Raw genomic sequence first — 55722 nt, forward strand, 5'->3', positions numbered from 1 at the left:
TATAAAATTGATCCAATATTAAACAATTATGAAATATTTTATTATCTTAGGCTCTAAATTAACCCCACATTCTCCTGTGTTTATGATGAAGTGTCTTCATCCTTTTTAAGTTTGCCTAGTATGGAATGGAACCAATTTGGGAATTGAAATCACGAAATGTTGCGAATTAAAATCATAAAATGCGTGTAAATTTTACTTTTATCTCATAAAGTCTTGTTTTTTTTATCGTACTTTCTTCCTAACTCCTTACAATGACATTGACTCATAACAAGTTTGATTATATAACTTGAAATAAATCAATAACACATGTTATTAGAACAAGTTAAATTACACGGTTAATTAATTAGCATAAGGGAAATATTTGCGAACGAAAAAAAGGTAAAGACAAGTAATAAGCCTCTATCGATCCCATCTGAATAACTAATTTCTTCAACACCTGAAAATGACCCGCCATGTACCGCCAGTAAACCACCGCCGGACGACACCCGAGCCCGAATCCCCGACGTTTGCCTAGCCGTATACTGCTCCCTTTCCGCCTCCTTATGTAACGGCGCCGCCTACACCACCGCCGTACCACGGTGGTGTTGGACCATAAGGACATTTCTACACCACCTTTCTTAATAAGCATATTTATATGAGTTATAATTTGTTACTATTGAGGATCATAGTTGTTTTATTGTAGATATATATACACTTAGTGTGGTCCTAACTATATACAATAATTAATGGTTAGTATCGAAGTAATAATTACAATCAATGTTGATACACAAATAGAACGAGTAGCAGATTCAGAATTTAAATTTTTTGGAACTTATTCTTAAGAATTCAAATTAATAATAAAATCTTATCATATAGATTTAGAACGATTATTTATAATTTAGTGACTTTACATATATAAATTTAAATTTTTTGCTAAAAATATTGAGTTAAGATGAATTTGATATCGACCGCTACATTATTGAAAAAGGAAGAATTTGGTCTTTTGAAAGATGTTTAGAGCCAGAGATATGTACTGTTAAGTGAGTGTCATCATTAGGGGAAGATGGCTTTCTTAATTAAAAAAAATTAAAGTGTTAATGAGATTTCATGGATATATAGAGTTGCGGATTTCAGGGAATATTAATTATATAATTAGAAGTTCTCTTTCTGCTTCATTACTTATTAAGCAAAGTAAATGTAATATTATTTTTTAATTTTGGCCGGTGGGGTTACGGGAATATTTGCTTTGAAAAACAGTATGTAAAAGTAATTAAATTCAAGAGTTGCGATAGAATGATTGAATTTTTTTTTCAAATTTGAAAAATAATTTTATTATTAGAATTAAGCATTGTCTTAAATAAAGGTTGCGTATATAATATGCAAAGCGAGTCTAGTACTAATTATTATTATTATTAGAAAAAATGAGGGTTTTTTTTTAATCTCATGAGCTATATGCTATTATTGGATTTATATATATGTTTTCTTGTGTCCATCCTTGAGTGTTATGTCCTTTAGATAATATTAAAAAAAAATTGGTAGATATAATATCTTATGCAACATTACAATTTATGATTACGTATTTTAATTAATTTTATGGGTACTTTTTATCTTCTAAACAATAATGATATTGATAATCCTGTCAATTAAAATTTAGATAAATTTAAAAAGTCGCCTAATATTTTATTTATTATTGGGATAGTTTGATTCATAAATGACGGTATGTTTTTGTTAACCAAAAAACGTAATAGTAACGTTAGAGAAGAATACAAGCAATGTGAGACAGAATTATTGGCCGACCTTGTTGACAATAATTGACATGATTTTGATATTTTCCTAATTTTTACAAGATTGTTAAATTGTCCTTAAGTTATATAGATAAATAATTTAAATTATCTTCAAAAATAATTTATCTTATATAACTAAAATTCATAATTAATGATATTATAGTTTTGAAAACTTTATTGAACATATCAGCCGCATGTCTTCGACCAATATAGAGAATACATTAAGGTGTGCACTATTTGAATTAAATTGAAAAACTAAATCAAATAAAATAAAATTCTAATTTAGAATGTTTTTTTTATTTGGTTTCGAATTTAGAAAACTAAAAACTGGAAAACCAAAAAACAAACATATTGTCTTTCATTATGATATAGTTTATATTTTAGGTTAGAATGTTTATAATTGATAGACTTTTAAGTATTGTGTTTTACGTTTTTACTTGTGATTTATATTAGATAGTATATTTAAGAGATTCAAATATTATTACTTCTCCTTTTATACATATCACATTGCGATTATAATTTTGATTATGTGTCTAATTATTGAATAATTGAATAATCAAACAGATCAATTTTATTTTAATTTTGTTTGAGTTACACTTCTTCAAAATCGAAAATTAAAAAAATTCAAACCAAATAGTATAGAATCGAATAAAAAAACGAATACATGACTTACTCTATTTAAAGGAGCAATTAATTTGCCATACATCTTAATCTATTACTTGCAATGATTTTTCAAGTCATTAAAAAATATATATATAGTACTTGTAGAACAATTTTTTTTTTTTTTAAAAAAAATTGTACTAGTAGGACGCATTATACATTATTTTATTTATTTGATTTGGTCATCTTTTCTTTGGCTGGCTTCTTATATTCGTGTTAAACAGTTTTAATGATGTCGTTTATGTTGGAATTTTGCTAGATATCCATTTAAAAAAAACATCATCACTAAATTAAATAACTAGGTGAACTTAATTAGGATTGGATTCCACAAATAATAATAATTTATAATTATATCACCTTAATCAATATATGGACCTTCCTATTTAGAATGATATCTAGCAAATCCACTTAGTTCCTTTCAAAAGATATTTGAATCCTAGTATATATTTAAAAAGATTACAATCATTAAAAGATTTTTCTTACATTATCACTATAATTTAATCTATTGTATTTTTTATTTGATAGTTTTATCAATCAGAGTCGTGATAAAATAATAATTATTTTTTTATTCTTGTCATGGAGTCGTCATACTAGCTAGTTAGTAAGCATTCTTGGTATGGAGTTGTCGTACTAGGTAGTAATGAAGAAGTTTACCTCAAAATACAGATTTTATCGTTCGAATTTAAAATTACTCGAATGAAAAAAAGAGGGGGGGGGAGGGGGTATATTGATGACATGTGAAGGGAAATCCCATAGAATCCGGAGAAGAAATTACTAAAATTCAACCGAAAAAACTTGTGATTTAATAGTAGGAAAAACTTTAATGAGAATTGAGAAAGCACATTGAATGGATTGGCAAGAGAAAGATATGAGTTTCAACTGCCAAAACGATCCAAATTAAATGCAAAAGATCTTTAATTGTACACAAATGTCCAATTGTTGTTTTTAGGTAGTACAACCATATGGCAAAATGACTGTTATTCAGGAGTCCGGAGTCTAAAGGAAATGAAATATTAAAAAAAATTTTAAACGTATAAAATTTAAAATCAATAAAAATGGTAAAATTGTCGGAATAGCAGCGATTTTGCAAAATGTGATTATTTTTTTTTAAAAAAAAGAGTTCATGAAAATCGCTGCCTAAGCAGCTATTTTCATTTTTTTAAAAAAATTATGAAAATCGACGTCACACATCTTCATTTGAGATTTTTTTTTTTTAAAAAAAAATGAAAATCAATTTTTTTTAAAAAAAAATCACATTTTGCAAAATCGCTGCTACTGCAGTGATTTTGCTTTTTTCGGCGAAGGAAATCGCTATTGTTTCAGCGATTTTGCCATTTTGGTTAATATAAAATTTTATATACCGTTTTAAAATTTTTGTTAATATTTTATACTCTTTAGACTCCGAACTCCTTTATTTAGCACTTGTTAAAGTCCTCCCCTGTATAACATAAAAAGTTAATTCCCCCTTCCCTTTCTCTTTTATAGAGAGATTTCGGGTTTAATTTTTAAAGAATAAATTATACTCTATTGGAAAGTTTAAACTTTTGAATGCCAAATGAGAACTAATAACAACCTTGGTCTTTCATTTATAGGTATATTCAAATTTTGATCTTTGTGATATATGTTGCAATTATCTTAATCCCAGCCCTCCGAAGAAGGAAACTGTAACTAATTAGATCGTTAGAGACCAAATAGCTATCAGAATTCAGAAACATAATATTTATTTAACACGAAATAGAAGCAAAATTTGTATATATACCCTTCCTTTTTAGATTCAACTTGTAGGTTTAAACAGATTACTATCATGTTATTTGTTGATGATATAATACAAATTAATATATCAATTAATCAAAATGTATTTTTGTTCCTTCCACACATGAAAAGAAAAGAGACGTTATATTTAAACTAGTTAAAAAAAATATATATTACCTTTAAATATTAAATAACAATATAAGTTCAACATAACTCATAGATAATTTCAAACAATACAAAAGTCACTTGAATATTCATAACCGAAAGTCAAATGTACTTAATCAGACACCATCATAAACTAAAATCAAAATCTACCAATAACAAAGAGACTATTATCATCATTCCACTGGACCTCAATATGCACGCACCTCGACTATCGACTAATTTATTCGTCATTAGATTTCTTGATAGGGTACTTGATAGCATTGAGTTGAACTTTACGAAGAGCAGCTTGGCCAAGATCAATGCCACAAATATCAGAAAGCCTAACAAGATACAACAAAACATCAGAAAGTTCTTCACCAAGATGTAATTTCTCATTTTCTTTCCAATCTGGTAAACCCTTTGGAACTTCTCCTTTCCACTGAAATATTTCTGATAATTCTCCAACTTCACCAACCTGTAAAATAATATTAAATTAGATAAATGTTTTAATTAATTCAACCAAAAAAATAATGATGAAGAAAAAATTGATTTTTATGGACTACTAGGAAAAACACAAAGAAAAAAAGCCCTGTTTTTCCAAGTAATGACGAGAAAAAATTGTCATTTGACTGTAAAAAAAAGAAAGTAAAAAGTTAAGTTTTCGATATATAAAAAAGATGTTTGACTTTTAATACAATCGAAAAAGAAGAAAAAGTGACATGTAAAATAAAATCGAGTAAATAAAAGTTGAATGAAGTACATGGGTAATATCTTTTTGGATTAAAAAAAAAGAATTTTTTTTAACGTGAATGAATTTAATCGTATCTCGATAAAAATATGAAACGGAAAAAATATCTACTATTTTTTGACAAGTGCTCCTCAAATTCTGGTTTTGGTGAAATGTTTTTCTTGTGTTTTAAGAAACCAAATCAGACATCCACTTGTAACTCAAAAACAAAAAACACTAAACAACAACTTCTATACAAACAAACCAAACGTTTTATTTACTTTATTCAAGATTATTAAATAACAAAAATTGAATAGATATGAAAAAAAATCTCGAATCTGAATTAGTTGAATCAACAAATTCAGATGCATAACAATTATAAACAACAAACATTGGATATCAGATAAACGATAAAAGAGAAAGACTATCATAATTCATAACAACAAGTTGTATAGCACATATAAATCAAGAAATAATAAACACCAACATCAAAAGAAGGTGCATTAAACCACGAACACTAGATATCGAATAAACAGATACATAAAAAATTATCATAATGTGTAACAACAAAAAGAATAACACGCACAAATCGACGTACCAGAGCCAAAAGAAGGTTTCTTGGGCTATGAAACTTCTCCCAATCTCTTTCTTTAGCAAAATCATCCATTTTTTTCTTAAGAAGATCAAGTGTTACACTAGTCATCTCTTCTTTCCCTGTCATTTTGGACAAATTGAAAATCTCACACAAATAGAAAAACAGAGACAAATATATTTTTTTTTTCTGTTATTTTTTCTCTTTTGGCTTCACTATTTATAACATCAACCAGACCAAAAAACACATACAAGACTTTTCTTGTTTAGTGCACCGGATACCGGCTATTACCTGTTTCCACACACTAGTTTTTATAAAGGTGTCTGTGGTTTTACTTCCTTATGTTTTCGGTAAGTCCTCGCAATCAGTTTGAAGTTTGATTAATTCAGATTTATATGTAATTAAGATTTTTGACTGGGTATAATAGTTGGTATGTTTTGATATTATGCTTGTCATATATGAGTAATTTAGTGTTTTATCTGTTTAAATTGATTAAATTTTTATTATTTTGACTTAAAAATAAGTGTTTATAAGTTTTTTTTATTGTTTATTTTAAATATTCTGAAAAAAAAATCGTTTAAGAAGCTATTTTGTCTACGTCTAAAATGAAATCTTATTCTTTCAAGTCTTTTAATTGGTAACTTTTAGTTTCATTTTTGTGATATATGAGTAATTTGAGTTTTTAAATTGGTATTTTTTGATGTGATATATGAGTAATTTTAAGATTTGTAATTGGTCCTTTATTCCTTTTAATTGATAATTCCTTACCTTATTCTTGTGGTATATGAGTATTTTAGGATTTATAATTAAACCTCTTAATAGGTAAAATTTTGACCTTATTCTTGTGATATATGAGTATTTTATAATTTATAATTAAACCATATGAGTAGTTTTAAGATTTATAGTTAGTCCTTTTTTTTTTAAGTTAGTAGGTCCTTTTAATTGATAAATTTTGGCCTAATCCTTGTGGTGTATGAGTATTTTAGGATTAATAATTAAACCTCTTAATTGGTAAATTGACCTTACTCTTGTGATATCTGAGTAATTTAGGATTTATAATTAAGTCTTTTATTTGGTAAACTTTGATCTTATCCATGGATAGTTGGTAAGTGTGAAATAATACAATTTAGTCTTTAATATCTATATTTAGACAATTTTTTAAAATTACATTATAGACAAATATGGAAAAACAATACAATAAAATTCCTGATTATTTAGTTAGTAGTGAGACAATTTAATAAATATATTAATTTTTTTTGTAAGTTATTCAATATAACTAAAGATTAAAGGTGCAATTTCAATTAATTAAAAGTAAGCACCTTTAATTAAAGAAATTTTATCAATTGTTACTTGGGATATTAAAACTCAAAAACATTACTATTATTAGCTCGCTAATAACTAGTCTGATATCACAAACACATATATCAAAATACATCAAAAATTAAAAATCAAAATTTTGAAAAAATTTTAATTTGTCAATAACTATTTACATATTATAAAACTAAATAAACAAACCATTAGAGTAATACAATTTTTTTACTTCTTCATTAATTTAAGTTCAAATCACATAATCATCATACTAAATAAAGGAATAGAATTATAGTGGGCTGACTAGGTAAATCTAAAATGGTAATCACGTGTATATTTATATAATATAAAAGTGTAAATATTTTATATATTTTTTTCAATTTAAATTGTCAAACTAGTCCAAATCCAGGATTCTCACCAAGATACTTGGGAATACTCGTGTGTATTGGGCTCCATGATGTTTTATTATTGTTATTATTACTATTTATTTAGTGGACTATTTCATATTATTTGATTTTTACATTAAAAATAAATATTTTAATTTTTATTTTAATAATAACAAAAGTATTTTGAATTTCTAAAAAGACTATTAATATAATTAACTTAGATATTAAAATGTATATTTTTATTATATTTTCGTTAAATTAATATGAACAAAATAATATGAAATAGAGCGAGTATCTGTTATAGTTATTGTCGGTTTAATTGCGTGAGCCAACAAAATACATAGTTTTCTCGAGACACACAACTATTTTTTGGCCAATAATATTCGAGTCATACTTCTACTTTTAGACTCCTTTTGATTCTTTCTAACCATTATTACACACTAAAATTCTCCAAAAGATAATATCCCTACAAATATATTGCCTAATTTATTTAGTTTTTGGGAGGGTAGAGATAATCAATTTTGAGGTTTTTTAATTATTTAAAATAATTGAATCGATAATAGATGTTTGAAATTTATTTTATATTAATATAAGGGTTTGAAAAATATTTTAATTTTGATCGAATTTGTTGTTGTGATACTAAACTTTCATGAGAATCTATTATCTTTCTAGACTATTTAATGCCGTATTTTGAACATATATATTTGCCAATGTAGACATAAAAGATAATTTAAAATTATAAAGTAATGTTTTCACGAGGGCATATATATACCTTTAAAAATACATTATTAAATAGTTAAGAAGGTAAAAAATAAACTATAAATAATTCAAAAGATAATAGATTGCAAATTCGATCAAAATTAGAGATATTTTCCAGATCCTTATTCCTTTTATATTTATCATTTTCTTTAATGGGTTTTTGTTTGTTTTAAGAGATAAATGATTTTTCAAAGAGGGCAATAATGGAAATTATTTGTTTAAGGATCCCCATATTCGTACCCAACTAATTTGTTACATATTATTGAAGATAAGGGAAGTAAGAAAGAGAATTATAAAGTAATAAATTGGATCCTCCTTAATAAAATAAAAATTCGAGTAGCAAATCAATTGATTTGTTAAAATTAAAATTATGATGACTATTTTGGGAGCGTGATAGATAGAGATCTTTTTTTCATGAGTTGATAATACTAATTTTTCTACATTTAAAGCAATAAACGGATAAATAGAACCACAATCTTTTCTTCAGCAAATTCAGTGCTCCTATTTTATTTTAATCAAAAATTTCGAATTCTAACTGACAAACTATTTTTTTAACATAGAAAACTCTTCCTCTTAGATGAAATTAATTAGTTATTAATATTTGAAATATTATATTTTTATAAACTTCTTTTAATCCTATATATAGCGTGTAATTGTTTTATTATATGATATATGAAGTGTATCTTCATTTGTAGGTAACCTATCTTAAAACTTTTGAGATGTATTTTTGATTGAACAAACGTAATTAACGTTTATTTAGCACAGTTCATATTATTTGTAAATAAAGTGTTTAGTGTGTGTTTTTAAAATAGATTTCGTTTATCACGTAAACTGTAGTGTCCAAAAAATATCTATTTTGAACGGCACTCGTAATGTTGTGTTCAATGTAAAAGAAAAAGGCATCAACGTAGAAGCTGCATTAGTCAAGCAGACATTTGAACTTTAATTTTGTATAAATTTCAACACTAAATTACTTTTCTGCATTCAATGGATGGAGATTTATTTTTGTTCGTAGAAGCATATCCACATATTTATTAATTTGATACAATAAAATTTAAAATTAAATATTATATTTAAAGTAACAATACCGAACACTACATGCAAAAATTACATTGATAACAACCATGCATGAACCATCCAAACAAACTGTAAAATGTACTAATCATATGTTAACATCATATGTTATGTGCGTATATATATATATATTTGTTATGAATAAAAAAGTATACATTTTATTTAATTAGATAAATTAACTAATCGGTCTTGTAACGAATATTAGATGAATTAAAATTCCAAAATGAAACGAAAGAATTGTTCAAAGTATTCATATATATTAGTAGTTTGTTCTTATCCAAATTCTCGAATAATTAATCCACAAACTCCAATATTAATAATTTTGATTAATTAAGTCTAAGATAAATTAGGTAATCCAATTAATAGCTACTATAATGCTAGTGTAAAGGTGCTTATGCTACTCATTAATTAGTAGTAGGTGGTCATATAAAGAATAGCAATATTTTTTTTGTAGAGGATATTAATCATGAGTATATATGTAAGATTACCATTAGCTAGGAATTGAATATTATTCTTATCGATTGGCATGGAGACAAGGATTTTATGACAATTAATTGAAAATTTATTTTTATGAGATCGTCAAGATTGTATTGAAGACGTCTTTAGAGTATATTGAATCAGTATAGCTATCTTTCTTCTAATTCTTATCATGACGTGTTTTTTATTTTGATTTTATATTTATTTTGAATGAAATTGGTAATGTGATTTTTTTCCGAAAGGGATCATACTAGCAAGAGTATCACTACACCTTATATATAATCACCATTTCATTTTAGCTATCGATGTATATAGTACTTTATTTAACGCTCATTTTTCGTATCACTTGTCAACATGCATCAACCAAGTATATATGACCATGCATCATACTAACTTCATTGTGCGGATGTGTCTTCAAACACCGAAAAAATTTAGTAAATTAGTTGATCTGTAAATGAGAAAAGCACACTGTATCAAATCTTACGTTATCACTCTACTATCTTCATATTCATTGAATTATTAATGCTTATATTAATTGTTGAGCTAAATTTATCAAAATATTTTTAACATGACATGATATTATTAACTTTTAAGTCTGCCTTAATGGCATGGCATTTTGCCTGGTCTTAAATATAGAGTAGCACATATAATTAGGATGGTGCAATTTAGATGTCTTTGGTTGACAAATTGGTTAGTATAGTTAAGGAAAGTAAAAGGGAACCAAATTATGTCCTCTTAGTGGTTAACATGATTGGAAGTGACTCTCAAAGATTTGTTTAATCAAAATTTATAGTATGATTTGATGGACTAATTAAGTCAATATGTTATGTAAAATTGGTGCTTTAATTTACCACAAACAGATCTGGTCCAGCGGATGATAGTTCTTATTCCTTAATCAACGATATCAGGTTTGAGTACTGAATATGGAAAAATCTTTAGTAAGAAGCGATTTTCCCAAATAGAGCCCTACATGGTGTGAATTCAAAATAGTTGGACTCCAATATGAATATCGAACATCAAATGAAAAAAAATAATAAACTTAGTGCTTTAATTTGTTTGTTTATTTAAAGCATAATAAAACTAATAATGTAATGTTCAATCAGAGGTAAAGCAGATTCTTTTGCACTAAGATATCACTTCATGCTTCTACACAAATTGGGGGTCCTGGCTTCTCTATATACATAAATATAATATGCTCAGAGAGAAAAGGGTTTTGCTATTTAAGTAAAAAATGAACAGATTCTCATGACTTGATAACACATACTATATGATATGGTTTGGCCCTCAATTTCCAATTTCTACATGGACCACTTCCATTTGTCCCTTTGTATTAGTTCCTCCGTTTCATATTACTTGTCCATATTACTTAAAATATTCATCTTGTTATTTATAAAATCGAAATGTGATAAATAAAAAAGGGTCAAAAATTGTAATTATACAAAAATACTTTCAGATGTCAATAATTTGTGCGATAACATATTTATTCAATTTTACATAGTTTAAAAATATTCTTTAACCTATTTTTTTTATAATAAGTGATTGATTTCCACCCCACCCCCACCCCCACCCTATCATCAATCTTCTTGAACTCCTATTCAATCCTTCTCCACCATCCCTCACTCGTAAGTAATTGAATTCAGTAATGGAATTAGAAATTTTCAAAAAGAAAAGTACAGAATATAAAAAATAAAATATGCATGAATAACTAAAGATATTTAACGTCTGATATATATAAATAAATATTAACCTTATGTATAAAATATTTTTTTTCCGTTTTTTATAAACCTAGTAATATATGATCTTCTAGCTCTGCCCCTGATTAAGTAGTCTAGTAGTCATGACTTTGAATTAAACATAAGATAAATGAAGGGAATAAATAATTATTAGTACTTCCTTTTTACGCAGTATTAGTTGACTATACACAAAATTTAAGAAAGAACGTAATGTAATACATTTGACACATTTTAAATTAAAGTACCCTTAGATGTTATTATCTTAAATAAGATATATATATGTTTCTACGGCAATAAAAATTAACATTCTATGTATTGTGGGTAATAAAAAGAAAGTACATATAATTCTTTGATTTATCAAACGAAATAAAAGAAAATTAAAGAGTAACATATAAATAATATCCTCTTTTTTTTTTAATTTGTCATATTTTTTATGTTTCGAGAGTCAAATTTAACGAATCTGAGTCTGAGTACGACCTTATAAAACTGCAACTGGTAAGATTAAACAATGTTAAAGTAGTGGTTTTGAATTAGCCATATATTCTAGACACAAATATATTTTCCTAATGAAATGAAAATCGATGTGATATATTTTTGAAGGAAAGGATATAGGAAGAAGAGGAGGGATATGAAAAAAAAAAAGTCATGGCTAAATATGAAGTATATATATGAGTTGTAAGGAGCCATTTCGTAAAACGTATAAGAATAATGAATTAATAATACAAAAATTAGTTATATTGATATTATGTTTTATTTGTGATTTATATTTTTCGCAATAAAAGAAACATACATCACATAATTTCTAAGAAAATTATTAACTCCAAAAGGACCAAAACTCTTTAGTTTTTTTTTTTTTACACTTTCATGAGCAAATATATGTTATTCTTACAATAACTTGTATTTATGAAGTTAATGAACAGAAACAAAAACAAGATGAAGCAGAAAAAATTTAAAATAGAAGAATTAATCCGAGTCCACAGAAATTATTGCGTGTCCTTAAGAAATTTAATCCCCTCACTGTACCAAAGGTTATGGATTAATTTTTCCCAAGATAAAACGGATTAAACCTGTTAAAGAAATAGCGGTACCTCAAACTTTTATAACTTCAACGAACTGAAGAACAGCAACAAGTCACACAAACTCAGTCGATCGACACTTTGATTTTATTTTGAGAGAAAAAATAAATGCAGAGAAAGAAAAATTTTCAGTGTATGAAAAAATCAAAAATTGACTTCCTTTTATAGCCATTTTCAGCAAGGAACATGTCTGTTCAGTGAAATCTGTTCAGACCCATTTTATCCAGAAAGTTGTGTCTTTTGGAAAAAATAACAACTTTTCGAAAAAATGTGTCTGTTAGGAAAAATAACTACTTTTTGAAAAGTAACGACTTTTCGGAAAAATAACAACGTTTCGGAATGTTGTTACCGTTACCCACAAAAATTGATTAAATAAATTTTGTCCAAAAAATTTATCAAATCCAAAGCGGAGCAACGACGACGACGGCGCGAGGGGACATCTTCTTCTTATCTCTTTTAAAAAGTAATGAAAGTGTTTCCCTTTATAAGGACAACAATTTCCATTTCTTTTGCCGATATGGGAGAAATGACTTTTCATTTGCATTTTGCAAATGACTTTTCATTTTCCCTCCAAATTATTTTTCTCACTTTTCATATTCTCTCTTTTCTTTTCTCATTCACACTTGCTTAAAACCCAACAATATATCCTTAACCAAGCTAACTAAAATCAACCAAAATATTAAAGAGTGGAGTTTTCCTTATTTGTCTCTATGCAATGCGTATTTGAATTAATTAAAGATCACAAAAAATAGTAAAATTGTACCTAATTTTTTTAAGATAAAAGTGATATTGCCAGTAAGTATAGTATGTATTTTACGTTACAGACAAATGTACATTAATCAGGTTACTATAATTGTTGTACTTTTACACACTTGTAAGACTATACATAACAATGAAATGATCAAGTGGGCACAAATCACTAAGATCACTTTTTATCATTGTTGTTTCATCCTAACCAACAACTCTGAAATTGCTAGTTCAATAGCTTTTTAAGCGATGAACGTCTTTTGGGATAATTCAGTTCGTTTGAAGGATTCGAAATTGATTCTTTTCAATGTCTTTTGAGTTAAGCAAGTCGCATGTGACTTGTTTAGTGTGGTTTATATCCCTGTGTGGTTTGTAAACTATTAATAATTTTTTTTTTGACAAATCTAAAATAGGAAAAAATGACGAATTGATGCACACTCAAAACTTGAAGAAGAGAGACACAATTTCTAGCATTTCACTATGGGCATACAATATGGAATGCATATACAACTGAGATTATAACACGTGATTTTATAGTCAGACAAATATTATAACACATTTTAATTTGATATAATGTATAAATGTACTCTTTAATTTAATTTCGAATTACATTTATATCCTTCAATTTTGAGTGTGCACAAGTAGACACTTAAATTTGTATAAAGTTGAACAAATAGACACACATGTCCTACATGTAATCCTACATGTCATTTTTTGTCATACGTGATGTTCTACGTGTATAATGCTATGTAGGACTCATGTGTTTATTTATTTAAAAATTAGATAGTTAAAGTGTTTGTTTGTGCATTATGAAAGTTGGAGATGAAAATTAAAATTTAAAGTAAAATTTAGAATCCAACATATATATTATGCCTTTTAATTTTATTGTCACATAAATATCAAGATATATATAAAATCACTACAAGTTTCAACTGATTGAAGAACTAACTTCAATAGCCGTCCACTCAATCAATTAAACTAAAAATAGCTGATGAATATAATATATATAATTCACGTATAACAAATGTAGTATATGAATATTAATCAATTAACGAAAAATGAACAGTAAACCTGTCCAACTATTTTGTTGGACAATTTCCTTTTGATGCAGACACAACACTAAAGAAGACGGACATAAATTGTAGAATTTCGTTATGGGCCAAAAAGATTTAGCTGAAAATTGCATAACCTTTACCAAAAGTATGGTTGATATTTTAAGATTTTTTATAACTACTTACATTTAAAGGATATTTTTCATTCATTAATAGGCAAATTTCTTTACTTTAAATGTATAAAGATAAAAATAAAAAGGAAAGTACGACATAATTTCTAACAACTTTTAATGACTATAAGTATGTTCACACTTAACCGCTGCATTATTTGAATATATTGTCGAGTGGTTCGAAGAAAGTTGTGAAGAAGGTTTTTCACCGGGTGTATTAGAGTCGAAATATTTTAGAATCACGCTGCGCAGGGCTTCATTCAATGAGAAATTTGTTCTAAATTTTTTTTTTTTCATATCAAAGTTTAAATTCAAGACATCTAATTAAGGGAGAAATTGGATGTCCAATTTCATTTGTATACACGGGCTGGGTGGTTTATTGATTTTTTAATTCAATTGAGGTTTTGTCTAAATTTATGGGTAGATTTTTTGTTTAAAAAGAAATACGAATTTTAATGATAGCTAAAAGGTTGTGTATCCAAATCAAATTACACAGGTAATATACGCTTAAAAAAAGTGTGTTATATTTGTTCTACTTAATAATACACTATGTATCTTTAAAGTAAACAATTTAACGAATTAATACATGTCCTAATATATATATACATATATATATATATAAGTTGAGACTCTTAATTAAAGTTCTACTCAAAACAAATTTGATAAAAATAAGTCATTTTAATTATGAAAATTAAATAGGCTTGATTTTAGGGGAGGAAAGATTGTGCTCCTATTCATTCGTATAAGTTGGATATATGGCTAAAGAATGCCATTTTTTTTTACTTAAATTGCCCAACAAAAAAGTTGACCTATAATAATATTGAATGCCCATTTTTTTTGGCTTAAATTACTCAACAAAGAAGGTTCGTAAAAAAATATGTCAAATATTTTGTTGTATGAATCGTTTCATGAAACTTTTAACCTTTAAGTATTAAAAAAATAAACCTTTCTACTTACTCAGTCGATTTACAAATACATTCTATAATATTTTTATGTATTAATTTCAGAATATCAAAAAAATCATGAAAGAGCCATTGTCATTCGCCCAAATTAGAGCATTGTATTCATTTAATAAAATGTGAATGTAAATAATAACTAATTTATTGAATCACTTCAAATTAGAACATTGTTAGATTGATCTTAAGTTAAAAAACAAAACTCCAAGGAACACAACAAAAACGTAAAAACTAGTATTTTTATTCGAAATTCTTGAAGATCCACCCATTTTATCATCACTCTGTCCACCGCCACCAGCGGGAGCCGGAGCTGTGGCATTTTTTTCGTCGCCACCGGAAGAGGTAGTCAAATTTAATGTGCCTTTAGATTTCAAATTGTCAGGATCAAACTTATGCGCCATTGGTGTACCGTCTTTCACCGCTAATCCAACTTGCCACACCTGATTCACCTGTTATGATCGAAATAAACAGATTTCATATGATAACTAATAAAACTAAAATAACAATAGTGAATAAATACCAAAGTTAGATACAAAAGTAAAATTGAAGAAATTCAACTATTGATCCACATTCATAGACGAGAAAAAATAATCATTTATACAAAATTAAATAATTATTTCACAAAACTCACTCTTCAAAATTATACTGCCAAAGAAAAAGAGTCCAAAATATTTAATTACTTCAAGCACATATTTAGTGTACTTCTATACGTGACATCTGAGAAGGATAGTCTCAGCCGGTCATGTGTGTACTCATTTTTATATAATGAAGAAACTGTTTTCGATAAATTTTTAGCTTATGATAAGGTATGAATATATAATATCTTTTTCAAATCGTACTTCGTGAATTTGTTGTTGTTGTATGATAATATGTTAAGTATCCTTTTTTAAAAATCTCATATGATAAACAAAAAATCAAGACAAAAAAAAAGTAAAAATTACCGTGGTCATATTTGACGGTAGTATCAAAGTGGCTAATATTTGCATGGCGCCATTAGAGTACTCTGCTTTAGAATTCAAAACTTCAAACAAAAGTTTATCAGTTTGTGTAATCGATGTATACGAAGTAAGATTGTAAGTATTAACAATCATGGATCCATTTGAAGCTTTGAATGCGATAAGACATTGAGTGCCGATCATGGATGCGGTAATTGGGTTAATTCCCCATGAAATCCAGCCATCAGAAGAAGGCAGAGGAGCAACGAAAGCAATTGCAAGTGTCGAATTTGTTGAATTGTAAGTCCAGTAAAGAGACGATTTCAGATAAGGGAGAGCGGTGCAGTTGGCGAAGTGAGTGTTACCGGAGATTGGCGCCGGAGAAGACGAGCAATTGTTAGATATTGCAGGGTAAATTAAGAGAAATGCAATGAGGAAGATGAAATGAAGATGAAGAAGAGAAGCCATATTTGCAGAGATGCTGAATTTTGGGGATTCGATATTTTATATAGAGAAGGAAATCCTTCACTTATATAACGTGATAACATTGTAAATAAAAATACTACTCCATATAGAAGTATAGTTTAACTGGTAATAATAGGTTTATTTAGTGTTCGTTTGGGCATGCGATATGATATCGTGATATGAAATTATGAAACAATATCATAATATGAAATTACGAGATGAAATTGAAGTTTTATTTGAACATACAATATGAAAGTTCTCATAAACATAATGATCATATAAGTTGTAAAACTATTAAAATAATTCAATTGTTTAATCAATCTTACCGAATAAATAAAAAATTATCAAAATCTCATAATAAATTGTTACAAAGTTATTTGTTTTCCACTTAAGTAACTGTTTTATCAAACTTTTTATTCAATGCATTACTCTCTAATATAATCCTTCCGCATTATAATGATAACTTCCTCACGTTGAACTTGCATTTCTCGATCATATGACTGAGAAGACAAACCATCATTATTGTTGTGAGTCATTTTTTTTGTTAATATCATCCGCAACTATATTTTCATGATCATCGATCTTAAATATTTTATTACTCCTTTATGCAAATAAATATGTAACATAGCACAAACTATGACAATTTTCTCTCGTGTATCAATATCAAAATGGTTCATGCCTAGTTTTAGTAATTTGAATGTACTTTTCCAAATCCTAAAAGTCCGTGGGGTTATTTTAACAAAATATAAACTTGTAAACCGATTTTAGTGTTTAAATTCAAATCATGATATGAAATTCTCAAATAATTCCATATTATGATTTTTGAAGAAAATTGAATCACATCTCATGATATGAAATTCACATATAATCAATCGTATATCTAAATGTTGATTCCATCTCACAAAATTATATCGTAATATAATATCATATGGTCAAATACCTACTAGTTTGATTGTATGAATATTTTTTGCGCAATTCATGAATTTGACTGTGATTTGTTGGAAACGAAATATTAAAGTCAATGTATTAGAAATTTAGAATCTAAAAATTCAATAATATAAATTTTTTAACGTAGTTCAAAAGGATGAATTTCATGATGTATATTATGAATAAATTACTTAAATACACACCTTTATTTTTTATAATTTTTATTATTCCCTACTATTTTAAAATATCTCTAAAATCCCTTCTTTTCCTTTCAAATCTCATTGTTCTAGATACATTAAGTTTCACATTCAAAAACACGTTTCTGTTCCTAATTTCACTCCCTTAATCCCTCCCTATTTCACTCCCTTTAACCTCTTCCTATTTTCACTCCCTCATTCTTTACTTCCTTCATTTTTTAATTTTTAGATTTGATCTCTCTCCATAAGATTTTTCAAGAACCAAGTAAGTTTTCGGTTCACAATTTTTTCCGAAGAATTATCAGATCTCCTCCTTTTCCACATTTACAAAATGTATAAGGAAAAAGTGAAAGAGATGATGTATCCTCATTGCTCCTTGCAACATCATCGTTTCCAGGGATCCTCTTTTGCTGATGAAATCATTTTCCATTGTTGACAGTGAGACAAAGATACAGAAGTTGGTATAGAGCAAAGATAAAAGTGTAGGGGGATTCCTTGGTCATTTGTTTCTTTTTGCTTTCAACAGATCAATTGTTGATTTTTTCTCTCTATTTTTGTAGTTCATCCTTTATAATACATATGATTTCATATTTAATGTATCTAGTTGATTTGTTTCTTAAACTAATGTATAATGCCTTCGTTGATTTTCATACTTATTTTAAAATTGTTGTTGAAATTAGTAAAAATTTTAAGGAATCCAATATGTATCAAAAAATTATGAAAATTATTATTATGTATCAGACAATAGGTTTAATACATAAGTACTAAGTGGATTATAATGTTTAGTCTATGATTTGATACTTGATTAGATGTGTATCATATGATTTCTATCAAGGGTTTTTGAAATTTTTTATCATGTATCAGTGATTAATTTCAATAACTGCGCCATCAAGTGTGCTTGCTGATACATTTTGAATCAGTGTGTATAGTGTTTTAGACGATGCATTGATACATGAAGTGTTTGCTGATACATTTTGAATCAGTGTGCTTGCTGATACATTTTGAATCCATCAAGTGTGTATAGTGTTTTAGATGATGCATTGATACATTTTGTATCCATTAAGTGTGCTTGCTGAACATTTTGAATCAGTGTATATAGTGTTTTAGACGATGCATTGATACATGAATTTGTTGTGTATCATAATGTTTTTATGTATCATGCGGTTTTGAAAATAAAATTACTGCAGTTCGAAGTTTAACAGATTGTTCATAAAAAATGTATTCAAAATAGATGATATAACCTTTGATTTTCAAAATTTAAAATTAATATCCAATTACTTGCTAATTTAATGCTGATTAATGATTTGTTACCGTAAATTAAGCTATTTTAGTTAACAAGTTTAAATGTACCATTTTTCCCCATTTTTTTCTTAACAGTTTAAACTTACCATGTATCACTAGAGTCTAAAGTATCACGACACAAAAACTTTAAGAAATTTTTAGTAAATATTAAATTTATCGGAATAAAGTGTAATTATTAAATTACACTATGGGATTCCTTACATTTTTACGTATATTATACCATATAAAAGGGAGCTGGGCCGTGGGCCTATAATTAGTCTGAGTTGGCATGAGTCCATATGCTGTAAATTTCCAATGAAAAGTCAAGAGGACTTTCCTTTGAATTGCCACTCTCAAGTCAAACGTTTTTCAAAAATTATTTTTATATATATTCTATTATTATGTTATCCAAAAAAAAAAAGAAAAATCAAACAAAATTTGAGAGAAAAAATGTTTAGGAATGGGCAACGACAAAAACTATAATATTTAGAACCAATTAGCGATTGTGTGATTCTGTCAAACATGAATATATTTATCTAAATAAAGTAATATTTAGATTTAATTTATGAAAATGTTAATTAGATGTTTAACTTTCACGACTATAAAGATAGTCACCAACTACTTGTTTTTAAAGATTATATCATTTTAAATAAATAATCAATCAATTCAATACTAACTTCTTATTGCCCCATTGAACGACCTTTGACTTCCACATAACTTCAATATAGTTCTCATAATAACTTTGTGTTCAACTTGAATCGAAGAATGATCTAATACACTAACTTTTCGTTATATATTGGACAAATAAATTAAAAGAAAATTATAATATAGTGAATTTAACCTCTTAATTTATTTTTTATGAATAAAAAAGGGGGTGGTTTAGTGTGGGCCCCAATAAGGTTGCACAGTTAACAATTTATCGCATTTCGACGCAGCGTCGCATACGCTTCCAATTTTCTGCTCCTTCCGCACATTTGCTCTTGAAATTTCACAGACCATCCTTCTCCCGCCCCTCCCCGCCGGCTACTTTTTCAATTTTCCGACCTTTATTCTGAAGCAAATTTCATGTGTATAAGAGGGTAGCAATTGATTATACAGATTCTAAGAACTTTGTGGTAGTTTCAAGATCGTAGAGGAAAAGAAAAAGTAGAGGAGTAATGGCACCAATCGTGGGTTCAAAGCAAGCGGAACAACTAAAGCAAGATGGGAACAATTATTTTCAGAAGAATCGGTTTGGCGCTGCCATTGATGCTTATACCGAGGTAATTTTTTTATTGTGAATGTTAGGTCAAAATGGATGGATATTTCTCTTTTTCTATTTTTAAAATTTTTTTTTTGGATATTTGATTCTACTGAATGCTTTGTTTTTTAGGCTATTACTTTGTGCCCTAATGTTCCGATATATTGGACAAATCGTGCTCTATGTCATCGGAGGCGGAAGTATGTGCTTCTTCGATCTCTTTTTGTTCGGTTTGATGATATGTTGGTTGATGTGTTTGTATTATTGTGATCGTTGATTTATAGTGACTGGAGAAGAGTGGAGGAAGATTGCAGGAGGGCGATTCAGCTCGATCATAATTCTGTAAAGGTGCGAAACATTGTGATATGTAGCTTGCATGTTCCTTTTTCCAATCTTGTGTTTTCATACAAGTGCTCTATCTAGCTGAGGGTCTATGGAAGACGTCTCTCGCATTGACAACTTAGTGGTAAGGTTGCGCATAGACCACCCTCCCTGTACAGCATTTGAGGGTTTACACTGGGTTTGTTGTTGTTGCTTTTATCAAGGTTGACTTAGATGTGTTTTAGTTTATCAATAAATTTAGTTTGTTTTTCTCATGGATGTTGAAAACCCTCATGGTCATAACTAGTTTGAAGAGGGAAAAATGGAAATATGAAATCTTAAATGTTCCATCGGAGAAATAGTTTGCCGAGAGAGCAGTTACTGTAAAGATACTCTGGAGGTTTTTATGATGTAAATTCCGGAGATTGTTGATTTGTTAACTATTATTGATAAATTTAAATAATGCAGCATGTTAGAACATCCACATAATCAAAGTTGAATACTTCTCCAGAATCTATGTTTCTTATCTGCTGAATTTATGGTCTTTCTTAGTTGGTGTTGCTAGAACTTGTTTTTTCCCTACAGATAATAACGTAAGAGTGATTTCTGGGTAAACAGGCCCACTATTATCTTGGTCTTGCATTGCTACAAAAGGAAGCATTTGGTGAAGGTGTGAGAGAATTGGAAAAGGTATACATCGTCTCTTACAGATGTTCAAATATTTGTCTTCCAAGTGTCCATACATCACATTGGTGCACCACACTTTTGTGGCTTTGTCTCTCTGCGGTGTCTAATCTGTATCCAAACAGCCTCATCTGTTTGTGAGTTTAGACTACAGACCAAAATGTTTATGAAAATGATGATGTGACAAGGTAGGTCTTTTCCCCCCTTATAATTTGGTCAGTCATTATGCATTCTTACTTTTGTTATCATTGTTTCCTCTTTTATGCTCTTTCTAAATTAATACGAATGCAATTATATAATTAGGGACGTATTGCGGTTGCTATTGTCACTGCTCATTTCTCGATATATTTTTTTGGGAACAACTGTGAACATTACCATTGATAACAAACGAGAATTACAGCTTTGATCACCTAACAACACAGCGTTTCTATCTATTCTCTTTTTCTCAAAGCTAGTTACTAGTTAAAGTTTGAATAAAAATCCTACATTTATACTGTTTTTTTGATCCCCGAAATCTACCTACCCTGTCTATGAATTCATTTTTTATCTTTGTTATAACTTGCTCCTTTTGTCCATTTACTCCTCTGTATATTTTCCAATTCCTCACTCTACAAGTGTGATATACCATAGCCCACCATTGAGCAGCAACTATTTCTTTCTTTACTTTACTCCAATGCTTTCTGTTGAAAGTTTGCAAGTTTGATTGTCGGAAAACAGGTTTCTTAACCTTTTATCATTTCGTTTGTTTATTTTTTGACTCTGTATTTTCCATAAAAGTGGCTTAGGTTCAAACCTTAACTAAAACTGATCTAATATCACCTTCATGTTTCGAGCTTAGTAATCACGTACAGTAATTCCAATGTGCTGTTTCTAGCTTGCTTCTGTCAAACATCTTGGCCTTAACCAACATTATCATCTTTCATATGTGTAATTGGATCTCTTAGTGGTGAACTACTAATCTAAGCGTGGCTCTTTGAAGTTTTAGGAAAATAGATGTTAGGCGAGGTGAAAGAGATAAATGAACACGTATTTATGCTAGAATAATTGGTTTAGCGTTCTTTTGTTTTGATAATGATGGTGCCCAAGCTAGCTTGTGTGCACTTAAACTATTTCACCAGATATCTGCTACCTCCACTAGCACATACACCAAGTAACTCTGCCTAACAAGGTTTAAGCATATCAGAAGAAATCTCGGTGATTTCTTTTTGTGTTGGCTGTATGCATGTTTTTAACGTGATAGTTCTCTGGATTACATATTTTGGAATTTACATATTATGAAAATGCATTGTCAAAGTAAATCATAGTTCATGGAGCAGAGGTGAGCTTACTGGGAAAATGTTAAGCTCATTTCACATTTCTTTTTCAAGGGTGAGATCACACACAGCTTGAAGAAATGTGGATGTTAAGGATGTAGTTATTCCTAGTTGATGGCAAGTATAACTAATGAGTTTATTCCTCTTACCTATTTTGAATGAATGAATTCCTCAAGAAGCATTATCAGAAAATTTGCTTGGTAACTGTTGTTTGTTTGTTGTGGCAAATTTATATGCTCGTTGTTGGTTGCTCTTACTAGTAGTAACTGGAAATAGTAGTTTCAATACCCAGAGATATCAAAATAAAATTTCAATCCAAAACTTTCTGTAAGTTTTTTTTTAAAAATTATTGAGTTCAATCCACCAAGTGTGAACCATAGGTTGCAATTCCTAAGGAACAATTTAAACCTGTGAAACAACTGAACTCCTGTAAGGCTAATGCTTCCAGCTTGGGGTCTGGCTTTGACTTCAATAATCAGACTTACCTACTTGAAGCTCAAACTAAACTAATGTATGTTAAAACATGTTAATTAGCATACTGTCATCATTGTGTTCAATTCAAATCTTCTTTTTAGTACTGGATAAACCTATCAACGATCATTTTTTCTTTTGATGATATGCTGAATTATTTTAGTTGAAATGATGATTTTAGGGAAGTTTGCTCTGCTTAATTATGATGAACCCTTCGGGGTGGCCCAGTGGTTTGAGCTTGGATTTTCCATGTGGGAGGTCTCAAGTTCGAAACTCCTTGCCAGGGAAAGCAAGGGGTTTGCCTTTTGGGTCGAGCTTGTCGCTCCAGGCTTGTCTAGTGCGGTTACCTCTCCTATGTGGTTTGCGAGTTATTGCATAGGAGTGGGGGTTCTACCCTGTGCGCATACAAAGGGTAGCGGCTGCGGGTTTCCCTTGTCATAAAAATAAATAAATTATGATGATACAGTTCTCTTCTATGTATCCTGTCAGGCATTAGACCTTGGAAGAGGTGCGAATCCAGGAAGATATATTGTTGGAGAGATCTGGGAAGAGCTTGCTAAAGCAAAGTACATGGAGTGGGAGCATGAATCTACAAGGCGCTCCTGGGAGCTTCAGAACTTGAAGTAATGGCTCTTCTAATGTTGCTTATAAATTTCTGTTACTTTTGTTGAATTATTATACCAATTACATAGGTCGCCTCCCCATGATTTTTCTTGTGTATGCGCCTCAGAGAATCATGTGAGTCAGCTCTCAAGGAGAGACATATGCTTGACAGTTCTCAGACAGAAGGGTTCAAAGATGAAAAATCAACGGCGCTTTTGAAGCAACTGAAAGCTCTAGGTAAGGTTTTCGTGAAAGCTGCAGCAGATGATACTCCAACTGAGGTGAGTATTCAAGCAATTATCATGTTAGTCATTTTCCCCTTTTGTAAGCAAGTATGTTTTATTAACCTTCAACACTAACAAAATTTCTAGGTTCCCGATTACTTGTGTTGTAAAATTAGTCTTGATATTTTTCGTGACCCTGTTATTACTCCGAGTGGGTTTACATATGAGCGGGCTGTGATCCTTGAGCATTTGCAAAAGGTAAATTTGTTTCGCCTCCCTCATTTCATCTTTGTTTTCCATTGGATTTGTTAATTTATGTTCCTGATCCTGAGCTTGGCAATTTAGGTGGGAAAATTTGATCCAATCACAAGAGAACCACTTTTGCCGTCCCAGTTGGTGCCAAACCTGGCCATAAAAGAATCTGTACGGGCGTTTTTGGATAGGCATGGCTGGGCATATAGGATATAGTAAACTTTTCGTTTGGCGTACAGGACGCATGTCCTTGGTGGTGCTAGTGAAACCAAGAACAGAACCATAGGGGCGGAGGACACATCTTTTGGTGGTAGTCATCTGCCTAACTGCTTCCTATATAGTTCAGTATTAACATGGTTTCCTGTGTAATTCATGTTAACCTCAGTTGTACAGTGTAGTGCTTTTGTACATTAATTATACAGCAAACCATCACGAGTATTTTGTAAGATGTTACATTGATATACTGTTGATCTAACGAAACAATAGTTTTTTGATAAAGCTAGCTTTTGTGTGAAGAATTTAAAAAACTTTTAACTAGCTTCTGACTTGATTTTGCAACATGTTCACCATCAATGGCACAAAGGGGGAAAGATAAACCTACAATCTATACCGCAAATGACCAAGAAAGAAGTGGATGGAGGATCATGAGTTCAAATCAAATTCTACTGGAGGTAAAAATATTAGGTGATTTCTTCTCATGTCTTAGGCTTGATAGGTAGAGTTGTGCTGAAAGGTAGTAAGTTCCCCTTGAAATTTTGAGGTGCATGCAGTTTGGCTTAGTAAAAAATAATTACTCCTTGATATTCTGTGTCTGTTATCAACTCAACTCCAACAGTTAATTCTTTTCGCGTTGAATGCAATTTACTCTGAAAACAAACCCTCAACTCAATGTCTGGCATATCTCATTTTACTTTGAGTATTCACTATCCATGAGTAGTCTCTTTACGCTTAGGACAATAAATTATTGAACCATGATTGAAGAAAGAAAGAAGAGGCACGAAAAAAAGCATATTGATTAGTGATTGTGAAACGTCGCTTCTTAACATGACAAAGAAAGGAATTAGTTTTGTTTCTTTTTAAAAAAGAATGAAATTTTTATCTGTCAGCATAAATTGATGCAACAATAAATAAAATTAAAGCAACAACACGTTTGTATAATTAAAAAATAAACCAGAAGAAGGAGACAAGTGGCACTTTTATTCTACTTTTGCCACATGCAAGGAAGTATCCACCAACAAATAAATAAATAAAATAAAAAAACAATATTTATATCTTTAACAGAAGCAATACAGCCATCTCTACACAAATTGTGAAAGGGTATAAACTTATTGGTGAACAGAAGCAATACAGCTATTTCTATGCAAATTGTGGAGTATAAACTTATAGGTATTGAGTTTTACATCAAATAAATAAAACTACTCATAATCAAGTAATATTTTGATGTGGAAAAATAGTACATTCAAACACAATATACCTCTATTAATTCGATCAATATAAACATTCGATCTAAGTAACTTTTTTACCAAAAAAAACGTTGCAACTTGTAAATAAATAAATAAAAAATAAAGCATCATAAAGTCCTTACATTTTGACCCTTTAGGTAACCCAACCCCTCAAAAAAGAAAGAAAGAGAGGCTATAAGAACTTTAGTAAGGGCACTTTGAGCTTCTACAAATACCCTAAAGTCAAGCCTGCAAAGAACAAACAAATCTTCTTGAAAGGGCAAAATATATTAAAATAATTGTTATTGCCCTATCGGATCTCTTGAAAAACACATTATCCATTCAACAACCTTATTTTATTATATATATATATTAATATTTTCCTCCAACTCAGTCTTATTAAATACTCTACTGATATAAGCCACTTGTCCTCAATATTAACTTTTTTCTTAGTCATTCAATGTCCAAATGTCCCAACTTATTTGATCAATTAAGATTTGTCAGATTAACGACACTAATATTATTATTGAAAAATGGCAATACGAATGAATTTGAATTTTAAAGTAATGAGTACTAAACTAGTTTAGGATATTATTTTTCATAGAGAGAAATAATTTCGTTAATTATTAATTTTATCATCAAACTATGAATAACTTTCAATTAACTTTGCTAGAAGTATAAAATTTTTGATAAAAATTTAGAAAAGTGTTGAAAATATTTCAAATTTAGCGATGTATTTCACTCATACTATAATAACAAGCGTGTATTTAAGTTAAGTTAATCAAATAAGTTTTTAGGTATAGTATGTTCCAACAAATACTGATATTATATTTTTAATCGGCCGCCCGAATTTTAAAACTGGATTTTCCACGTTGTCAACGACGCTAGGCTGCTCTGACCACTGAATTAATCTTATAAAAGAAATGCTCCTTGCCCATATCTATGGCATGTGAAATCTCAACTAGACTATGTGTGCACACAATGTGCATTTGTCGCGTTACACATTGCAAATAAACAATTACGATTCATAAATCAATAATAATAAAATTTGATTAATTATTGCTATCTAATCATCTAGTACGAGTTGTCGCGGGAAACAACAGGCAGCCGTTCACGGCGGTAGTGTGAAACCCGACGGTTCGGCATTTTGCCGCATTCGTTTCCTTTGACGGTGAGAACCATGCCGGCGAGCTCGCCGTCGGTATGATGTTAGTTGTTCTTCTGTACGAACTGAACCATTTGTTCTGCATGAACCGGTGTTTCCTCCATGGCGGAAACGTGAGGCCTCTGCTTTTCAACGATCGTCTCGCGGCGTCGCTCATTGCTCTCAAAATCTGCTTTAGCTCTTCACTTTTTCCAACGAAAATATTCGGCAACGACTGTAATAACCGTTCGTACTGAATCGTCGGCCTTGCGATCTCGAACTCTGCTTTAAAATCGAGATCCACGAAGTAACGAGTAGTGGAATCCGATTTCGTAATGTCAATAAACTCATAATTTCCGGCAGCAAGTCCACCGGATTTCTCCCATTTCGTCTTGCAAACCGCCGCATTGTAACCGAAATTCCTAAGATACGCCATTACATTCCTCTGGAGCATCGATTTATTCGATTTAAAGCACGAAAACACTTCCAGTCCCTTCGTTGCACAGGATACAATCACATTCCGAAACAAATCAAATTCGCTGCGGAAAACAGGGCTGGGCATTATCTCAATCCTGTCAATTGAATCACACATTGATACATCAAGCTCAGAATCTGAATCATTCTCCGGAGTTTCATCTCCGGCACTATTTTCCAAATCACCGAAAACGAGATCGGAGAAACTAGGAGAAGCAATATCATCATCATCAGCATGAGCACTGTGTTCACTGCCGCTACTGCCAACGATTCGAGCCTTCATTTTTTCATCTAACGGGTCAGTAACTCTCTTCATTCTGCGAAAGCCAGACATTTTTTTTTTCTAAGTAAACCACAATTAATTCGTTGTGCTTATTAAAAACAGCTATTTGACACGAGAATATTCGAATAAAAACTGAAATTCGAAACAGAAAAAAAAATAGAGGAGTGAGTAATGCTTTTATAAGTGTTTGAAAAGAAGAGAATAAGTCATTGATAAAAAAGGATATACTTGAGAAAATTCTGGTAATTAATTGAATGGCTTAGTTAGATAGACAAGTGTAGGGGGTATAGGGGGTAAATATGACTCTTCAGAAAATCGAAAAGGTGAACACTAAAAAATAATTATTAGCTGCATGGAATTGGATTAAGATGGGAAAACGTGTTTTTGGGAGCTTCTAATTTAAACTAATCGAAATATCGATAGCGATTTTAAGTTAATATATATATATAGACGAATTTGAAGAAAAAAATGTGTACCATGAACAATATGGATAAGGTCGTATAATAAAAATGTCAAATAAGCTAAGAATTCAAAGCTTCTCTTCGTCTAATAAAAACGAAGAGTCGAAATATTGACAATGTCATGAATAGTGCTATGTTATGGTATAAGGCCGGTTTAATTTATATTGAAGTTATGGATTATAGTTGCTATGACTTGGGTTACAAGAAAGTGAGCTGTAGAAAATCTTTGAGCTAATTTTGGAAATACATGTCTTTGAGTTTTGTCCTTACAACATAAAAGGGAAATGAGTTTGAAAATATTTTAACTTCGATCAAAATTATTATAATAATATTAAATTTTATTAAAAATTTTTATATTCTATACTATTTAATAATATATTTTAAAAATATATACATATACATATAGACACATATATATACTTTTGGGATATATATTAAATAATGAAGGAATAAAAAAATTAAAAATTTGATTTATGGAGGAGGCTTTTTCCCCAATATAAACTACAAACTGACTTTGTATACACATTGATTATTGCATTAAAGCTGCCATGGATTCGACAGTCGATGCCAAACTTTGGGGCCAAGCAAGATTGTATAGTAGCCGCATACGCATTAATTATTATTTTTAAAAAAAAACGATTAAAATTGAATATGAAATTATATTTATTAAAGAGTATACAACTTTGAATTTCATTGGATCTAATTAGGGAATTGGATGGGAAATTAAAGAAGGGTCAATATTTGGTTCTTTTGTATTAGGTCCAAGAATTCCCTTTTTTGAAATGATTTTAAATTGGCCATGGGACAAATAAAATACCTAATAAGTGAAAATTATACATTGTTTTCATTATCTCTCCACCTAATAGTCCAACTGTTAACACTTAATTTGTTTATATAGAGGCTTATTGAGAGCATGTTTGGATAAGCATATAGCTTTTGATTTACAAGTTAAAAATTATAAGTTTGTGATTTTAACTTATAATTTTTTGGTTTATTTGGCTTTTAAAAAGAAAAGTGTTTAAAGTTATTTTGATTTAGAATATTTAAAATAAGTTAATCTAATGTGGAGCGAATTGAAAATGGAAAAAAAATATTATGTAGGGTGAGTAGAACGATTAAAAATTTTGTGGATTAAGCTCTCTCCCGCTCCATTGCCCAACTGATTTCAATCACTCATCAATTCAAGTATGTACCACAATTCCAATTTTCAATGAGAACCTGTTTGAATTAGCTAAATTAAATACTTCATCTATTTCAATTTATATGACATTTTTCCTTCTTCGTCCGTGTAAAGAAAATGTCACCTTTTCTTAATAATAGGACAGACGACCATGATAGATTATATAGGCAACAATTTTATATTTAATATCATTACCCCAAATATTCTCTTCATATTTCTCATTTTTATTGAAAAACAATATACTAATACTTGTAATACACAAAATAATACAAAAGAATGTGAACGACTGAATACGTTTTGTTTCTAGAAATTGACTTTACAGATAGAACCCTTAAATACAACAAAATGAAAACATGGACTAAGCTGGACCAATTAACATGGGCCATTGAGCTAAAACTTCTCAATCCACAGCCCATTTCATTAAAGCCCATTAAGTGGGCTGCATTCTGATTGAGTCATTAACCTCAGCACATTGTCATTCTAAGACATGAAAAATAAAAATTGCACAGATGGCCACTTTGAGAATCCCTATTTAAGAAATAGTTAAAATTCGGAAAATCTTTTTTTTTTCCACAAGTGTAGGGTGATATGGTTCTAATTTCAAGAATCAGACTTTTAAATGTTAATTGTTAATTTGGACTTTGAGCTTTTATGTTTCTGGAAAAATTTACATAAAATGTTTAAAAGGCATATGAAAATATGTTTGATTTTGAAATTCGTAAGATGACATATAAATTAGTAGGTGATTAGCCAAGATATTTAATTTCCAATAACACACAACTACTTAAAGTTGTTAATCTAGTGATCATCATTAAAAATTAGAAGGCTTAATTGTGAGTGCTTTATGTTGTGCATGTACATGACAAGACATATATCCAACATTTTATGACACATATATAAATTATATTATAAAAATAAGTTTGTGTAAATATGTCACTGTACAGACTATCAAGGAACATTGTCTAATTTTTTACTTCTCATTTCTGTTTCTTTTGTTGGTAGACAATGGCTACACTTGATTTAATTACACATTATTTTTTATTTGCTTTTCAAACACACTCATACCTATTCGTTTTTTTTATTTTTTATGTCTCTTTCTATTTTGTTTACGTTTATAAATATGCGATTAAATAATAACCAAAAATAGGTATGAGTTGGTAATGAATTGACACAATTCATACGTTCATTAATCGTTTTTTGGTTATCAGTTCATAGGTGATAGATGGAGTTTCGTAATAATATTTTTGATAGAATCTTACAATAAAATTTAAGACATTATGTCAAAGACTAGTAAATTTTTTAATATAGAAGCTGAAAATGTTAATACTAATATAATCTAGCATAATTTATTTTGTTTAAATCGTGAACTTAAATAACTAAAGATAACTAGAATAAGCATTCATCGTTACCGGCTAGAAAACGTAATTTATTAGAACGAATTAATTAAACTACATTGATTATGTAAACAATACTCTACGATTTCAGTGTATATAAAAATTACTTAATAAAATAACTAAGAACAACTCACAAAATTAGCTAGTGCCATGCATTATATATTCTGCATCAATTTGAAACTCTCTTTTATATAGAACCATCTACAACCAAACTATTCTCTATAAATAGAGAGTAAAATAGAGAATTAGCTCTTCCACCACTCTCTAAATTTCTCTCTGTCCTTCATTTATATAAAGGTGAATAGTATTTGATCAAATTTGGAGAATAACTATTCACCTTAGTATTATTTCTATTGTATTATTCATTAAGTCATTATTTCTAATTAATTTTCTAATATGATGTAACATCTAAAAATATATTATTAACAAGTAGTTACTATTTTTATCCGAATTAATAATTTTTTATTTTATTTTATTTAAAAAAAATCATCACTTTAAATATGTAAGTTCAAATTATTTAAGTATTATTTATATTATATGAGACCATTAATAAAGTCTTTATTTTTTGAATTATTTTCTAACTAACGTAACATCTAAAAAAATATACTATTGATAAGTATACTACTTTCATTTCAAATTGACAATTTTTTCAATTTTTTTTAAATAAATATTTTTACTTTTTGTATTTAATTTTAAATTATAATTATTTTTCACCATAAAGAATGCACAAAATCTACGTGATAATTCAAACCATTTATTTTTATGTTATAGTAATAAATTATTTAATTTTAATGAGCATGAAATATTTTTTCAATAGTTCAAAATAGAATAGGCCGAAGTAAATTAGTACACGAATAATTGAATTCATTTTAAACAACTTTTAGCTACACATAAAAAAAATATAAAAAAAAATTTACTCATTTTGAACTCCGAAATGCATTTATAGAGAATATAGGAGCAATGTAACATTTTTGAAAGTCGAGTATTTATGTAAAATTTAAAATTAAATTTTACTGTAATGCATTATTATGTAATTGTGTTTCATCAATGATTTCACTTTTTTGAATTGATAGTTAGTGTGTATATTATATGCATAATATTTGTTGTACTTTATTTTATTTAGTAATTTAGAATAAAATATAATTTTATATTTAATGAAAATTTTGAAAAGAACAAAATTTATATTACACGAAGATTACAGGGTAATTATTTGCAAAAAGAAGAAATGATTTATATTATGAAATAACAAAATAAAAATATAATTATGAGGAGAAAGAAAAAAAATCTTTTTTAGAGAGTAAAATAGAGAATTGGGTTGAAATTAATTGTCTGGAAAAATAGAGAACTCTATACTTGGAGAGTAAATTAGAGGACAGGATTGGAGATGCCCTAATAAAAAAATATAATTCTGATAAATCTTGTGACTCAAGGAGAGCAACAAGCTAGGGGCGGACCCACATGTTGTCCGCCGGGTGCTCGAGCACCCATTAACTTCGTTACAAAATATATATATATATCTATGTAGAAATCGATAGATATTTGTATAAAATTAACATAGAGCACCCAATGAATAAATCGTATAGTTGGCCCAATGATTCTAGGATAGGTACTTAAAACTTTTTTAGCATTGTTATACCAAGGTTCAAATCTCATTGTTAACACATATTTTTTACAAGCACGCACCATGGTGTTCCTTATAGTGTTTCTAATTATCCCATTTTAATAAATCTCTGGTACATTGCTGTAAAATCTTAGACATGAATTGTTTGGCAATGAAATTTGTGTTGGTCAAAGACAATGACTAAGGCTATAAATGAGAATAATAATACTGCAAGAAAAAGGCTACCAAATAGTAGTTGAGACTAGAAATATCCAATGATATAAATGTATGTATGCCAAAATAGATATAGTCAAATATTTTGCTAAAACCAAATGCCTAATGAATACTGGAAAAAAAAATGCCTGATAAATACTCCCTCCCCCTCTTATTTGTCATCATATAAAATAGATGTCCTGTTTTATTCATTTGATTTCAAAAATCAAGTAATAATTTATTATTTATATATATATATATATATATAATCTTCCAAAAATCAAAGAATTGTTAGTTGGTAGTACAATTGTGGGAGTCTCTTTGTACTAAATTATTTTATACATATTTTATCTTCCAAAAAATCAAAGAATTGTTAGTTGGTTGCACAATTTTGAGAGTCTCTTTTTGAATTATTTTACTTGTCGTAATTTTTTAACAAGCGATGTGTTTCACTATCATACCTTATTTATTATCTTTATTTACTCATACAAAATATAATCTCTTTTTAATCTCCCTAGACAAAAAAAAAAAAAAGACAATCTAACCAATCACAATATTGGAGTATTACTTCCAAGAACCATAGCTAAATGGGAAGAATGTTGTTTAATTATGTCTTAATCTTTTAAAGTAACAATTGTATATTTTGAATTATCTATTTATAATAAAGACTCGAAAATAACTTCTTTATCTTCGTGAAGTAATAGTATATCGTGTTAATATTCTATTTTCTTCGGATCTCACTTGGTGAATTTCACTAAATATGTTCTATATCAAGTGATGTAATCCGGAGAAAATAATTAGTCCATTAAGAGTGATATAAGAAAAAATTTATTTTATTTTGTCAATAATAGCTTAGAGCATCAAAGAGACTAGCAACACTTTATATAGTGTTAGATCCCCTACTGCATAGCCATGGAAGTTTCAATGACCACTTAATTATCAGTATTAATAATTAAGTCGGTGTCACACCGTGTTTGAACATTGACCAGAAAAAGAAAAAACCAAAAATAGAAATTTCATTTATTCACGTTTTTAATTTTTCTGAGTATTTATTATGTTCCCAACTTCTACAGAACATTCTAATTCAATAAATATATTTTTACCTTGATAGTTTAGTTAGTTATAATATGTTATCGTTATCCACCAATGGATACTTGTGATATACTATGAAATTAGGTTTAAGTAACGATTTCAAATCAATGTGTATGGATAATAATATGTTTAAATAAAAGTTACGGATCGCGAGTTTACTAGGATATCTTACCACATTCATATATTTGCAAATCTTTTACCTTTCAATTTTTTATATTCTCCCCCACTGATTTTGCTAAATTCTAGTTAGGTATAGTATGATTGGAAATGATTAGGAGTTGTGAATCTGTGATCGGGGCGTAGCTATGTTATAGTTAGGGTAATTAATTAGACACCCTTTATCGAAAAATGATATCGTATATATTAGTAAAATGATACACAAAGTGATTAAATAACATATTTTGGTAGAACAAGGTATTGTAGCTCAGAGATTTTAGACGCCTTGAAAGAGATCCGAAAGCAAAGCGCTTTCTAACAAATGTAATTTTATATCAATAACTCAAACGTGAGACTAGAAGCAAATTCCAGAATTTGAGGCCTATAGAAATGAGATTCTTAATCTTTCATAGTTATTGAATTCTAAATATAAATATTGAATTAGAAACAAAGTTATCTATGATTGAACCCGAAATCAAAAAGACTACACTACTACTTTCCTATCTAAAAAGTATGGATAAAATTTCACGATCATTTCATCATAATTTTTATTGATTTCGAAACAATACCATCAATGCATCATTCTCATTGGAAAACGTGGTGTTATTTGTGGTTGATATAGGAAAACATATATATTGAAAAATGTATATTAGTTGCATGATTGAATATATATTGGCAACTATGGCTGGCATTGCGGCTGCAATATTTGAGACATAACAGCCTCAATTGTCAATTTCCAACCCATATTCCCACTACTGCCAAAAATAAAAAAGGGGTGTTACAAATAATTTTTTTTTTTGGACAATATACAAATATGTATGTGACAAAAATGTATTAATTCGAGGTTTCTTTAATATTATGTGACATCCTATTCAAAGATTATTTATTTTTTTACGATTTCAATATACGTCATCTCATTCTTTAAATCCAAATTTAATTACATAAAAATGAGAATGGAGATCATACGAAAATTTTATAAATATTTTTCTTCTATTCAAATTGTGATTAGTTATTCGTACATTTTGTCATATTTACTAGCTTGGGAGATTTGCTTTCATAATTGCTTATATCTTTTATTTTTGTTTATACGACATTTTCACAATATATTGTTAATGAATAATTATAAGTTGATATAGGAGATTATTTCAACTTCACAAAACGTGTATGTGTTTGTTATTTGTTTTCTTTTATTAATATTTCATAAATTCGATCGGAAGGGATGTTTTTATATTTTAAAAAAACTTAGAAAGTGAAGAATACTCATGATTCAGACATATTGTCTCAATGAACAAAATAGGAGATCTTGTCATAAGATATCATGTCGAATGATTTAGTCATAATATAATAAAAATATTGATAATTTTATAAAAAAAAAAAAGAACTATATGTTTTAAAAAAATAATTCAAACTTTTTTTTTGTTTTAACCACAACAAACTTTTAAAAAAATTAAAAAACAAACGAGAAAAAAAATTACGAAGTGCAAAATCAAGTTTTCATTAACTAGATGAAAATTCAATTAATCAAATAATTGAGCTATTAAAATTTATTTCTTCGGTCCCCGTCACGACTAACTAGTTTGAAGTTGAAATAGAATTTGATGGATTGACTCTTTCCCTTAAAATATTGCACAACGTAAGCCACACTTCAAGGAAATTAATTAAATGTTTTTTCAGTAGAGATTCTATTGGAAATTTTAGGCAAAATTAGTCTGGGAGGGTCAAAGTAACATTTAGAGACCCATTTCAACAGGATGAATTCATAAAAGTTTTAAAATTTTAAATTTACCTTGTTATTTTTGATATTTTATTTTTATTTAATTTACGAGTCGATCATTTTCATATTTCTCGAGGCCTCACAAATCGACAGAGTTATTTACGCCAGGCTAAAAAGTCATTCTCTTAATAAACTCTAAAAATTATAGTACAATCGGATAAGACCAAATCAACCCTAGGAGTCTAGCTAACGGCTCTAGTGACCTCAAACCACCCCTCAGTGTTTTGACATTTCTCGCACCGTCGCATAAAATTTATTTTTTATGAATTTATTATGTAATTATGCCAGTTAATAAAGATGTGTGAATAATACTTGATTTGTATTTCGAAGAAATAGTAATTATAAAGTACTTTCTCTATCCATCGTAATTTGACTTGCTACAATATTACTATATTTAATTTTGAAAGTGAATTATTTAATAGCAAGAGTAAAATATATAATATTGATAAGTAAATTATATTATGAATAAAATATATATAGTAATCGATTCAGAACTTTCATTTAAAACATTCGAAATTAAAATATAAACCTGTGAGTAAATCAATAAAATATAATTTTAATAAATTAGCAGTATATAGTTTATAGGGCTATAAAAACTAGTTTCATTACAGCGACCATGTAGCATGTTTGGATTTTTTATGTTTAAATCCAGAGATCACTTAATATAAAAAAAATCATTTTATACATACAATATAATTTTTTATCAAAAAAATTCAAGTAAATCCTAGAACTTATATAGTCAATCATAAAAATATATCTATTTTTAATATAGCAAAAAAAAACTTATATAATCAATCATAAAAATATATCTATTTTTAATATAGCAAAAAAGTAAAAAGATAGATAGATGGAGTAACTATGATTACTACTATTATAATATAATTATATAGTACTATATATTATAATTAATGCTAACCCAACATAATCCGATTTAACCGGAGAAGTTGGTATTAGCGCAATGATTGACCTGCCAAAAACAAGTTGTTTAGAAAATAATAAATTTATCTAAGTAACTTGTTTAGATGGATGTGTACACTATTTGGAGTAAATTAAAAAATCAAATCAAATTAAATTAAATTGAATTCTAATTTGGATTAATTTTTTCTATTCTTGGTTAGGTTTTGAATTTATAATTTACTTTGTTTGATTTTTTGGTTTGGTTTCGGATTTAGAAAAATAAAAACCAAAAAATCAAAAAACCCGAATTATTTGTGTATGTGTTTAGAATTAAGTTGGAGTTAACTATTTTTGTTCCTTTTTAGTTATTTTCGTTAGAGAAAATGTACAAGTACTTCCTCAACCTATGCCCGAAATTCCAGAGACACCCTATAGTAAGGTCCTATTACCCCCTGAACTTAGTTTATAAGTAATTTTCTACCTTTTTCGGCCTACGTGGCACTAGCTTGGAAAAAAAAAGTCAATGCGTTGGGTTCACAAGGTAGTGCCACGTAGGCCGAAAATGGATAGAAAATTATTAATAAAATAAGTTTAGGGAAGTAATAGGACCTTAGTATAATATAAATGTGTCTCTGAGATTTCGGACATAGGTTGAGGGGTACTTGTGCATTATCCTAAATGATTTAATTTATTTTCTTATGTTTGGACATCTATATATATATATATATATATAATTGCAAAAATAACTTTTTTATGTTTCTAATTATTGACATAACCTATTAACCAAACCAAAAAAATTCAAACCAAAAAGAAAAAAAAAACAAACAAAATGAAATTTCTTTTGGTTTGAATTGAGTTACACTTCTTCAAAATTAAAAATCAAAAATTCAAATCGAATAATATAAAACTGAATCGAAAAACTAAATCTACGCCCCTAATATTAAGATAATTAAATTAGAGACATGATTACATAACAATTTTTATTATTGTAAATAAATTAGATATGAAAAATTAGAAAAAATGATTATGATATAATAATACTAAATAGAAGCGTAAATCTAGATTATTTGTCAGCAACAGAAATAAGTTATAAATATGAGACAAAAACTTTTCCTTTCCCTCTATTTGTTTCCATTTCTCCATTTTCCTTCTCTCTTCTTCCTCCTTAATTGAATCTCATTCTATTGAAGCTTTTTGTGTGTTAATTTCTTCTTTCATGGATAATGACTGCTTCTCTAATGGTGGAATTCAACCACCATTCCATTTTGACCCCAAAATTCCATTAAACTCTCTACATTCACCTCATTCAGATTACTTTCTAAACACCCATTGGGATAATAATTCTACAGATAATCAATACACTCATTTTGATTCAGCTTTGAGTTCGATAGTTTCATCTCCAGTACCCTCCAACTCTGTAAATTCCAATTCATCACTCTGTGAATTGATTGGGAAATTGGGTTCAATTTGTACTTCTCCTTCAACCCCATTTACTAGTAACTGTGATTCGACGAGAACTTCGTGTTATACTACACCCATGAGCTCTCCTCCGAAATTACATATACCCATAATGAACCAAATTGGAAAAGATAAAGTACCCAATTTGGGGAATTCAGTTGTTATGAATTCTCCTCCATTTCCCTCTCTTTCAGCTGCTAAGTTCTCTTGTTTTGGTAGCCGAAGTTTTAATGGCAGAACGAGTCAGTTTGAGCTGAATAATGAAGATTCGCGGTATGGATCTGGTACTGGGGTTATGGGGATAGGAAATTTAACTAGAATATCGAGTAGCCCTTGTGTTGTGCAAAACAAAAACTCAAGCCTAATGATGTGTGAGAGATTGAATTTGGGCAAAATTTCAGGTCGTAATGAAGAGTGTTCTGTTTCTGAGCAAGACCCAAATGGTGAAATGGGGTCAAAAACAAGAAATGTATTGAATTCTAAGAAAAGAAAAGCAGTGAAATCAAAGGATTTTGTGCCAATTGTAGATGAAACTGGAAAAAAGAGAGCAAAATCAACACAAGGTAATGGGAGCAACAATGGAACTGTTAAAATGGAGGAACAAAAGGGCAATGAAGATGATGGAGCTGAGAAAGAAACAAAGGAAAATCGAAAGATTGCAGAGCCACCAAAGGATTACATTCATGTTAGAGCAAGAAGGGGTCAAGCTACTGATAGCCATAGTTTAGCTGAAAGAGTAAGTCTAACAAGTTCATCATCGTTTTTTTCCTAGTTTGTATTATGATTATACGACAATTTTTATTTACTTAATTATATTGTCAACACGTCTTTACACGCAAGTTTGATTCTTTACTAGTAGTGTCTAGACTAATATGTGGACACATCGATTAATTTCACGAGATACTTATGACCTACTGCTACGCACAAACTCTTTGAGAGGAAATCATTTTTGTGTTTTTTTTTTTTTTGTTGCTTTCGTTGGATTTTGAACCCGAGGCCTAATGTATGACGACCTCATCTAAAGATTTAAATTTTGTGAGAAAGGAATTACACTTTTACTTGCAAATTATACTTGGATGTTTCAATGATTTGAAATCGAAATTTTCATCTGTAAATTCATCTAATTATTGCCTTGTTTGCCATTTGATTAGGTCCGCAGAGAAAAGATCAGTCAAAGAATGAAGCTTTTGCAAGATCTTGTACCAGGCTGTAACAAGGTTTGTCTCCAAATACTTCAGTAATTTCTTTGTTTATCATTTTCTTTAACTTTCTTGATGATCACATTGAGGTTTTAGTTGAACTTCCAGTTTTAACATAAATAAACATCTTTTTACTAGGTGACTGGAAAAGCATTGATGCTCGACGAAATTATAAATTACGTCCGGTCACTCCAACACCAAGTTGAGGTAATTCAAGATTTTGATGTAGCATATAGTGTACACTCGACCCTCTCCAGACTTCCACTTGTGGGATTTACGCGGAAGATATTGTTGTAGCTTCTAATTGATATCTATTGCAACATATTGTAGTTCTTGTCTATGAAGTTGGCTTCAGTGAACCCAAGAACGGATATTCACATCGATAGTCTCCTTCACACAGAAGTAAGTGTTTCATATATATCAATGACTTCCTTAGCTTGTCACATTCAAATGGAAATCATGGGTTTATTTTTCCTTTGTTTCAGATAAGTCAACCAAGTGGTTCTTTGCACCAACATGTTTTCCCAGTAGATGGATATGCTGAAAATCTTGCTCAGGTAATAAAGCATTCAACATCTCGTTGGTTATATGAATCCTAACTAACTATATCGCTCCATTTTAGCTCATTTCCATCCAATGTTATGTTTATAAAAAGTACTAGAATTTCGATATTGCTACTGGCGATTTCTGATTAGAGTCCATTATCCAGCTTCCCACAATCTGTGAGGATGATCTCCAAAGCATTGTCCAGATGGGATTTAATCAGAACTCTAACCAAGATCTGATATTGCAGTCACAGACATTCCCTGGTAAGAAAAGGGGAAGCAAAGTATTTTTTTGAGGGGTGTGGGGAGTTATGATAATTGGGGGTCCGCTCTTTCTGTCGTTATAAGGAATTACGTAGTATTAATCAGTCAATTTCTCATAGTTGAGTGACCTTTTGACAAGGCAGACTGCAGTATTCCGCTATCGATCCTTATAATATGTACACTTATACAATGAATGTTAGCTGATAATGAGGAGAAAACCTTAATTTGTGATTAATATATTTGTTTTTTTTCTGATGCAGTGCCTAATTCTGAATCTCAAATGAAAATTAAGATGTAATCACCATTGATTTGTCCACAAATTAAGGTCCCCCACTGGAGAAAGAGACTGCTGTATATAAGCAGAGAGATTTTTAGTTTAATCTGCTTCAGAAATTGCTAATCAACATGATTAGGATTAGCATAAAGGGAATTATTTCCCCACTTATTGTAATCTATAATTGATTTGAGAGTTCTAATTTTTGCTCTTGTTGAGCTATTATAGTATTTACTGTATAATGTTTAACATCATCTCATGTACTGTAAGATATTTTGAGTATTTCTCTGTAAAGCAATTATAAATGGAGATTATTACAAGCTTAAATTATTCAAATAATTGGTCATTAGTGTTCTTTTGGTTAAATCATATCAATTGACAAGATATATCCCAAATCTTCCAAGAGATTTGCTTATGGTTGGTGTCAAACTAAACAGTGATTAAATCAGAAAATTTTCAAACATTTCGAATTATTAAGTTAAGTATGTTGTAACCAACTGTATTAGTGACCGGCGGTTTCATCCTAAACTTCTTCGATAGAAATATATTATTTATATATGATTAAAATTATCTTTTATGTGTATATAATAAATATTGAACCTTTTTTGATTAATCGTGTATTTAGTGGATAACTTTCAATAGATTAACTATATAGAGCAGCTTCTGCTCTGATTTACAGTGCTAAAAAGTCCAATAATTTAAAAATAAAAAAAATGATAAGCCTATTCTTACAAACTTTTTTGATAAAAATATCATTATAAGTTAAATCCCAGGCTGGCAATTGGTTAGATTCTGACTAGACCTAATGAATCAGAGGACTTCAAATTTTCCAACTAATCCAAAAATAATTAAGTGAACAATAAAAAGGTTAAATAAAGTAGTGGAAAGATACCATAGAAAAAGATAGATTAAAGATTTAATCATTTGATAGAAGAAAGTTAATACTAGTAAAAATTGGGTTTAACAAAAATATATCTGCTTTGCAGCCTTAACTTTTATAATAAGAAAGATTCTTTCAAAAAAAAAATCTTTTTTTTCTTTTGTTTTCTAATGTTAGAATAAATTATAGTAAATTAGTACATAATAATATTTTGCTAATTAAGATATTAAGACCGACAAACTTGTCCCCAGCCACACAAAAAAATGAGAAGATCTGTGTTCACACTATTAATTATATCAAATAATTCCAATAATATTATTTTTAAAGATTTAGATTACTATTTTTAAAGAAAATTTTCACTATGATTTTCTGGACAGGATTTAGATGTTTGTTCTAAATCTAATGTTTATTTTTGGTTAAGTAAAGACAAATAACATAAGTATTTTTTTTCCATTTCCGTATGGCTATTTTCGATTTGAAATTTATTAATTTAAAATATTTATTTTCTTTGTGTTAATGCGATAAATATTCTTCAAGATCAAGCTCTAGATATGAAACTATCTAATGAAAAATATTTTATCTCTCATAATATATGATGTGATCCCTTATTTAATTAGACCCCTAAAAAAAGTAAAATAAAAATAAAATACAAACTTTCATAAATTATTTCATGATAATCAAAAAGCAAAAAGAATAAAGTTACTCTAGTTACTTTAGTGCATCAGTGGTTTCTTCATTTCGACTCATTTAACTTTTTACTGAAGCAGCCAAAGAAATTCCAGTCATAATTTTTTTTTTCGTATTCTGAATAAATTATTTTTATTAATATTAAATAAATTCTCCAATGTTATTATAATTTGTGAGTTAATGTATTAGATTATGTCAAAATCCATGTACATTTGGAATACAAAATATTTGGTGCGAATAATTTTTTTTCATTTACTTGTATTTAGTATTTATAATACCGAATATAAATTACATAAACGTTTACTAAAATTATGAGTAACAAATAGTAGGTATAAATTATAATATGCTTAATATTAAAATCTGTAAATGTGAAACTCTTAAATTTAAATTGTGTATCCGCCTCAGACGTTAGGGTCCATTGAAAACTATACCATTAATTACTAAAAGATTAATTAACTTAATTGGCTACCCTATAAAGTAATTATTTACAAGAGAAAAAAGGATTAGTGAAAATAGAAAGAATAGTATTGGCAATTGACTTGTTTGTAATTAAAAATGATTTAGAAAAGAAATTTTTTACTTGCACGTTTCTAACTATGAATCAATTTGGCAATTGACTTGTTTGTAAATCCAAAATGGTTACAGCTATTCTTGAACATGTTGCCTACAAATGAGAATTTATATTTTTGTATAAATATATGACTTTTACATATTTATAGCTAAAAGATAAATGAACGAATAAAAAATTTATATACTATATGTATTGTAACAATTAAAACGAGAGCATCCCTTCCACCGGGACAAACAATCCTTTTATGACTAGAAATGGATCTAGATCATTATAGGTGCAAAAGAAATTTAAGTAGGAATCGAACCTATATCGTTTGAGCATTCAATCATACACTATATTCAACTTTTTTTAGTGTGATAACCAGCAAATTATATCAAGTTTAACAAATATCATGAGTTCAGCACATCATAATTTGAGCGATAAATCTATTCTGATTTATTATGTGTCGTGTAAAACTTAAACATATTAATTGAAACATAAAGTCTATTTCCATGTTCCCATTCTTTCAATAAATTGACCATTAAAACTCTTATAATTATATTAGAAAAAATGAATTAGTGATCTATAAAGTCAGCATAAAAATCAATGGTTGCCTAATAGTGTTATTGTAAAGTACTAAGTAATGAATTGAGACATAAAACATGTGAATAACCTAGTTAATTTATTAGTCATACTTCAAAGTGCTTTTAGTTACATTGTCAAAATCATGTGCCAAACTGTGATAATGGTATTCATACAAGGATAAAAAGGTAATTGGGCACGATTAAAGTGAAAATGACAAGCAAAAAATAAAGAAGAAAAAGAAGTGAAGTCTTTATCAAGAAAAGAATGTTTAAACAGATTGAGGTGAATAGACACTGACGCAAATTTGATGGCTTTTTGTAGGACATAAAATAGTTACTAGTCAAAAATTACAAACTAAATCACCAAATAGTTGGTCTCCCCACAACCATTTTGCATCCTATGAAATTTACTTTAATACGCTCGATTCAGTCTATAAGGACCATAACATAGAAAAGTTGTGTGCTGTATAATAACCTCCCTCGAAGGAATAGAGACGACTCTTTTTGTTATAGTAATTACGAATGAGCAGAGTAGGGATCGATAAACTGTTTGTTATTGATATTGATCTAGAAAAAGCAAACTATATTGGAATAGGTACTTGAAAAAGATTTTGGGGGGTTGATGATGAAAATTTAAGACTTAAGGATCAATTAATTTACCCAACTAGGTATAAAAAGGCAATGATAGTGTAGTTGGAAGTGAATTTGTAGTGGGATGTTCTTTTATATTTGATTGAACATTTGTTAGGATGTCTTTGTCTATGTCAACATCATGCTCTCTTTGTCACAACTAAAGTGGTTGTTAGCACTCACTCATTGTCGTGTTTCCTCGTTTGATGTTGAACAAGTTATGTTGCTTACAAGTATGGCAACAAGTTTGTACAGAAGCTTGTGGATTTGGGTATCATCAATTCCACTAATTTATAATGCCAAAAAAGAAAAGAATTCAAGGACTCAAGGCCTACTACAAACTCTACTCCGATCATCTTCAGTCAGTCGGTGCGTACAATTCAGATCCTTGATGATATGTTGTTTGCCTGTGTAATTGAGTTTAGTTGGCATAAAAATCCATTCGTCACTTAAAAGTTGAAAGAAAGTATCTGAAAGTAGGGCAATTAAAGTATCATATCCTATCTAACCACTTTTCGCAAAACTTCAACAAAAATAGCAAAAAAAACCTACACAAACGGGTGATCGAAATAAAAGCAACACTAACTCAGCCAGAACGACCAGCAACATATGTTTATATGGCAACCAAAAATTCAGAATACGCTGAAACAAGTAATGAATGCCAACAATAAACGTAGTTCAGGCGTCAATGTCAACTCATAATAAGATTAAAGAATACTGAATATAGAAAAATATCCTCACAAAACCAACTTGTTCAAGGAAAAAGGAAAAAGAAACATATAAATTAGCCTCTAAATTCAAAGAGCTCCAATTAAGCAGCTGCAGCCTTGCCCTTCTTCTTCTGTAGTTTCTTCATATAGAACTCAAGTTCTTTGCCCTCCAAGATATACCTGTCAATTGCGATAAAAGTATCATCACTTGAGTTTGAACAGATGCAAAAAAACATTATCACAAGTCTAGAGCCGGGAAGCAAGGTTGTCAATGCAAAACTTACCCATCAGCTCTGCCACACTGACCAGGGCGAGATGAGATGCAAGCATATAATCTACCAGAACTAAATTGCTCTTCAAGGTGAGAATCAAGTTTGCGCTCCGCCTGGCGCTTCTCAATTTTTCGGAGTACATGGTTGCTCTTCTTAGTTTCCTCAGTGGCAGCACCGTCTCCCTCCTGTCATATGTCAACCAAACAAAATAATCAACATATACAGAAAAGAAGAAAGAAGTCACTACTTGGTCATCATAATGAACATTTCAGATTCTCGACACATAAAAATGAAGGGATACTTTTTATTAAAGTGGAATACATTAGTTGCTGGAGTTGAACAGTTCAAAGAAAAGTTAATAAGCCGATAATTGGTCAATTAGGAAAAATAGACTTATTTAGATACAGAAGAATGTGACTGAGGATATATCAAACTATGAAAAAAACCACCTTCGCTGCATTGTTAGAGGTCAACAGTATCCCCAATAAGACCTTTTTTTCCATTCACTCATACATTTTTTATCTTTATCAATTCTTTGTCAATCTTGGGCAAGTTATTTTCAGATCATAATCGGACATCAAGTCCAAACTTCAAAAATGTCAAACAGTCGCGATGAAGAATTTGCAGCATATAATGAATTAATATTGTACAGTAAAATGAAAGAGCTGTGGAAGCCAGATAGCAAGGAATCAACAACTATTCATCAAATGATGTTGACCAAGTATGGAAGTAAAGATAACAAAATTTGGTTACCTCAGCAGTTTCCTTCTTTGCAGCAGCCCCCTTTTTCTTCCTACCAATGTCAACACCATAATGCTGGAGGTACCACTGTTTAAAGGGTGCTGCATCCACCTGCACAATTGCACTCTTGACAAGAGTCTGTGTGCGAACAAGTTCATTGTTTGAGGCATTATAGACCACGTCAAGGATACGAGTCTTACGGGTGGTAGCTTCGCTACCCCATGAATAATTTCCTGTATCCAATCTTAGTGCCCTCCATTTAACATTGCCACCACGAACACGAATGCGTCTGACTGTCTTGTTACTAGAGATCTTAGTATTAGCAGGCTGACGGCCAAGCTCGTACCTTTAACAATAAGAAAAGCATATTCACACAAAATCAGCAGCTTGCCCAATCAGACTTTCCATTAGAACACTACAACATAGTTAATTTTCAACAGATTTTTCACACGACTATGCTAACAATAATTTTTATAGCTGTCATTTTGTTGAAAGTATTTTATTGTACTCTATTTTCATTCCTGTCATAATCATCAATTCATTTTATACAAATGCAGATTGTGTTTTTCATTATCTTAATTAATCTAATGCTAATTATTAGGGATTAAGAGGGGAGGGGGCTCATCAACATGTTCCCCGAACCTCCGCCATTTAGGTGGGAGTTTGATTTCCCATATTGTATTCCCCTCTCCTTTTTCTCCTCACTTTCCGTGTATACATTATGTTTTCAAAAAATAACCTAATATTAATTCCTATCACTGACCCCAACTAATTTTGGTAGAGTTGATGGTTTGATTTTTATTAAGGAGCAGCAAAGCATATTAATATTACCCTCACAAAATTACCAATTCCACAAGGGAGAGTGGAAATTATATTGCAATTTCTACTGTAGTTAGTAGTTAGTACTACTTCATTTGAAACAACAATTAAGAATAGCAAATAATCTGACTCTATTCTAGGAAATGAGATTATTTTCATGTGCTTATTTCCATCGTATTGTTAACGGTTAAATGAAGTTTTCGCTTATACACCGAAGTTCTTTCTCTTTACTACTATCCCAACATTTACTCAATATCACTTCCAATTTGCTGGTATTAATATCAATATTCAACAAATACTCACCAACTTAACACCAGAGATAACCACTTACTTCATTGAGACACAAATCTTTCGTACAATACATTTACCAGTTAGAGAATGTGTATTCATATACAATACGATTAAATGCAGCATTTCGATAAACTTTCTGTGTATTTTTTAAAGAATAAGCACCTAATACTCAAAAACCTGACAAATAATCGAAAGATATGAGGACAATTAAGGATAACGAAAGATGAGAGATATTCAGGCAGATGAAAAAGAGGCAGTAGGCACTAACTTTCGCTTCTTCCTCCATGTTTTCTGCTTGCCACCGGTGGCGCGCCTTTTGTGCATAGAGTCTCGTGAGATACCTTCATATCCATAAATAAATCAGTAAAATCAATAAAAAGAATCGTCTGCTTTTTGATCAGATTGCACATGAAATTAGTGCAGATAAGAAGGAACTAGCAAGTTCAGATTCATACCCATGGTTACTGAGAACTAAGCCGCACTCCCTCACACACCACTCTTCCGCTTTGAACGAACAACACCAAAACCCTAACATTTTGAATGTTCTTAAAGATATGGGCTGGGCTGAATGTTACGACTTTTCTGGGCTTTTCAATCCTGGGCTAATATGTTGCATCTTGATTCAATACGAAAGTCCGTCTATATCATTTATTTTTGGATTTAGTGGATATCGGACCAAAAAGAAAAGAAAAGAGCTTCTTATATTTTGTGTGGATGGTTGTTATATTTTATATGTATTTCTTATATTTTGTTTGGATGATTGTCATATCATGTGTATTTCACAGTATATATTATTTTAATAAATATAATATTTTATTTTGTTCTTCATCATGAAATAATGTTGCAGATATTAAATTATAAAGCTATAAGAAATTGTAAGGTATTAAACTACTATGAAAATTGTTAGTAAAGGATAAAATAGAATCATATAGAGTGTCAACTGTCAAATGATTTAAATACTTTGTCAGTCTTTAAGAGTATTTTTACTGAATATATTCAATATACTTTTATTAATGGGAGTATCCAAAGAATAATATCTTAATCTCATAAGTTTCAATATACTTTTGTAAATAAAGTGTCAAACGAAAGAAAATATAAATCACAGAAGCTGAACGTTGAGAAAATTTTACTACTATTATTGTAAGGTCTTCACTACTGATTTTGGCTTACATCAATTTCGAACGACATTCAATTAATTCCACTCAACAAAATGACAGAACACAATAACCAAAATATGTCACAGCAAAGATGCCAGATGATACTCCATTACAAGAGGGATCCATTGATAGTACCCAATGCAGAATCAGAAATTACAGTAAAATTATTCAGCAAACACTCTTTCCTAAAATCCAACTATAACGACTCCATGGCATATATGAACCGTCAAGATAATGATGATGCTGATCCTTTTTATGTCATGTCTGAGTTAAAGTTATGCCTTGCTATCAATGCTCATCGGCTCTGGTTCCTTGGGAGCAGAGTTCTACATTAAACAAAGCCATGAGCGAGTCAATAAAAGAACAAGAAGTAAAGCTCGAAGTCAAGGAGTTATTATAAAGTCTCCCACTTACGGCTGAGTTTGATGAATCCTGCTTATTCAACTTTGCAAACATGTTCCCGTAGAACTTTGCGTCCTTCTTGTTAATTTCCTTGACTTTCTCCTTTAGAGCTTTGTACTCAAGCTTCACATCCCTTGGATATCACACAAGAGACCAAGCTTCAGCACCATAACTGACAAATATGAAAATTTGGGTCTAGTATAGAATGGACTTGGTTGTATACCTGTTGTCAGGATCAATCTCAAGAGCTTTCTTAATGTCAAATTCAGCCAGATCAAGATCAGCCATGTTCATATATGCTTGAGCTCTGCGGTAAAGAGCTTTGACATTTGCACTATCCAGTTCCAACACCTACAGCTCAAACAAATAATCCTTAAGAAGAAAGTAAAAAGGATGAATGAGTATTTCTTTAAGGGGGGAATTTCTAGTTTTCGAGTTCTATACCTTGGTACACAGTTTCTCAGCCTGCTTGTAATCTTTCAATTTCAACTTGCAAGCTGCATTATTTAAGTTGCAGGTGATCTTCAATGCTTTAGACTGTTTCTTTTCCTCCTCACTGAAGTTAGTATCATACTCAATGAATTTAGCAGCCTGCATTTGTTAAAATGTACGGTTAGGTAATCTTGGCACATCACAATATCATCTCAATCTTCACAGACAAAAGACCCACTAATCTAGTTGTAAAGAATACAGTAAAAGCCAAGTATCTACCTTCTCATATCTCTTAGATGCCCTTGCGTATTTACCAGCCTTGAACAGTGCATTCCCTTCTTCTTTCTTTTTGCCAGCAGCCTCAATTTTCTCCGGGGTACTCATATCCCACGATTCCTTGTCCTACAGTCCACCAAGAAGAGCATATGACTTAAAGTATAGATCCAGAGAACATGACATATAGCTAAGGTTAGAAAATAGTCAAAATACAAAGAAAGAAACCATCAGATACCTTGAGAAAAGAAACAAGCTCAACCTCATAATGCACAGTTGAATTAGGAGGAACAACAGCTGAATCTTGCTTCGACTCAGATGAACCAAAGGCATATTCAGGTGCAATTGTAAGCAGCGCCGCTTCACCCTTCTTCATTGTCATGACAGCTCTGTCCAGCCCATCAATTACTTGTTCTGTTCAGGGTAAATTAGAGCTCCATCAATACTAAAAAGACCAGGGAAAATCACAATATAAGATCTGTGTAGTTGAACAATGTATTCGGAGACAATACCCTCATCTGTCTTAAACTCAAAAAGATTATCTTCACTTTCCCCATCATGGCCCTTCTTTGTGAAGACTGTGCCATCTAGCAGCTTGCCAACCAGTTTTACTGCAGTATGCAAATTGAGGAAACCCTCAGATATCATAGTATTCATGTAACTAACAAGCACAAACTAAAGAATTTTTCCTGTGACAATCTAACATTTAACAACAGCTCCTTCATTGGGTCTCTCATATCCTTCCCCTTCTTTCAAGATCTTCTTTACTACTTTCTTGTCATCAGTAACATTTGAAACAGTTTTCCAGGAGACCAACTCCAAGTTGATCTGTAATGTGGCATTAGGAGGAACTGCTCCTCCATCACTCGAGGCTGGTTTTCCTTTCTCTCCGAAGCCATCTGCAGCATAAAAGAATCAGACTTATTAACAACAGCCCTCTTAACGACAGATGATTACACAGTTACTTGTTAACAAGCATCACTTACATTGTGGCTTCACTGTCAATTGGACCTTTTCACCTTTCTTCATAGTTTTCACAGCCTTAGCAAGAGCAGGACAAAAATGACCTGTTCCATTAAGGATGTCAGAACAAAATTAGCACATTCTTTTTTTTACCCTAATAGAACATTGTGGGGCATATGAAGTCAAAGGTTACCATCTTGAACAGTGAACTCCACTCCATCTGATTTTCCCACCACTGTGCCATTTTCGAGCTGAGCTTCATACTTGACTAGATTACAGAAGGCAAAAGAAGATTCTTAATTTATGTTCGAAACAGCTATGCACAGTCCCTTATGATTTGAAAATGATAACACATACCTAATACTTCGTCAAGATCTTTTGGATTTTCCCATTTTTCCCCCTCTGTGAGGATCTTTTTGAAAATACCACCATCCTTGCAAATGTCTTTTACACTCACCCATGATAGCAACTCCACATCAAATTGTAGAGTGGCATTTGGAGGGATAGTTGGAGGAGAACCACTCTCTCCGTAAGCCAGCTCAGGAGGAATGGTGAAAATAGCATTTTCACCTTTCTTCATTGTCTTTATACCTTGATCCCATCCTTTAATTACTTGTCCTATTAGGAAATAGAAAGCATCAGCTAATCTTGAAGCAAAATCTAATCCATCTAGTGCAAATACTAATTACATAGAAATCAGAGACTTCCTCACGATGAAATATTCTGTATCTCTTTGTTTTAATATGATTTCTCACATAACTTGATTTCAAGCAAATCAATTCTCTGTTTGTAATCTTTGACAAGCATCGTCATCTGAACCCTTAATCTCTAGTACTGAGGATAAGATCTAATTTGGAATGCCCAAGACCATTAAAATAATCTTCCAAGGAAACAAGGAGGAGAAAATCTCAGAGGAAGCTGTAAAAATGCTTGTGAGAACAGCTTCACCACATCTTCAGATTCTCGTAATCATAAGTTTACAGTTGTCGAGATCATACCTTCTCGACAAGCTAAATCCTACTTTAAACTAGAGAACAAACTTTACGTGTTACTATATAATATATTTACTAAGCCCTTAGAGGAAACAGGCTACAAATCTCACATCATCTATACTGGTCCCATTAGATCAATCAAGCTTTCATTTGTTTTATCAAATCACTTAAGTTTATTCAATAACCATAACAAGTAACCACAATAAGTCAAGGAACGTTCACTAACCTTGACCGAGAGTAAACTTGAAGGGGTCCCCTCTATCGCGGCTGGAATCAAACTTGGTTCCGTCGAGCAGAGTTCCAGTATAATGAACTGACAATGCAAAAACCAACGTGAGCTCAAATAACACGAACAAAATCATGTTTACCGCGAAGTAGATGAAACAAATGCAAATTAAATAATCCAAAAACCATAGAAATGATCTCAGAATCAATCAACGAGCGTAGCGAGCGCAAAATACTAATTAACAGCAAATAATACGATTGCAAGTAATTAATCAAAACAATATTGTAACCACAAAAACATATTTAACATAAACAAATCTCATATGCAAACTAATTACCTTCGACTTCATCACCAGGCTCAGGAGTTTCCCAACCTTCACCTTCCTTAACAAGCTTCTTCTTCAATCCCTGATTTCCAATTTCCTTCTCCTCGCCTACTTTCATGGTCGAACTGTCCTCCGGCAGATCCATGTCCTCGTCCATTCCCTCGACCGGTGGAATACCAAAATCATCGTCCATTTTTCCGTCAAACACAATATGTGAACACACAGGCAGAAGATTGATTGATTGATATAATCGAACTCACTGAAAGCAAATAATGGCGTGTTGGAGATGAAGAAGATGGAGGCTTAAATGGTGTGCAGATAGTGTGAAAAGAAAGGGTTTAGGTTCTAGAGTGTTCCAAGGTTTTTGAGAGAGCCTTAGCGTGACGAAGGGTCAGGATTCTTCCAGATATCTTAAATTTAGATAACCAATATATTACTACTAATTCTTAAATTTAGATGAGTAATAATTATTGTAGAGTGGGGACCACTCCTAAATTTTTATCAATCCAGCTGCTGATCTTTAATTAAAGGTTTTAAGTGAGATAGCAAATGAAATGGGCCGTATTTGGGCCAATACTTCATAAAACGGGTCGCAAAATGAGTGGGCCTTCATTTAAGATGTAGCCAAAGTTCTCGAGTATTTTCGTTTGCCTCTCATTTATATTCGTTAAGATTAAAATGCTTAAATTTGAATGCACATCTAAATTATATTTTGTGATAAAATAAAGAGTAACTTTCACATATAGCAAATAAAAAATTTATATTTATATGCTATAGCAAAGTTTGCATAATTGCGCTCCATTGCAAACACAGAAACTGTATAATTCGCTATACATATACAGTTGAAACAAATTGTATAAAACGAAGTGTATAAAACAAGAAAGAAAAAGAAACTTGGGCAGAGAACTGTATAAAAACGAAGTGTATAAAATAAATTGTATTATTATAAGTGTATAGAACGATTATATACAATTTGAATTTGTATAGAATGAGAAAGAGAGAAAGACAAAAGAGACTTGACAAGGAATATACAGTTGAATCGAATTGTATAAAACGAGAAAGATAGAAATTAGATACAATTTGAAAACTGTATAAAACGAGAAAGAGAGAAAGACAAAAGAAACTGGGCAGGAGAGTACTTTTATTATATAATTATAAGTGTATAGGACGAAAATACATGTACTTGCATGTGTATATACAATTTTCTCACGTTTTATACAAACAGAAACGCAATTTATACATTTCGCTTCTGTTTGTATAAGTGAGAAAGGCGAGGATGGCGAGCGAGATCTGGAAGAGAGGGGAACAAAAATATATGTATTTATGCAATTTTTTCTGCTTTATACAATTAGAATTTTTTTTTTATACACTTGTGTTTGTATGAAAAGTGAGGAACCGAGGGAGAGATTGGAGGAAAGTGGCGAGCCAGATATTTGGGAGAGAGGCGCCTGACAATTTTTGCAAACGTTGGCTATGGAGCACAATTAAATCAAACCCTAGCTACTCCATTTAATTTAGGTTATTAGTTTGCTATTATATACAATTTTTCCTAAAATAAAAGGATACTTGTATAGAATGATAAATTAATAATGTAAAATAAATATAGTAGCTATCGTTTGATTTATTTGTTTTTCAGAGCAAACTGTTTGTTAATCGCCTCTCTCCCTCATATTCTCGCTCGCCACTCTACCTCTGTCGCTCGTCTCTCGCTTTATACAATAGAAATGTGTAAATCGTGTTTTTATTTGTATAAAGCGAAAAAAATTATATATACACATGCAAATACATATATCTTCGTCCTATACACGTATAAGTATACAATACAAATATTTCCCTACCCAAGTCTCTTTTGCTTCTCTCTTTCTCGTTTTATACAAATTCAAATTGTATATAATTTATCTCTTTCTCGTTTTATACAATTCGATTCAATTGTATATTCCCTACCCAGTCTTTTTTGCCTTTCTATCTTTCTCGTTTTATAGAAAATCAAATTGAATATAATTTCTCTCTTTCTCGTTTTATACAATTCAATTTAATTTTATACAAATTCAAATTTTATACAGATATACAAACACATACAATCAAATTGAGAGGCTAACAACGATTTATACAAATGAGAGGTTATACAATTGCTTCAAGAGGTACTACAGACTCTATCTGACAGAACAGACATCCAAACAAGCCTACTACAATAACTATTATGTTTCAATCCCAAGTTGAGGTCAGCTATATAGATACTCACTTTCCATGTAGCGCCCTGTGGTAACCCGACTATGTTCTCATTGACTATGGCAGCCAGAGACCAGTTGGCGGGCAGATGCAGAACACTTCTGATTTAGCCAACTCTCGATTGGCATGATGGAAGCATTGAGCAACAAGTATCCAACATATCAGCTGGCTGGCTGGACTAACCTTTCATTTTGGTCAGCACCATGAGATTTCTGACTCTTTTTTCAGTTGAAACTGTCATTCCATGCCAAACACTATTTTCAGCTGGCCAGACTTTTTCTTCACTTACCGTCAATCACTGTTCAATGAGGTGTCTCCCCATTTTAGGGTCTGATTCACAGTTGGAAACTACTTTGCATTAGTTTGAGATACATCTGCCAAACAATAATCACCCATTTCCTCAAATTATTGTCCTTGTAGTCAACTGAATCAGCAACTCCGGACTTTCCAGCACTGCGAAGTGAAAATGAGCCATCTGCACAGGTGCAATGTAGAAAAACATACTTGGTTAAACCAAACTTCATTGATGAAGCATGTTGAAGACTTGCAGCGCTCTCAGTCTATGTTGCTGGGACTCTTCATAAATGTCAGCGTGTGCGTGTTAAGACTCTTCAAAAGTAGTGCATTTGAAGGATCAACACAGGTGCGGCAACATTTTTGGAGAGTCAGAGCAACTTAGCTCTCAATAACATAGTGGCATGATTCAGCTTTGTTGAATCATTATTAAGACATGCAAATTAATGGACAAGGATTAGTAAAATTTCTTCACCTATGCTGGAAAAAGATGATTCTGAACAGCAAGACTAGCCTTTCCGATTCTAATTGCTGATGGCGTTACTGAATCTTATTGCTGATAAACAACTTCTCATTCATCAGGCGGGTAAAAGATGTACTTCCGAAAAACGATTGATCAATATTGAAAACATAAACATATCAAAGTAAATACTAGTCCTTATTAAGAAAATATAAGGTATTCAACAAAGACTTGTAAGTCTTTTCATTCATTAAACTATCCCTCTTCTTAAATTCTTCAAGAAGTTCAAATGCATAATCTCCTCTTCCTTCCCTACTCAGTTCTTCCATTACTGTTCTATAAGTAAGCTGATCAGGTGACAATGAATTATCCAACATATCAAACACCACCTCACTGGCATCCTCAAAGCGACGCTCCAAAGCAAGACTACAAACCAGTATCATATAAGTAGATCCTTTCGGAATAAACCCTTTGTTCCTCATTTCCTTGAAAAACTCAAGCCCCTGATTCACTCTTCCCTTCTCGCATAACCCTTTGGCTATATAGCCATAGGTAAATGCATCGGGCTCACATCCATACAAACCCATTTCGCGATAAACACGAATAGCCTCATCAACCTCCAGACACTTAGAGTAAGCCTTGATTATCATATTCAATGCAAATGTATCTGGAATCACCCCAAAAGACTTCATTTGCTTCGCTAATGATCGAACAGAATGTAAATACACATAACAAACATGTAACTTATTAAATTTACTGAGAAGAGCATTCAGCAACAAATTATAAGTTTCTAACGACGGCTTAGCATCTTCACATTTAGTCATTTTCTTGTAAATATCAAATGCACGATTAAATAAGAATTTACGACCGCAGCAAAACTTAATCATGGAATTGTACAGAGGGAGGCTCGGCGGGCAAGCGCCAGCGAGAACTTCCTCGACTAAAGTCTCCGCAACACGATAACGCTTACTTGAGACTGCAATGTTAATCATGTTTAAGTAGGTAACATGGTTGTGCTTGTAGCCCCGTTGTTGGCCGGTCCACCGGAAGATATCGAGGGCGAGGTCTGGGTCTGTTTGGGATCTCAAGGATTCATTTACATCAGCTGGTGTGAACCCGGGTTTGAGGTTGTTGATCCATGATTCGAACTGTTTCTCTAATGGAGTTTGAGTTCGGGTCCGAGGGATAGGGACTGGGAGTTCATCGGAGAACGGCAGCGGAGATGCTGCGGTTTTGGGGTGGTGATCGGCGGAGGAGGAGCTGGATACACGGCGGAGAGATAGTGAAGAGAAGAGAAAGGAGATGACCGGACGGCGCACGGTCGCCTGCATTTTCGGTATCGGAGTGAAGAAACAAGGGTGTGTTTGGTTGAGTTGCTGTGGTTTACTTTGGGTCACATACATTGGGCGTGGGCCTAAGAGAATTAACACATATGGGCCGAGAAGCTATGTTAGGCCCATATTTTCCGCTAAGGAGTCCCTTTTAGTAGCCCAACTATCGGGCTAATTTAGTGTCACACGGTCGGTTTGGTTCGATTTTATATATATTAGTTTAGTTTATGAATCACATAGTTTGAATATGAAATTACAATATATTGCTCTTTATTTTGTAATTACATTAATTTATTAAAAAATAACTACAAATCGGGTACATAACTTAACTCAGA

General features: G+C 30.6%; 8 protein-coding genes across 9 annotated transcripts; 2 read left to right on the forward strand and 6 right to left on the reverse strand.

Moving 5' to 3' along the window:
* Positions 1 to 4322: 4322 nt before the first annotated feature.
* Positions 4323 to 5921, reverse strand: LOC101255503 (uncharacterized). Its single transcript, XM_004242382.5, has 2 exons — positions 5645 to 5921; positions 4323 to 4794 (listed from the first exon to the last, which is right to left on the reverse strand). Exons 1-2 carry the CDS (start codon positions 5765 to 5767, stop codon positions 4561 to 4563), a joined length of 357 nt encoding a protein of 118 aa, XP_004242430.1. The 5' UTR covers positions 5768 to 5921; the 3' UTR covers positions 4323 to 4560.
* Positions 5922 to 15505: 9584 nt separating this feature from the next.
* LOC101255208 (auxin-induced in root cultures protein 12-like) lies at positions 15506 to 16836 on the reverse strand. Its single transcript, XM_004242381.5, has 2 exons — positions 16318 to 16836; positions 15506 to 15825 (listed from the first exon to the last, which is right to left on the reverse strand). Exons 1-2 carry the CDS (start codon positions 16777 to 16779, stop codon positions 15550 to 15552), a joined length of 738 nt encoding a protein of 245 aa, XP_004242429.3. The 5' UTR covers positions 16780 to 16836; the 3' UTR covers positions 15506 to 15549.
* A 3241-nt stretch (positions 16837 to 20077) lies between these two features.
* On the forward strand, positions 20078 to 24787 carry LOC101254909 (E3 ubiquitin-protein ligase CHIP). Its single transcript, XM_004242380.5, has 8 exons — positions 20078 to 20443; positions 20554 to 20621; positions 20706 to 20769; positions 21361 to 21432; positions 23700 to 23833; positions 23941 to 24094; positions 24185 to 24295; positions 24383 to 24787. Exons 1-8 carry the CDS (start codon positions 20339 to 20341, stop codon positions 24503 to 24505), a joined length of 831 nt encoding a protein of 276 aa, XP_004242428.2. The 5' UTR covers positions 20078 to 20338; the 3' UTR covers positions 24506 to 24787.
* A 1834-nt stretch (positions 24788 to 26621) lies between these two features.
* LOC101264023 (uncharacterized) lies at positions 26622 to 28215 on the reverse strand. Its single transcript, XM_004242494.5, has one exon. It carries the CDS (start codon positions 27681 to 27683, stop codon positions 26802 to 26804), a length of 882 nt encoding a protein of 293 aa, XP_004242542.2. The 5' UTR covers positions 27684 to 28215; the 3' UTR covers positions 26622 to 26801.
* Positions 28216 to 37499: 9284 nt separating this feature from the next.
* Positions 37500 to 40485, forward strand: LOC101263721 (basic helix-loop-helix (bHLH) DNA-binding superfamily protein). 2 transcript variants are annotated; one of them, NM_001348375.1, is made up of 7 exons: positions 37509 to 38593; positions 39009 to 39074; positions 39195 to 39263; positions 39387 to 39458; positions 39542 to 39613; positions 39766 to 39865; positions 40126 to 40485. In NM_001348375.1, the coding sequence occupies exons 1-7, from the start codon at positions 37616 to 37618 to the stop codon at positions 40161 to 40163; spliced, it is 1395 nt and encodes a 464-aa protein (NP_001335304.1). In that variant the 5' UTR covers positions 37509 to 37615; the 3' UTR covers positions 40164 to 40485. The 2 variants fall into 2 exon arrangements, with proteins under 2 accessions (XP_025887087.1, NP_001335304.1); XM_026031302.2 differs by lacking the exon at positions 39766 to 39865 and having other exon boundaries at positions 37500 to 38593; positions 40126 to 40478.
* Positions 40486 to 44082: 3597 nt separating this feature from the next.
* LOC101254603 (small ribosomal subunit protein eS8) lies at positions 44083 to 46885 on the reverse strand. The gene is made up of 5 exons (XM_004242379.5): positions 46759 to 46885; positions 46572 to 46644; positions 45206 to 45539; positions 44465 to 44637; positions 44083 to 44360 (listed from the first exon to the last, which is right to left on the reverse strand). Exons 1-5 carry the CDS (start codon positions 46760 to 46762, stop codon positions 44282 to 44284), a joined length of 663 nt encoding a protein of 220 aa, XP_004242427.1. The 5' UTR covers positions 46763 to 46885; the 3' UTR covers positions 44083 to 44281.
* Positions 46886 to 47418: 533 nt separating this feature from the next.
* FKBP62a (peptidyl-prolyl cis-trans isomerase FKBP62a) lies at positions 47419 to 51475 on the reverse strand. The gene is made up of 13 exons (NM_001365954.1): positions 51086 to 51475; positions 50749 to 50835; positions 49888 to 50148; positions 49724 to 49798; positions 49554 to 49634; positions 49272 to 49466; positions 49080 to 49178; positions 48806 to 48981; positions 48574 to 48696; positions 48307 to 48453; positions 48086 to 48213; positions 47875 to 47995; positions 47419 to 47786 (listed from the first exon to the last, which is right to left on the reverse strand). Exons 1-13 carry the CDS (start codon positions 51264 to 51266, stop codon positions 47736 to 47738), a joined length of 1725 nt encoding a protein of 574 aa, NP_001352883.1. The 5' UTR covers positions 51267 to 51475; the 3' UTR covers positions 47419 to 47735.
* A 1589-nt stretch (positions 51476 to 53064) lies between these two features.
* Positions 53065 to 55477, reverse strand: LOC101254308 (pentatricopeptide repeat-containing protein At3g25210, mitochondrial). The gene is made up of 2 exons (XM_004242378.5): positions 54072 to 55477; positions 53065 to 53777 (listed from the first exon to the last, which is right to left on the reverse strand). The coding sequence occupies exon 1, from the start codon at positions 55457 to 55459 to the stop codon at positions 54248 to 54250; it is 1212 nt and encodes a 403-aa protein (XP_004242426.3). The 5' UTR covers positions 55460 to 55477; the 3' UTR covers positions 53065 to 53777; positions 54072 to 54247.
* Between the last annotated feature and the right edge of the window lie 245 nt (positions 55478 to 55722).

The sequence above is a fragment of the Solanum lycopersicum genome, chromosome 6 (assembly GCF_036512215.1).
Source record: "Solanum lycopersicum chromosome 6, SLM_r2.1".
Classification (NCBI taxonomy): domain Eukaryota; kingdom Viridiplantae; phylum Streptophyta; class Magnoliopsida; order Solanales; family Solanaceae; genus Solanum; species Solanum lycopersicum.

Excerpts from the sequence above, each read along its gene's own strand:
- LOC101255503 (XM_004242382.5), bottom strand. The coding sequence starts at position 5,767 with ATGACAGGGAAAGAAGAGATGACTAGTGTAACACTTGATCTTCTTAAG. Across the intron at positions 4,795-5,644 it reads GAAACCTTCTTTTGGCTCTG|GTTGGTGAAGTTGGAGAATT; the intron begins GTACGTCGATTT and ends ATTATTTTACAG.
- LOC101255208 (XM_004242381.5), bottom strand. The coding sequence starts at position 16,779 with ATGGCTTCTCTTCTTCATCTTCATTTCATCTTCCTCATTGCATTTCTC. Across the intron at positions 15,826-16,317 it reads TACCGTCAAATATGACCACG|GTGAATCAGGTGTGGCAAGT; the intron begins GTAATTTTTACT and ends CGATCATAACAG.
- LOC101254909 (XM_004242380.5), top strand. The coding sequence starts at position 20,339 with ATGGCACCAATCGTGGGTTCAAAGCAAGCGGAACAACTAAAGCAAGAT. Across the intron at positions 20,622-20,705 it reads CTATGTCATCGGAGGCGGAA|TGACTGGAGAAGAGTGGAGG; the intron begins GTATGTGCTTCT and ends GTTGATTTATAG. Across the intron at positions 23,834-23,940 it reads TGGGAGCTTCAGAACTTGAA|AGAATCATGTGAGTCAGCTC; the intron begins GTAATGGCTCTT and ends TATGCGCCTCAG.
- LOC101264023 (XM_004242494.5), bottom strand. The coding sequence starts at position 27,683 with ATGTCTGGCTTTCGCAGAATGAAGAGAGTTACTGACCCGTTAGATGAA.
- LOC101263721 (NM_001348375.1), top strand. The coding sequence starts at position 37,616 with ATGGATAATGACTGCTTCTCTAATGGTGGAATTCAACCACCATTCCAT. Across the intron at positions 38,594-39,008 it reads GCCATAGTTTAGCTGAAAGA|GTCCGCAGAGAAAAGATCAG; the intron begins GTAAGTCTAACA and ends CCATTTGATTAG. Across the intron at positions 39,614-39,765 it reads ATGCTGAAAATCTTGCTCAG|CTTCCCACAATCTGTGAGGA; the intron begins GTAATAAAGCAT and ends TCCATTATCCAG.
- LOC101254603 (XM_004242379.5), bottom strand. Across the intron at positions 45,540-46,571 it reads ACATGGAGGAAGAAGCGAAA|GTACGAGCTTGGCCGTCAGC; the intron begins GTTAGTGCCTAC and ends TTATTGTTAAAG. Across the intron at positions 44,361-44,464 it reads CAGTGTGGCAGAGCTGATGG|GTATATCTTGGAGGGCAAAG; the intron begins GTAAGTTTTGCA and ends CGCAATTGACAG.
- FKBP62a (NM_001365954.1), bottom strand. The coding sequence starts at position 51,266 with ATGGACGATGATTTTGGTATTCCACCGGTCGAGGGAATGGACGAGGAC. Across the intron at positions 49,467-49,553 it reads ATTGACAGTGAAGCCACAAT|ATGGCTTCGGAGAGAAAGGA; the intron begins GTAAGTGATGCT and ends TTTATGCTGCAG. Across the intron at positions 48,982-49,079 it reads TGAGTTTAAGACAGATGAGG|AACAAGTAATTGATGGGCTG; the intron begins GTATTGTCTCCG and ends TACCCTGAACAG.
- LOC101254308 (XM_004242378.5), bottom strand. The coding sequence starts at position 55,459 with ATGTATGTGACCCAAAGTAAACCACAGCAACTCAACCAAACACACCCT.